Here is a 72,089-nt window from a genome sequence, read left to right as displayed (position 1 = left end):
TTGTCGAGAGATACCATCTATTGAGAGATCGGATATCTCAGGGCTTGGTTCCAAGGGTTAGACGAACTATTCGAGCCAGTTGGGGCTTGGTCGAAGATAGTTCCATGCTAAACTTGGGATTTAGTTCCTTGTTAAAGCTTTGACGAAAGCTAAGTTATTTTATTTCGCTCGAGCTGCTGTGTGCTGTTGACTGGCCAGCGGGGGTTGATAAGGTGAACGGGGAAGTTTAAGTGGAGTCTACGGACCATGAGTACTTTGGTTGACGGAGTGTCAACTGGCGTTCAAGTTCGGGGAATTGAATTGATTTTGGAGCCACCCGTATCCTACCATTGTGTTGTTACTTTTCTGTTGTGGATGTGAAATATCCTGATTCACTTGTTTAATTATGTGAGTTTACATTTTACCCCTGGTTATTCACTAATCATATAGCTTATCCCATTCCATTTATTTTCCTTAGCAGGGGGCCGACGCGGGGATCGCTCGGGAAGGTGGTTACAATTTTGGCGATAGAATAGTTGAATTGTACTTGTTATAAGTTGGCTAATAAGATGTATATATTTGTCGTGGTGGTTATAGTTATCAGCTTTTCTAGGGTTTACTTTCAGGTACTGGTGGTATATATGACATGATGTACTAATTTATGCAACCTTTGAAGCTATAATAGAGTACATAGAACTTACTTTTGGTGTGAACTTTATTTTCTAGTTTTAGAGTTTTGAGTCCTGGTGTGAGTTGGACAGGCGACCCGCCGAACCCTTTGATACGCCTTAGGGAGAGGTGGGGCCGTCACAGTAGTTGTATCTCTAGAGATGTTGATTGGCCACTAGGGAGAGGTTTAATTCACTCTTTGGTATACGTTGATCCTTAACTTGCATTTTTTTTTTCAGAATTTTCTAAAATTTTACCAACAAGTGCAAAGATGCTCGTCTGATTTGATGGCGGTTCAGTTCTGGTCCGATAATCAATTTGGGTCCACCCTTCCTGCCCAACTAGTACTAATATTGTTGAGGCCCACAAAATGACTCATTTTCTGCTGTAAAGGACGCGACAAAAGTTTGTTGAAAAGCACTACTACCCGGTGTGAAATGTGGAAAGCATCTTCTTCACAAAACCGTTGTTGTTTATTTGAAAAAACAAAAGGCTGCGGCATTGTTGTGGCCGAAAAGCATATTCTACACATTGTTTTTTGGGTGAGAACTGTAAACTATCTCGTTTCAGATATTCGTTGAATCTCAGAAATCTGCTTGTATTGTTGTCTAATTCTCAAAAAAAAAAAAATTCCTGTGAAAAATTTGCATTTATTTTGATAAATTTGCTGAGTTTTAACTACTGAATGGAGTAGAAGGCAATTATTTGGGAGGTGGCGAAGCTAGTGCTGGTTGCCGGAGTTCTGCAGTCAATTTCTTCAAATAGAGCTGATTACAGTGCTCAGTAACAACAGGTATTTTTAAATTCAAGGAAATCGAAAATAAAAAAAAAAAAAAAACAAGTTGATTGATGAGTTCATTTCCTCTGCTGTTTATATATTCTCTATGTTGAAGGAAAAATATAAACAACGGAATGAGAGAGATGCAGAACAGAATCAGTTACTTAGTTGTTTGATACCTTATGCTTGGGTTTTTTACTATTTTACCCTTTGTCAGTTGGAGGCTAAATACTTGATAAGCTTACTTATCGGTGCTAATTAATAGTTACTGATGCAATAATTTTTCTCTAAATAAAGTGACTATCTTATAGATACGAACTGGCATTCATTAAAATGAATTTCTACAATTGAAACTCCTTTAGATTTTCACCTAGAACAAGTCAAATCACATGAGCATCGTATAGTGCAATAAATTTGGTAATTAAAGCATAGATTTTTCTAATTAATGTATCTAATAAGACCTCATAGAGAGGAAAACTTAAACCGAAGTGCCTTATATGTTTTTCTAACTTTCTTTTGGTTTTCCTTATTTATTTGATTGAAAACTGTGTTTCTTATTCTTTTGAAGAGTTAGTTTTGCACTTACAATACGGTGATTCTGTTCCCATCAAATCAGACAACAATTGAACACGTAAATATTATATCTCCAAATATCCTTTCTTCTAGTATTACATACATGCAATGATTTACTGTGAAGATTCTTAAAAAGAAAATATCCCAAAAGGTATTAGATTTATTAGTAATTCTTCCAAGTTACCAATTATTTGTTTAACAAAATAAAATTAGGTATTAATCATAGCGAATTGACAGGAATGACTTTGAATTACAATTAGACATTGTAAATTTTCTTATAGAAATTTGCTGAGGGAATTATTCATATTCTTATGATACATTACTATTCATCTTTCTATACCTTCATTAGGGAATCGAATGAATTTGGCACTTCATAATTAACTTTGACGCCACTTACACTTCTTCTTAATCAATCAAACGGACTTGAATGGTCGGTCATGCCCAACAACTTAAAACACTATCACAGTAGAGAAATTTAATAAATGTGTTGCCCAATATCTTTTTGAATTTTTTTTTCAGCAGAAGAGGGGTAGGACTTAAGAATCGGGGAATTCTATGCTCAATCATAAAAAATTCTTAAATGATGAAGCAATAAGACTTGCAGGATACAGGGATATGTGTATATGCATAAAAGAAAATCAAGGGCGGTCGCCCATTGCATGTTTTTTAGTAAAATCTAAAGGAGTTTCAATTGTAGAATTTTTAGATATCTGGCACAGCTGCTGAAAATTCGATTAGTCCCTTAAAAGTCTGATTTAATTCGATAAATTTGCTGGATTTTACACAGGTGGCAGCTGATAGGCAAGGCGAAGCTCTTGCTGTTGGCTGCAGCTTCTACAGTCAGTCTCTCTGCTGTTAAAGTCCATAAAAGATTGCTCGTCAAGAACAGGTAAAGTAAATTCAAGAGGGGATAAAAAAGCATAAGAAAAACTTCTTTTGGCTCAAATAATTGACTAATATTCATTACTTAAGCTAAAACGTTTCTTTTCTCAAGCTGCTGTATTTAGTCATCTGTTCACTGTAATTCATGGCTTTTGCCATTATCATTTGACAAATTATTATATTTATCTTATATTTGAAGGGGAAAAAACCCTGTGTGTGAAGTGAAAGAAAGAATGGGGGAAAAAGGCTGAAAGGATTTTTGCTTTATAATAAAAAATAGAACATGAGGATTCTGGCCTTTACTTATTTTCCAACCTGTTAGCTGATTGTTTCGTAATCATTTAGATTAAGCTGGCCAGAAATCTGTTTTTGAAAAAAAGAAAAGAAAAAAAGCAAGACATTTGTTCATGTGAATTTCTTTAAAAATTATCCTCTGCTTTTCTTGCAGGTTATTCAGGAGTTTGGAACGAGGTTATTAATCATTTCGTGGGATAACTTATGGAATTCCGTCAGTTGATTTCAAAGCTCATCGAATTGGAGAAAAGTAAGAGGTTCTTCTATATGGATACTGAGAGGTTCTTCGATATGGATATTAAGGATTTGTGTGAGAGATTTTTAAACCCACACCTATTGGAATTGCCATTGCCAGATGTTGGAGACAACCAAATTTATTTCATCGTCAATGGCCTCATGAATTGCCTTAAGTTGAGAGCAGGACTTGATCAAGATATGATTGACCTAACCAAAGACCTTCTACAGAAGCTGAAGTTGTCAAAAAATATACTTGACATTGCTACAATGCAAGGTGTTGACCCAATGCAACTGATATATCTCTTGGCTCACTATACATTCATGGTCATAAATGCTAAATGGCTGAGAAACGTATATTTGTCTTATTTTTATCAAAGGGTGCCCCATGACATCCAATTTCAAATTTCTCAACTGCATCGCAAGATTGAGCTTGTTGATCCCCAATTTCATGCAACTTCTGTACACGTCATGAAAGCTTCAAAAGAACTATCAAGGTCACCACTCACTTTTGTTCCAGAGAAGAACAAGTATATAGTGGCAGAATTTGTTGACTCTCTCCTTGGTGCTCTTAGGCAGATACTAGATTTTCACATCACTTTTATGGTCCCTGTGCAGGATCATATTCTGAATCTCCATGAGGGAGTAAAGTCAATCAGTATCCTTCTCCATGTGAAGCAAGAGAATTTCAATGCTCTACCTGACAAAATGAAGGATCATATTGGAGTTGTGATCATTGATTTAGGAATTGTAATTTGCTCCATTTCAGTGAATGAAATAAAACATGGCTTGGCAAAGGGAACAGATCTTGCAATTTCTCGTTTGGTGAAAGATCTCCAATTTGTGATGCAAGAAGTTGCACAAACGCATCCTCCATCATCATCATCACTCAGATTCCCTAGGACTAACGAGCTGGGCTCTATTGATTTCTTCTTAGAGAATCTCCAGGAAATAGCAACTTCTGAGGCCGGTTCGATTGCTTCCCCAAAGGATCAAATCCAAATAATCCAAGAAGATCTTTTATTTTTAAGATCTTTCCTACAGAAAATTGCAAAGCAGCGCAACCAGAACGTGAAATTTCAAGCTCTTTGGGATGGTGCTATGGAGGTGGCCTACAAGGCAGAGTTTGTCATCGACTCTGTTGCGCTTGGGGATAGACTTGAATGTTTGGATACTGTTGCTGGAGATATCAAGCATACGAAGACTGAGGCCCTTAAAGTCTCTGACAGCATCAGGAATGATGATGAAGCTCAGAGAGTTGCCAACAACTCTATTCACTTCAAATCACAACTCAGTACCCTAGCACTGAATGAAGTTCTGGTGGGTCTTGATGAAGAGGTAAAGACAATTGCAGATAGGCTTACCAGGGGTTCAAACCAACTAGATATTGTTTCAATTGTGGGTATGGCTGGACTTGGTAAGACAACATTAGCCAACACAATTTACCATCACCCTTCAATTTTAGGCCACTTCCATTTCCGTGCTTGGTGTACTATTTCCCAAGTATACAGCAAGCAGAATTTGTTAGTTCAAATTTTGTCCAGTATTGGTAGTGGAAGTCATGATCAATATATTAAGATGCATGAAGATGATTTGGTTGTGACGCTCTTCCAGCTTTTGAAGAGAAATAGGTATCTTATCATTTTGGATGACGTGTGGGACATTGGGGCATGGAATTTGTTGGAAAGATCGTTGCCAAACGATGCAAATGGAAGCAGGATTCTGTTCACCAGCAGGATTGAGAATTTGTCTTTGCAATTTAAATCTGATAGCCAGCCTCACCATCTCTGCCATCTTAGTGATAAAGAGTGTCTTGAATTGCTTCTGAGGAAGATATTTGGCAAAGAAGATTGTCCTCCAACGCTAATCAAAGTTTTAATGCAAGTAGCAAATAAGTGCAAGGGGCTACCTCACACAGTTGTCATTTTTGCTGGAATTCTTTCAAGAATTGAGCCAGACTGCTGGCAAGAATTTGCAGACAGCCTCAATTCCAACACTTCTAATAGCACTGAACCATTGGAGCTGAGTTACATTCATTTACCTGAATATTTGAAGCCATGCCTTCTTTACATAGGTGCATTTCGAGAAGACCAAGATATTCCTGTCCGAAAGTTGTCATGGCTTTGGATCTCTGAAGGATTTGTCCAAAAGATAGAAGGGAAGAGTCTAGATGATGTGGCAGAAGACTACTTGAAAGATTTGATTGGTAGAAGTTTGGTAATGGTAACTGAACAAAGAACTCTTGCTGGTGCCAAAATTTGCCGACTTCATGATTTAGTACATGAGTTTGTTGTGGCAAAGGCCAAAAAAGAAAGTTTTCTACAGATTTCATATGGGAGTAATGACCTTCTACAGATTTCAAATTGGGGTGATGACCTTTCTACTTCTACTGGACCCAGCCCCCACCGACTGTGTATGTATTCGATGAGCGGAAAGGAGCTTGCTATGTCAAGGCCATTTTTTCCTGGACTACGTTGTTTGCTCTACTTTGGTTATGCTTGTATGGGTTCAGAAAAGCTGCATGATGGCCCCATTTGGTTTCTAAAATCAAAACTTCTTAGAGTTTTAGATTTTAGGGACATGCTTATTTCTGGCAATTTTCCAAGCGAATTATTATTGCTTGTGCACCTAAGATACTTGGCAATTAGCTTGTGGTATTCAGCATCCATTCCATCTGCCATAGACAACCTCTCAAGGTTACATACATTTCTGGTAGGAGGCAATGCTGTTGCTCGGTTGCCTAATACTATCTGGAACATTAAGACACTGAGACATCTAAGGAGAACAGAGTCTCCGCAGTCGAGTGGTTCAACACTTGGACATCAAAGGAATAAAACATTCCCGCCGAGTGGTTTTACGTTACCCACTCGCGACATTGAAAACTCCCCAAATCTAGATCATTTAGACTCTTTTAGCCTTGCAATTAACTGCTTTGGTGAACAATTGCAGAAGATACTGAAAAAGTTACCAAGCATTCGTAGGCTAAAATGCGTGCATGCAGATGCTGGAAATCAGACTGGGATTGTCAAGCTAGACAGTTTGAGTCGACTAGAATCACTTCAGCTGCATCGCTTTTATGGCTGCAAGTTTGAAGTCCCAATGAATTTGAAAAAGCTCACTCTCTCACGCAATAAATGGCCGTGGAGTGAAATTTCAACAATTGGAAAATTGCCCAATCTTGAAGTGCTTAAATTAGAAAAGAAGTCCTTCATGGGGGAAAAATGGGAAATGCAAGAAGGGGAATTCTCTAAGCTCCGATTCTTGGAATTGTCAAGATTGAATCTTTGCAACTGGACTGCCTATAATTCTGATAATTTTTCTCATCTTGAGAAATTGGTTTTGTATAGCTGTCTACGGCTGGAAGAGGTCCCTCTTTGTTTAGGGGAAAGTTCTACCATTGAAATGATTGAGGTGGAATTTTGTCGCAAGTCTCTCGTAAGTTATGTAGAACAAATTCAGCAAGAACAGATGGAGATGGGAAACCAGGATTTGAAGGTCGTTATCACACACGCCATTTGATAGGCGGCACAATTCTATTTATGCTGCAAAATTGACAACCCTTTTAGGCTTTTGTGGCATTAGTGCGGCAGAAAAGGAAAAAGCCGTTATTAAGAACACTCTAAATGACGGGGCTGTAAATTAGTTTATATTTCCTGGGGCTAAATACATTTTCCTGAGTAGAAATTACTTGTCTTTCGGGAATCTATTTCCCGAGCAAATATTCCATTTTCTCTCTCCCTTCTTCCCTTCTTTCACTGCCTCTTCCATTTTCTCTCTTTACAGCCAGAAGAGCTCAATCTGTATCCCTCTACTCAATTGTGTTTCTCCTCCATTATCTCTAGTAGTTCTCTGTTTCATGAAAAGAAAGAAGGCTAGATTTAATCCCTATTTGTGTTTTAATCTCAATTTTCTTCATCATTCATAAATTCCGATCAATAGCAGCATCATTTTTGAGGATTTTAGTGTCAATCTCTCTTCATTTCCAAGTCTTTGTGCATAAATTGAAGGATCCAAACATCACAGAGCTGGTTTCACTTCTCCAACTCTGAATTCCTAATTATCGCTGAGGAATCTCTCTTAGGTGTTGCCATTTAAATGCGAGGTAATTAGACTTTAGATATAACTATTTTAGTATGTGCAAATTTTTCATTCAGATACTTTTATTTCATACAAATGAAGAATTCTTACACGTTAATCCCATAATTGAAGCTTTTACAGATTAAAACATGGAATTTTATCGTGTTTTTGTATTTTCTGGTTGAATTCAATATGATTTAAGGTGGAATTATGAGCTTTATTTTCAAAACTTGAATGGCTTTGTTTGTCTATGCAGAATTATGTATACCTTTCTAGGTTCTGAATGCAAATCTTGTGTGTTCTTCTGGCTGTCTTTTCTTTAAAGAAAAAAGGTTTTTGATTTTAATAGTTGTTAGAAATTGTTGGCAGTTGTAAATAATTTTTCCTGCCTATAGACGCACAGAAACTCTTCTAATTTATTGACATATTCATTACTAGTTCCTTTTTTTCTTTTGGCTCGTGTCCTTTTCAGAGTTTTTTTTGTGAAGAAATTTGTAGTTTAAAGTGAACCTCTTTAGATTCTTTATTTTTTTGTGCTTTTTCTGCAGATTCTTGCAATTTTGGGGGGTTATGGATTGGCGGCAATTGGAAAGTTTTTGGAAATTTGAACTGTTGAAAAGGAAATCCATGTAGGTGCTTTCCTGGGGCAATTGAGAATTTATATAGCAAGTATGGCAGGTGGTTATTTCTTTTTGTGTTCTCCTCTTTGTAGGCATTTTTGAGATAGTTTTCTTGGATGTTACCAGTGTGACTTTGACGCCTGAATTGTTAGACAAAAAATAAACTTCTTTGCAACTGTTAATATGTATATGGTGCTGTTTAGCTAACACAAGTTCTATAGAATTTAACAAATTATGTTGAGAAGTATACTTCATCTTGATACTGAGGAAATTATGAATCTTTGCTTTTTGGGAAACTAATGGGTCATTTCTTGATGTCTGAGTTGAGTCATTTGTTGATACGTGAATCTGTGGGACCTACTTGATTGCTATTGTTTTCAGCTTGTTAGTGTTGGATATAGTTTTCTTGATAACTTTGACCAATGCATGTTAGTCTATGGTAACTGGCTTTATTCAATTCATTTTTTATTGTTCTGCTAAACAATATAATGATCAACCTGTTGCATTAAAACTATGAGGTACAGTCATATTAGGCCCTAGGAGGTATGTGGGCTTTATCTGGTTTTAAAGTTAATGACGTTCAATCCAAATATCCTTGTTAGCTATCAAATATATATGACCAACTGAATGCCATATGTTGAAAAATTAGACAATTCTTCTTCTACTGAATTAATTTCTGTTTTATAAACCATTCAGGAATTTCTATGGAATATGAGAACTCCTTATATCTTCTGTTGACGGCAGTAAGTAGAGGAGTAGATCCTCATATATGGTCTGATTTTTGCTGAGCAGGTAATCCCTATTTCTTACACATCAAGTACCAGAAAATTGGTTCCTTCCTAGCTTGCTGCATATTCTCATTATAGAGAACAAGACCATTGTCTAGAGTTGATATAATTTCCTATCTCATTTATGTATCTAAACGGGGAAAAATCTCATTGCTATTGCGTCACATAACATCAATATGATAGTAAGGGGTTACTAAGTAATTAATAGCACTGTTATGCTTTGTACAAGACTGTATTTCTTTCTCCTAGATTCTAAATCTTGCATAATTGATAGCATGTAGTTCTTCGAAATTTTCTTGGTAACCAAGTCTAATCATCTTATAACACATATTGCAAGGTCTGTAAATCTCTTGAAATCTAATGAGAAGTTGGATTGAGTTTATAGAAAAATCAATTGTTAGTTTACGTTCTTTTCTGGAGTTGAGCCAAAATTCTTCCTACAGCATCATCTCCGAGTTGCTATACCCAAAATTTTACTTTTGTATTAGGACACTTAATAACGTGAAAGGCTATGCTATATAGCTGTTGTAAATGCTGTTGATTTTGGGGGCTGTTGCTTTTAATTGACTGACCTCCTTGATCAGCATAACATGGTTATATCATCAATGGAGCTAAAGATTACATGCATAAATTAGGTTTACTTTTACTCATCCTTGTTAATTAGCTAGTTTAAGAGAAATTTGATATCATAGAGTTTGATCCTAGTGATTTTTTTTTTCAAAATAATTATCATGTAAGCAACTTCTTACGCGCCAAACACTGCCGGAGAAAGAAGGCCTCAGGCAAGTACAGTTGCATCATTCCAAGGCATCACAAAGCATTGCCTCAAGTGAAATACTTGTGGTCTGTCACTTTTTCTTAGGAATTTTCAGTGGTTTTATAGTTCGTTCTTTTTCTTCTTTGAATTTTCAATGCTTTTCCAGTTTTCTTCAAATTTGTTCCAGGCATTAGCATTTAAAATAGACTATGGACGTTTCAAGGTCAGGCAAATTCATTCTTAGTATATGAAAGTCCATTTGAGTGATAGCTTTCATTTGCTAGCACATTGCATTGACATGGTTGCATTGTAACTAGTTTTGGTGTCTATGATTCTGGGACAAAGGCTGCAATGCAAAAATTTGAAACCATGATTGTGAATATGATGAAAGCGGAGTGATTATATGCGTCTCAGAATGTTAAAAAAGATTCTGTATTAGGTTCTCATTAACACGGGTTCAATTCATGTCTAGTTTCATTTATTTTGGTATCTGGTATCTATATGGTTTGGAAAATGAGAAAGAGAAATAAAATGGGTTGGCTTTTTGGCAATGATTTTGCAGATGCTGAATATGTGGGGCTATAAAATGAATTAGGTGCATCTGGTCGAGTTTATGTGGATTGGACGGTTAAAATGAATTAAATGCATCTTGGCACTGGTGTCACATGCAAGTTAAGATGATCCGATCCTGTCCTGAGTGCCACTATTTTTAGCCATATGTTATCTTCTATTACTTGTCATGCTCTTATTTTCATTCTTGGTGGCTTTCATGTTATGTATTCCCATGCTTTAGCTTTCCTATACGCTAGTGTCCTGTCCGTTTTGTGGTCTGGAATACAGATTGAATTGTTGTAGCCCTTAGAGATAGGTTTCTTTCTTCTCAATCCTATTGATCAAACTTCTCTCAATAAATTATAGTCTTTGAATCCCTATTTCCTCGAAATCAAATATACTCATTTAGTAGTTTGGGTTCTTTTATTTTGAAAACTATAATTTTATCCTTACCGCTTACTTCTTCTCGTTGCAATATTGGTTTACATTTTTATAAGAATTTAAGTATTGAATGTGTGTGTTATATTCGCCCTGACTATACATGCAATGGCTTCCATTTTGACTGCTACTCCCGAAAAAGGCCTAAGCTTGGACTAGTTGGTAAATTATTGCCTATTTTTTCCTAGGTGGTTTAAAAAATTCTTCAAAATTTTGTAACAGGAAAATCACTCTGTTTTATCTCTTTTTTGCAGATTTACTGGAGTTGAAGGTCCAATTCCTTCCTAGCTAGCTGAAGATCTACTTAGCATTTTTTTTTCTTGCAAAATGGTAGCAGAAGGAAGCAGGGTACAAAGAGCAAGTTTACAAGGAAAGGATTGTGAGGGCATGCAAACAATTCATTTGAGGTAGTTAAAATGCTCCACGAAATCTTTTTCAAGTTGACCATCTTTGTTCTCTTTTGTTCATTGGCAGCGAAATATATTTCTGTACTGTTGCAGGTGCATGGTTGATACATGAAGATATTCTTGAGGGATGCAAATGTAGAAAATTTACTTTTGAAACCCAGGCATTTGGATGGATGAATTTTTTGCAATGGAACTGAATTTTTAATTTGATTTTGGCAGATAGTATTTCCTTTATTGGATGACAGCAATGAAGCCTATGGTGCTGATTCCACTCATTAGGATAGTTTTACTTCTGTAGAGTGGTATTCATATGTGTTGAATCAGTTCAGTTGCATTAGTATTCATGGTTCCTTGAATTGAATTTTTGTAGGTTCAGAATTCTCGTGATTGCAGTGACAACCATGGTCATGGCATTGTCTGTCACACTAATATGCTCTCCATGCTTTTCTTTTCCTCTTTATCGAGTTGATCTGGAATAATCTTAAGGGAATAATCTATATATCATCCGAATTTCTGAAATCTTCTGTTGCACTTATCAGTTCCTTCTATGTATTGTAGTCAGAGTAATATAGAAAATTGTAGATGGCTTCTACTTGTCCCATAGACACTAAATGGCTCATGGAAGGTAGTGAGGAAAAGGAAAGACTTTCCCTTGGAATTTGTTTCTCACGTCTGGTTGCAGAGGTAAAGCAGCAGGGAAAAGGAATCAAAGAATTTGGTGAGGAGTTTGGAAGTATAATTTGCCTACAATCCCTTTGCTCACTAAAATGTGCGGAAACGAAGGAATTGGTCATCTGTTGCAGGTCGAAGCGCCCATTTTATTTCGAATTATATAGGACTTCCACTGAGATTTGGCAGTTTGGGATTTGTGTCTGTGCAAGAAGCAACTGAAGGAGGCATTCTGGATCTTTTCTTTGGTCTGAAATGTGAAGTATTCGACATGACTAGGAAGCATAAAACAACTCTAATGTTTCGAACTCAGCACAGTTCATGGGCTGTGCTCTAGAGAGGCTTCATTACTATTCGTAATTGTTCTTTTTTGGTTCAAAGTATGTTGATTTAGTCAGAATCTTTCCTGCGATGCTTTTGAGTCTATCATGCTCTTTCATTTGAGTTCATGTTTATGATCAGTTTGTGGTTGGATTGAACACTGTTGATATATTCTGTACATGTACCAAGATACTAACTGGCATAAGTGGTCTTGCAAACTTCAATGATAATTTGCAAATCATATGTAATGAAAACTAAGAGGTAATAGCCATGATCACATAAACGAGTAAGAAAATTCAGGCTCTTTTTTCGAGCAACAGGCCATGTCACTTCTGCAAACTGAAAATGCAGAATTTCTTCCAATCATCAACTGGCTCTGTTGTATCATTACACCAATGAAAAAGGGTGGCAGCTCTGCTGTAGACAGAGTAGATGCACGATTCAACACTAACTACACATTTCTCATCCAGAAAGTACAAGTGCATCTAGAGGATGTATCTTTGTATTCATAAATGGCTTGTACAGAAAAACTAAAAGTTGAGGAATCGAAGTTTTCATTCACTATCCAGTTGAAAAAATACAATTGAATTGATGGAATGGCAGCAAAACTGAATGTAACAGGAAGATGCTACATCCATATTGCATGTTATCATCTAAAGCTTTCTGAGTTAAAGCGGATACAACTCTTGTCAAAACAAATTCTTGATCAATGGAAAAAAAGAAGATGACTTTTTCTTTGAGAAGCTTACATGCAGAAAAATTAATCCTTGAAGGACATTGAGACTCGATATCACTGATGGCTTCCAAGAATTGGTTGTTTCTTGGACAGCTGTTCCTAGGCGAAAAGAAAATTGGAAGCTGGCCATGGAGTGAGGATTTTCCCATAGCATTTTCGAGTGAAATGGTAATTGAAGCAGGTGAAGATGTGGCAGTATGAATGGCGGGCTCTTTTAGTTTTGTTTTCTTTCTATCAATGTCTAGCAGCCCAGTTCTTAGGTGTAATACTGAGATGCCATAGTTTGTATAGCTGGTACTATTGAGCTATTTTGCTCTCTGCTGGTAAATTCCCTACTTATCACGTCAATAAAATTTTTACATTTTGCCTGAAATAAAAAAGATATTAACCTATTCCCCTTCCAGGAAAAGGAATAGCCAAATTTTTTGTTAAGAAAACATGGTCATTAGTATGAATCATGTGTTCAGATTCACGATCATTTATTTTTGCTTGTCTTGTATATAGGGGTGGCTAACCTTAAAAATCCCTCTTCCCTGCATATCTAAATATTTTACCAAATTCTATTGGATAAACCTACTAGTTTTAATTCCCATTACCAAATCCTCTCACTCATGATTTCAGATTGTCCATCGGCTATCCTCGACCCACTAAAGCATCGAGTCTTGGATTTTTATGATCCTCTTATTATATTATATTGGGTTACTTATCGGTAACTTCTCATAAATATCAAATCCTGACAGATAACTCATCCGTTATTTAATCGAATTAACCATCGAATTGAATACTCGTAGGTATCAGATCAGGCAATGTCAAGTACATGTGTATGGATCAAATAGCCGACCCATTACCATCCCTAATTGTATGTGTCAATCCAGGCAATGTCAAGTACCATGATTATCATCCTTTGCAATTGCAAATCAAATTCAAAATTATGAAAATTTTTTACATAATATTTAGTTCAAATTTATGTATTTTTATTGTTCTATTTATCAAATAAAAAGTGATTTTGCAACATACTAAACGGGGATAAAATTGTAATTGGACTTGATGGGTATTATAAATAAATATTCAAAAATAGGAATTGGGTCTAAACTCGAAGAGTGCTATAAATTGATAATTGAGTTTATAAATAAATTTAAATAAGTTTGTAAAAAGTTAAAATAAATGAGCATAGGTATTTACATGGATCATTTTTGGCTTATTCATTTGTACTTGTATAAATAGGCTGATATTCAACTTGGTATGAATGAATTGATCCAATTACACCAATTACTCAGTATACCAAACCCGTCCTTGTTGCTCGAATTGCCACCTTGCAATGTTCTATTTACTTGCAACTTAATGAACTACCTTATTAACCATTGACTATGCGCAAAGGTGAAAATGATTTTCGAAGATATGTAAGGTGACCAAATGGAAACGAAGAAATTTTGTTTGAAGCAATTATGAAAAGAAAAGGATAAAAATTTATGTAGCACTTGAATTACTAACCGGTATTTTCTAACTTACTTTTTCTTTGCATATTTATTATCTTAGCTCCTTTTTTAACCTAATTTTCTGTTCTTGGTGCATTTGTTGGTTAATCAGTCAAAAATGGTAAATTTTTTAAAGTTAATGACTCAAATTCCCAACATTTTATGAACTCAAATTATCAAATATTTAAAAAAATTAACGAAATTCTTGAACTTTTAGTGCAATTGGTAATTGTATAGTTGAATTTCATTTTTTTTAAATTTTGTTTCCATTTATATTTCCTTTTACAAAACCCATAATCCAAACAAAGGATTTATTTTCTTCGGAATTATTTTTCATTTTCTTAATACTTTCCTTTGTCAACCAAACGCAAGAAAAGATTAGGGTTTTCCAGGAATTTACTTTCCATTCTCTTACTTTCCTTAGTGGTTTCCTAGAACCAAAAAGGGCAGTAAAGATATGGACTTTTTTTTTTTCTTTGGTAACATGCGACAACTTTCTGTCCTTTATAAATCATCATTATGTGGAAACTTTTATTTGTTAACGTCTTTACTAAATTAGTATCTACACTACATATAAAGCAATGATGAAGGGGTTTGATGTTAACATTGGAATTTAAGATTTATTGTCATTTTATGAATTTAACCTTATAAAAACTATTTTTATTTTAATTACCTATAAATACCCATCTATTTTTACTAAGGAAGGGGTTGGGGTTAATGTTGGAAATAACACTTTATGGATTTCCTTTTTTGCCCTTATAAAAACTACTTTTACTTTTGGGATAATTTCAAAAACCTCCCCTGAGGTTTCTGACAATATCACTGGCCTTCCTTGAAGTTTACAAAATTAAACAAACCTCCCCTGAAGTTATGATTTGGATAACAAAATTAGTCAAATTAGAAAGGTAACATTAAAAAAGTATTAAAGAGAGAAATGAAACTCTGACTCCATAAATACCCCTTATGCATGTATATAAGTTGCATTAGTAAAAGAATAAAAATAATTAAAAGTTACAAATAATTAATACACACATTTCACCATTCAAAAAGTTCACATTTAATAAATTAGACAATACAAATAAGCAACAAAATTACATTAATGATCACAAGATTCAACAAAACAGATGAGTCATCTCTTTTAACATGATATATTGCTATGATTCTTGTGATTTTGAACAAACATTTTTTCAAAATTTGCCTTTCTTTTCCCTCCTTCCTTCATTAGGTATATCAATTGATATTATTTTGTAAATATAAGTCATCTTTCATCATTAAAGAAATTTTTAATAGTTATTTTTGTTAATTAGTTACTAATATTTAATTAGTGCTCTAATTACTTAATCGTTAGATATTAGTAAAAGAAAATGGAGGAAAAAGAAAAGGAAAATTCGAAATTTTTTCTGTTCAAAATCACAAAAATCATAGCAAACATCATGTCAAAAGAGATGATTAATCTATTTTGTTGAATCTTGTGATCATTAGTGTAGTTTTGTTGCTTATTTGTATTGTCTCATTTATTAAATGTAAACTTTTTGAGTAATAAAATGTGTGTATTAATTGTTTCTAATTTTTAATTAATTTTATTTTTTTACTAATACAATTTATATACATGCATAAGGGGTATTTGTGGAATCAAAGTTTCATCTCTCTCTTTAAAGTACTCTTTAAATGTTACTTTTTCTAATTGGACTAATTTGGTTATCAAAACTTTAATTGCAGGGGATATTTGTGTAATTTTACAAACTTCAGGGAGGCTAGTGATATTGTCAGAAACCTTGGGGGAGGTTTCTAAAATTATCCCTTTACTTTAATTACCTATAACCACCCATGATTATTTTTACTTTTGACTATTTAACAATATGTTTTCAACTTAACTATCCCTAAATATTATAACTACCAATATAAAATTATTTCATGGAAAATATTTAAAAGATTAAAGTATGGTTCAGTAATAAAAATTTTATTTAAAATATATGACCATAGATATTATATATTTTTTGATTGCACACTCATTGGGTGCATTGAGCACTAGTTAACAATAATATGCAAGCCAGAAAGCTAGCTGGCATTTTATGGACATTATTCATCTAATTACTCGACATTTAACTAGAACAATGGAGAAAAGGAAAATAATAGTGTAATGCAAATTTCCAATTTGATTACTAAAACAAGTTTCTTTCGACATAACCTTCCATAAAGGATAAGTGCATTAGTTCTAAGGTAATACATAACTTAAACCATAATTTCTCAGGTTAAACATTCACATAAATGTTTTAGCACATGTTTTAGGCCTTGTGACCTTTACACGATAATGTACAAGATTAAAGCCAAATTTTTGCTAGGAATGGCACCACTTAAGAATGCAGTACCTGCCACTTGGGAATAGCACACACTAATTATTATGACTTAGAAGGCATTTGATAATTCCATTATGCATTTACAGTTGGCTCTATTTTTTTTTTTTCAAATAAAGCCTGCTTCATGACATTGAACGCCTCTTAATTTGTATGTCAATTACTTGCTCTGTTAAACTTGTGAACAAATTAGTACTTGCATGACATTAACTTTTAAACATGTACTAGCAATTCTAAAAAGAGGGAGGATTTGAATTCCATTCCTATTGAAATTTTCAATTTATCTTTTGCAAGAGTTTTAGTAGAAGTGGATTTGCTATGTTGCACGAGTCATAACGTACACAATGGTGACAATTCTATCACGAGTCTCTCACCAACTTTCATTTTTAACCACTCAGCCATCGACGAGTGTCAACAATAATATCAGTATTTCTTTAATACCACATCCCCAAAAAGAGGAAAAAAAAAAAAAACAAATTGGTTAGCCACCATTGTACAAGTGTGGATTGCCAATGCCGCAACTTAGGAAAACCAGGTGTAGGCCATCTATGGTTATATGGCCGTATATAAGCAAGAGCAAGGCTTTCGGTTTTTTTTTTTCTAGGGATAATTTCAAAAACCTCCCTTGAGGTTTCAAACAATTTCACTCAATTCCCCTTAGGTTTAAGAAATTACACTTACTTCCCTTGACATAGTAAAGTACCTAAAATGCCCTTCACTTGATAGACAATTCTCAATTTAAAGCAATAGATTTATAAAACACAGAAAAAAATCTATTTTTCTATCTCTTATCTATTTTTGCTCCTTTTTTCTAATTAATATACTATACCCTTTTTTATTATCTTTTATTTTATGAATATTAACAAATTGACATTGCAAAATTGACCAGAGGGAGCAAATTATATATCAAACTAAAAGGAAATGAAGGGGCTCGTATTAATAGAGAAATAAATAATAAAATTAATTATTGAAATAGAAAAAAGAACCAAAGATGTGAAATTAATCATATTTTGCTTGTTGTGGAGAAAATTTTTTGTAAAATGCCAATAATTGCATGAGAATTTCTTTCATTGAATGAGAAATTTTTTATTATAATTTTATTATCGAGATAAAATTTATTTTCTACTTTTGAGGTATTAATACTTTTAAAGTCATAAAAGAGTTGTGATGGTGATTTTAGACTAGATGAATTTGAATTGAAAAGTCATTTGGACATTGAAATTTAATTTTGGCATATAATTGGTTGTCAATGGTATTTGTGTGTATTTTTTGTCTTTTAATTTTAATTTTTTGTATGACAAGCATTGATGATATATATACATTTTGAGATCTTTTGACAACTATTTAGATTTGGAACTTATGATTAAATGATTGATGGGGATTAAGTTTGTTGATTTGTACAAAGTGCAAAAAAAATAATTGAATATATTATGTTTTTCTTTCTTACTTTTGTAGAAAAGGGCAATTTAAGATTTTTGAGAGAAAATCTAATTTGTTGGACCAATATTGTTATATAAATAGTAAAATAGGGGAAATATATGTAATTTTTAAAACCTGAGAGGAGCTCTCTACAATTATAAAAAACCTTAGGGGAGGTTTGCAAAATTATCCCTCTTTTCTACCCTGAATAGATAATTCCTCCAACAAATCTACCATGAAAAAATCATTAACTGAAAAGAAAGTGAATTTGGAGGTTGGGTAGTTAAGTCCCCAAGTTTGTCTCAAGGGTTAAATTTGGGATTAGGTTTAATTAACTAACTTCAAAAGTCTGATAAAAAAAAGAAAAGAAAGTGAATCACCAAACTAACTCTATGGAGTTACAACATTGCATAGTCAATAGTCTTTTCACGTTTGGCACCAAAAATGAGTTTGACATTTCTTGAAAATAGTGATCCAGATTCGGTGGCATTGAATGGAAGAATGGAGTCCGAATCACTAGGCAGCTGCATTGGAAAGGAGACGAGTTGAAAATGCAAATATTCCACATTCCACAATTTAAAGACAAGAAAAAGGGCGCAACAAGAATCACACGGAATTCAACAAATAAGTCATCGAGGCAAAAGCTTCACATTGTCTCTAATACTCCTAGCTAACAAGAAGCTTATGCCCTAGGCACAATGTAATTCATGATAAAGCTTGGCGTGAGAGAACGCTTACCTTCTGTAGCTGGCCCATCCTTAGTCGGTCCATCCTAAGCCTTAGCAGATCCGTCCGCAGCCACAATTGAATCATCCTGAGCCTTCTTTTGACTGTTTTAGGAATATGACACAGCATAAATTATCAAAACAGCACAAAAGGCAAGTAGCATATACTTGGACCAACATCAATTAAAAATTAACCAAAAGAAACACGTCTCAAAAAGGTGGAGGCACTCGAACTGAAACACCAAAAGGAGTCAAGATAAAAATCCTATCGTTTATTTTAGCAACAACACCGAAACTTTCCTGGCCACAAGTTTTCCAACCCCTGCTCTTCCAGGTATTATAATTGCAGAACATGTGGCCATCTCTTTCACAAAAACAGACTCTGCATTCGGAATCAAAGTCCTGCCATCTTCAATGGCAAGGAAAAGGTAAAAAGCTACTACATTGGTTAGTGCATGGGTGAAGTCAATACTGTGCTGCAAAAGGGTACCTTTGATAACACAATTTCATGCACAGCTGACTGAGAATCTTACTGCATTGCTTTGACAAACCTCAACAACTGAAAACAAGTACAAGTAAAACTAGTACTATAGGAATCAAACGATGAAGACTATCTATGTTGATTAAAATCAGTGGGAATGGAAGCCCTGCCATTGTCATGTGTTATTATCAGCTAAGTACTCAACAGTATAGAGACCTACCAAGATTTTGAAGAAAAATAAATATACAAAACACAAATTGTGTCAAATAATCTCAGTTTCCTCTTAAGGTACGAAGAAAATCTTACATCTAAGCTAATATTCAGTGTCATCATCAAAGCCGAACCACACAAGAAGCACCAGAGAGGAAATGGAAAAAATAGCAAAGCCAAGGCTGAGTTAATAGACAAAGCACCTTTCTTTAGAGGAAGGCTCATCCTGTGGTTTCATAGCTGGAAAGAGCAAGACTTCCTGTTTAAAAACCCAAAACAAGGCTGATTATTGTAGGTAATAAAAGAATGTGAGAGTACATAATTAAATAGGCTGATGCCTATGGGCCATTGAAATATAAAAGTATGCTGACACAACCAAAAAAAGAAAAGCCATAGTGACGATCTTATGTCACGCTAGGGGAAAAAAATGTGAAAGTTTATTTTGCCTCTGCTTGAGCAGGAACCTGCTATTTTGCCTCCACTAAAATCAATATTACTCTTATCCATTTGCAACTCAATTCAACCAAAGCAATTACAACCTAAAGTCTTAAGCCAGACGAAAGCACAATATTTACATGGTTGATTGTCAGTATAAAAATGAGGGAGGCCTCTGGAATTTAGTGAATCTACGGGTCTAATGATAAATTAGCCAATAATAAGACAATGGATGCTTATTTAAACATCTCTGTCAGCTACAATTCCTTCATTCTGCCCAAATGCTTATCAATTTACAGCACAAATATGCCTTAAGCACCACCCCCACCTCAAATCAGACACTAGGTTCTCTAAACAACCACCAACGTATACTGCACTTCCTAAACCACAGCCCAAACATACCAAGAATAACCCTCTCATTGGTGAAAAAGTCGTGTCTCGGTCCTTCAACTATTCACAACCTACATCTCCAAGAAGATATGCCTAGTTATTTTTTCTTTTATTTTCTACAATTTGGTGCAGAGCAAACATGTCTAAACAAAATCGGCTAGTCCCTGTGAATTTCAGTTTGCTGGAGCCTCCAAAAGCATCATGGAATATCAAATCCCAACCTGAGAAAATAACCATCCATACACTAAGCCCAGTCCAAGTGCCTATCTTTCGAGAAAAAGAGCTTCTGTCCGAACAAGAACCACAGATATCCTTCCCAAAAAAGAGGAAAACCCTCAAATCTTCTCTCTCCTGACCCAACAAAAGGATACAAAAGAGAGCCAGGAAAGCAGATTCAAAAAGATAGCAAGATTGAAAGCTAAGCTATAAACAAAAGCAGATACACGTGACATGCAGAGTCATGTGAGTAAACAGGTACAGACCTTGATATTCTGTGAATCTGTCAGTAGCATAGCAAGCCGATCAATACCGAGCCCCCATCCACCAGTTGGGGGTAGCCCATACTCGAGAGCTGTGCAGAAGGTCTCATCCAAAGCCATTGCCTCATCATCACCAGATTGTCGGTCCTAAATTCAAGTGCAAATGGCGGCAAAGTGCTGTCATATGATGTCTAATTGAAAAACCATTATAGCCAACTCCATAATAGGTTCGTGTACCTTGAGTTGGTCAGCGAAGCGCTGCCGTTGTACAACGGGATCATTCAATTCAGTGTATGCATTACAAAGCTGTAAATTTCCAAATATTAGACTAAAATACTGAGATAGTGAAATAGTCCCTACCTTTACTACTACAGAACAATCTCAAATTGGAAGGTCAAGCTAATTACATACTTCACGCTTGTTAATGAACAACTCGAACCGTTCCGTCAGGCCTGGGCTTGACCTATGCCACTTAGCCAACGGACTCATTATCTCCGGATGGTTGATTATGAAAGCAGGGTCGACACAAGTCTCTTCCAGAAAGTGTCCGACGAGCTGCAATCCAAGAAGTTAGAAATGGATATGGGTGGGTGGTGTGCATGTCTGTGTGTAGTGTGGGTGGAGAGAGAGGGGGGAGGGGGAGATCTGCCTAAAATGTAACACATGCAGAATCTAAATCATTCTTGACTTCAAAATAAAAATTGCTTCCAGTGACAATTTGTAGAGGATGATACACATTTTAAAACTGTCATTTCTGCCTGAGACATAACACATGCAGGATTTAAATCACTCTATAGTTCCAAATTAACATTGCTTCCAGTGGCAAATTTTGGAAGGATGCTACGTATTTGAAAACAGTCATTCACATGCCCTCAAGGAATATGATGAGTTTGATATAAAGAGAATGCTGAAACACAACCATCTAAAAGAGAAACAATTGACAGTAAAAGAACAAAAGCAGTATTTAACTGTAATACAAGTTGTCAACAAACAGAAACCCCCCCTTCCAATGTCAGGGGTGCTTAATGTTAACATTCATTTCCTCTTTCAAACAATCAATTACCATCTCAGGTTCCCATGTAAAGATACAAAGAATCCATTATTCACTATAAACATTGAGAGCATGTAAAAGATAAGTTAAATGGCCTAAAAGATGGAATGCGTACATGCCACTTGTTTTTTGACAAGACAACTGAAAATCTGTTGCGGCATAATGTATACGCAAAGAAACAGTATTTACCTTATCAAATAATCTAGCAGTTGTTTGGGGAGGGGGACATTTGATGTCAAACTTTGCACATGCATCTAACAGATATTTGTTAGCTTCAACACTTGAGAGATCCTTGGGTATATTCAGATTTGCCATCTTCTCCAACTCATCTATCATGTCAATCCTTCTGAAGAAGTTAAAAAAGGGTTGAATTAAATAATAATATATGGATGGACAGGCCTAGCCTTAACAGAAAAAGAACAAACAAGTCGAGACCTGAAAGGAGGGGTAAAATCAATCTCAATTGGATCGTTCTCCTGTCCATTTGCGTGATACTTAATTTTGTACCCCCCAGTGAGCTCCTTCACCATTCCTAAGCAACACATTATTGTTTAGCAAGCAAACGAATTTTGATCCAGAAAAATTTCAGAAAGTGAGCAAATTTCTAAAAGAAGAATGAAAGTAATGAAATGCCAGATACCACTGAGCATTTTTTCAGTCAGCTCCATCAGGTCATTGTAATCAGCATACGCCATATAGAATTCACATGTAGTAAATTCGGGATTGTGTGTCAAGTCAATTCCCTCATTCCTGAATTGCTTTCCTATCTCATAAACACGATCAAGTCCACCAACAACCAGCTCCTTGAGATAAAGTTCAGGTGCAATACGCATGAACAGCTTCATGTTCAGTTCATTATGATGAGTCACAAAAGGACGTGCTGCAGCTCCCCCAGCAATCATGTTCATCATGGGTGTCTCAACCTTATGTGAAGAATAGTGCATTGTAATGGAATTAAGGGATCAGAGCCAAGATTATAAGATCAAACAAGGTAAATTTTGGCACAACTGCACCCAAATTACCTCCAGGAAATCAAGATTATCAAGAAAACTTCTGATATAGGAGATTATCTTAGCTCGAATCTTAAATATTTGACGAATTTCCAAGTTCAACATCAAATCCAGATAACGCTGTCTGTATCGTGTTTCCTAGTATCAAAAAACATAGTTATGTTGGAGAAGATAGAACCAGAAGAGGGGATACATCAACTTTAAACAGTTGCAAAAAATATTGCGGACCTGATCTTTTAATATATATGACTCGAGATTCCTCCCACTTCCTGGGACCCACAGATCAGTTTTCTGAGATTAAACAAATTCAATTGTTAAGAAGACACAGCAATAGAACTCGACAGCTACAAGAAGCATATGCCTTTACCTTAGTGTTATCCGACCCAGAAGCAAGCTTTTGCCGTGGCATCATATGAAGACAATGGGACAAAACTACAAATGTTTTTGGGAAAATACTCAACTCTCCCCTTTTAGTTTTGCCTAATAAAGCAAAGAGGAACCACAACTTAGATCATGGAACTTTCAAATCAGACATAGTTTACAAAATACAAAACAATGACTTTTCAATCCCACACTACCCGACATCACAATGATGTCATCCACACAGCATTAAGTGTTTCAATTAAAAAGACTGATGCCTAAAGAAAAACATTCACCGCAACACATATACCAAGTTCAAGTACATTTTTATGGTTTGAGTTTGTACTGTTGAAAAACCTCAAAAACATGCACTTTCGACATTGTAACTCCATTTCTAAGATGAGCCACAATACTAAATGTTTTTCATCGAAGAAACCAGCAAGATGGTGTCAATTATAGTCTTAAATTGTAACATTCTATCAGAAAGGTACTCAGTAATATAGGTGAAAACAGGATCTGGGCTTTCTGGAGACAATTGTAATGATTAAAACTTTGTAAACATCCCAGGTCTTCCTCAGGAATGATTCGACAGAAATAACATATAGACTCCACTGAAGATAACTATGACATAAACAGCTAAAAATACCTTGTTAAAAAATGCTCAGAAATCCAAACATTCCTAAAATGATGACCTTTTTATTTTTGTTTTGGGGGTGGGGAATGAGTTTACAAAAATACTTTGAAGAGAAGAAGACAGAAAAACAATTTTTATTCATGAAAGTGTAACCACTAACAGTGGAGATTGTCTCGAACCTGGAAATCCAACAATACCAACAATATCTCCACGCTTAACACCAGAGTGAAATGTGGGAAAATTATCTTCACCCAAATCCGATTTCCTGCATATGTAACCATGGTCAAGTGAAAAATAAGACACAGGAAAGTCTAATTGCACAAGTAGTCATATACGGTGAAATAAAGAAAAATAAACAAAAGGAACCAGACAAGTAGCAAGAATGTATTCACTTAAGCCATGAAATTAACTATCTTCTAACCCCAGTATCCACTTGCTCTAGTCAATTCACTATATCTACAAACACAAAGTACTGAACAAGTTAACTATTCCCTGACACTATTAGTCACTTGCTTAAGTAAGCAAAGCAGAAACAATCAGCTTTTCCTTTTACTATAAGAGCCCTTACCAACCTTAAAAACCAATAAAAATTTACGATTTAAAAATTACAAAAGGCTAATTCAGGCTAACTGTACTCTATCATTCACAAATCACCTTCTGCTAGATATTTAGAAGCATGTAATGAAAAGCATGACAAAAGTTGACATTCATGTATTCAACAACCACAGGAACTCAAACAGGAGACTGAATTTATGTTTTCCTTGTTTCATAACGATCCAGCCAGATATAAGAATAATTATATGAAATTTACAGCATGTAGAAAGCATCAGAAACAAAGATAATATCATATGTTTTTCATCCCAATTGAGATTTGGAAAGTCAATGGTGTCACATAAATACAAGTTTTGAGTATGTTGTTCAAAGCAACCACTCATGCATTAAGGCTTAAACATCTGATGTTCAATTCAAGCTAGAAGGTCTATAATTTCTGAAACATAAATCTTTGAATCTAACCCAACATTTTCCTCCCAGAAGATAAAAAATAACCATGGACATGAGTACCTTGCATCAGCCATAACTTGAACTTTAGCACCACCACCATGGAGATCATAAAAAAGTAATTTTGCCGATGACGATCGTTTGTTCATGATTCGTCCTGCCAATGCCAACTATATTTTATCAACATTCAAAAAAATGAAAAAAGACTGACCATCACTAACACCAATATCTTATAATATCTCCATTACCTGCTAATGACACTTCAACATCTTCAAGATGCTCCCCACTTTCCAAGCTTCCATATTTATTCACAAATTCAGGAATTGACATTGAGGCAAAAAATTTGTGAGGATATGGGTTCTTTCCAGCTTCCTTTTCAGCTTCTAGTGCTTTCAGCCTATTTTCATAGTATTGCTGCAAAGCACGAATAAATATAAGTATAAATCTTACAACTACTTAAACAAAGACACAACTAAAAAAAAAGGAAAAGCAAAGAAATAGCAACCGTTGGATCCAATCCCTCATCTTCTCCGCCTTGGGCCTGCTGAGCACGTGAGCTCGTCTTTTGAGCAGCCTGAAAGGTGCCATCACAATCATCATACCCATAATATCGTGAAAAAAACACAAAATTTAAGCACTGCACTGCAAATATTTAACATTTACAAATATTCACATGCTATTTGCTTGATGAAAACTCAGATCCTCGAAAACCGTGACATAGCATGAGAGAAAAACTTGGGTTTCAAATTTTCATATCTCCGCATTATGAACAGAAAATAAAGGACAAAGATAAAACTACATCCACCAAATAAATTTCAAAGCATATAAAAATCAGAAATATGTGTCATCAACTTGATTATATTACTTAGCAATAAGCCGTTTGGACTCTCCAAGGGCTCCCTTCACTGCAGGCTAGATAATTTCAGTAACAAAACAAGTTAATTTTGTCTTTGATTGAGGAAATGTGAAGGCATAGAGCAAAGAGCAAAGGAGCAAAGGAGCACGCCTCAAGTGGAGTTGGCAGCTGAGGAAGCTCAGTTTTCATTTTAAGGTCCCAAGTGATGGATGGTTAGGAGGGTAGAAGGCAGACTTGTAGCATCCCACTTGGTAGCTGGTAATAAGCAATGATGCATAGTTAGCTAGGATTTGCTTATATAGACACTGTGTTAATCCCTTAAGGCATTCTGAAGATTTTTCTGATTTTGTGAGAACAGTGAGCTGCGCTGATGAGCTCTTGCTTTTCATTCTTCTTCTCCAAGTAATTCCTAACTCTTGAATATTTTCCATCCAATTTCCCAGTTGGATTTGTTTCTTTTATGAATGAAATCCTAGTCATCACTTGCTCCCTATTATTAGTTTTCCCTCGGTAATTTGCTGCAATTTAGCTCTAATTGTGTGAGATTAAATCTCTGAACATTAAAACTTATACATATTGCCAAAACAGGCTACTGTAAATAGAGCATGGGCATTGCAAGCCCTTTTGAGATAGTTGAACATTTTCTTACCTTCCCTGGCAAATTTTACGACCTTTTGCAGTCCCCTTTTTAAAAAGGGCTTATATATCACAACTCACTATTGTGAACATGGAATCTAGAGGCCATAAACAAGGGCAGCAGCACAGAAAACACCACGGTCAAACAATAAAAGCATAAAAGTTATAAGACACAAATGCGATTATTCAAGGTAATGAAAAAACTTATCCTCTTACCTTGTTAGCTTTGTCCTTCATGTTTTGCAATGTAAGTTTGATTTCTGCAGCAAAATTAATCAGAAAATTAAAACTGGCGGCAATATTAGAGATATTCAATTAATAAAACCATGCCATTCAAGTTCAGACTTGCAAAAAAATACTTAACTGGGACAAGTAGGAAAACCATTTAGGGCGGTAGTTAATGGAACAAAAACAATAAAATTTAGCAATGAGACAGGTCGATGGCTGAAGCGAAATTGGAGTATAAGAGGAAAAAAGGAAAACTGATATTCAAGTTGGGGTAAAAACAATAAATAATAATATTGCCACAGAAACATTCTCGTAAATTTGAAGAAGATTGAAGGTCGCTGTCCACATTGCCTAAGCAATCCTAGCCCCAACAGAGTTTGAGAAGGTAAAAATAAAATATTTTTAAAAAAATTAGAAAAAAAATACAAATTCTGAGACTAGTGGAGAAAAAGAAGGCAACAGCAACTTAAACATTTTCTTAGCCTAGTATCCAATCAAAACAAGAAAATTGACAAACATATTTTCTGAAAAATATCTTCAGTTCAAATGAACAAGGCCAGAGTGCGGCGGTTAAAAGAAAGAGAAGGCTAACCAGCGGCGCCCGCGGCGGCAGAGGAGGAGCAGAGAGAGCGAGAATGGGGAGACAGTGAGAAGCGAAGGCGAAATTGAGTTGGGTGAAGGGGTTTTGAAGAATGCCAACAGCAACAGGGTTTTCGTCTTATGACATGGTACAAGTTGTGGAGATGACGTCGTAGCATAATTTTCAGAATAGGCAATTTCACAAATTAAGGTAAGAAAACCTCAAAAAAAAAAAAGCTGAATTGGCCAAGAAAAATGGAGCTAATTTCCTGAAATCATGTATGGAATTTATAAAATTCAAAATTTTCTCCTCCCACCAACTCCATTCCCTTTACCCCCACACCGCCACGCCGCCGCCACTATCTCCACGTCCTCTTCTACAGGAAAACAAGAGCAATAGAACTCCAAAATATGTTGCCTCTTAAACCGATTTGGAGCAGTCCTTTGTCATTATAAAAGAACTTACCTAAGGAAGAGTAGAAGTTGGCTTCGTTTGACGGAGTGGAGACAGGAGATTCGCCGGAGGCTGTCGTTGAAGCCTGAATGGTGGAGAGGTCGCTAATTTCTTCTCCTTGGACAGAGCCGGTGTTGTCCTTAAAGCTTGAACGCTAATGGAGTGGAGGCCGACTGCGATGGTCGTCGGCTTCGCTTCGATGGGCGGCTTTGTTGTTTTGGCGCACGGCTATGGAGGGGAGAAATGAGAGGAGAAGTGACCTAGGGACTTAATAGCTAGTTTGGGAGTTCAGATTTCAAAGGAATAGAAAAGAAAGGAAGGGAAAGGTGAACTTTTCACGTTTGGGAGAGTTTAGTGAGACGGAAAAGAAAAGAAACGAACGGATCTTGAAGAGAAGCCAAGCGTTGCTACAGTGCAAAAATTTTCTGACCAAAACGGGCGGAAAGCGAAGGAAAACTGATGGAAGCTTACAAATTTTTTTTTTATTCTTTCTTTTCTCACATAACTTATCCTTTCTCTTCTTTTCTTTTCTATCCTCAACTCACAAACTAGCTATAAGGTTTTCAGGGACTTCGTCGGTTTTTGTAAAGAAAAGAAAAGAAAAGAAGAAAAAACCGGTTTTCAGTGACTTTGGCCGATTTTAGATTTGACCAGTCCAAATTTGAAAATAAAAAATACGATCACGACCATAAAATCACGTCTTTTTGTCTTACTTGAAAAATAATGCCAATAATAAACACAAGTAGAAGTGACAAAATGGATATATGATTGATAAAAGATTTTAATTAAATGGATAGTGAATCAAATTGATCTAATCCAATTAAAACCATTTAATAAATGGATCTAAATTGATGTCATTTAAATGGATAGTGTAAACCATGATCCATTCATTTATCCATTTACTCTGTCAAATCCTAAATTTAAGATCCAAATATTTTTTTTCCAAAAAATACAAATTTCGAAAGTTCTATTCTTAAATCACCTAAAACCTTTTGGTAATAACAAATGCTTGTACTACTACTCTATTTCAGTACTTCATAAAATTAGTTTAGTTCCAAGAAAATTTAACTGCTGTAGTCAATTTAACCTTTCGTCATTACTTTAAGTATCATTTTGTAAAGTAATGAACAATTAAGAACTTGGCTACATTTTTATAACTTTTGAATGAATTGAATACGGCTTTACAGTAAAAAGAAGTTTACGTTTCCAATTTTTTGCACTCCTGTTCAAGAGTGATGTCTTGAATAAAAGTGGAGTTCTAATAAAAAATCTTATGTTATTTGATAAGTAAAATATTTTCATCACATATGCACGTAATACCTAAAAATGTATGAAACTCCTTATTATACCATTGATATACAAGCTAACTTATATTACTTAGTAAATTAGGTGTCTTTTTTTTTTTTTTTTGATAGTTGGGTTATGTGATATGGGGAGAGGGATTGCAAGTATGAGGATTTGGAAAAAAAAAGGTATCATTTACATATCTTAACCAATGTTGCGGGGACACTCGTTAGAAAAATTATTTTTATAAATAAAAGAATTAAAAAAATAAAAATTATTTTGACACTGCATGATGCATTCTCGCTTTTTCTTTACTTAAGAATATAAATGTTTGCAATCATTACTACATGAGAATTTAATTAAAAAAAACAAGAGTAGAGACTAAAATATAATTTTGAAAAGGATGGAAGAAATCTAGGAGTTAGAAGCAAATAAAATGCAATTAATGTTATTGACAACTTGGCATGTGAGGAAGTTATGAAGAAAAAAATAAATGATCTCACAATACTAATTTGACATATGAGGAAGTTATGAAGAAAAGAATAGACAGTCCCACAAGATTTTATCTCACATTTTTATAAATGTGTTTTCTATTTTTTAAGTTAAATGGATGTATATGGATAAGATGGATAATCCATTTAAATCCACCAACATAATTGGTTATCCATTTAAAACCATTGAATTTATATGGATCATTCAAATCCATTTAAGGTTGGTTTATATGGATGGATTGGTGGATATGAATCCATTTTGCCACTTCTAAACACAAGTACATCCCACAATTTAAATCCAAATTCAACAATCAGCCCAATGCACCCATTATTTGAAACATTGGCTCCGTTTGGACTGTGGTTTTACTTTACTTAGTTTACTTTGTCAAAACAATATTTCAAAATAGTGTTTGGACACGTCAGACTACATTTCTAAGTTGCCTTTGTGATTTTGCCCGGACCATTTGCTGGTTGACCCCACAAACTCATTAAACGGAGTGAAATTCCTCCATCACGTGAAGAGTTCAGAAAAGCGAATTTAATATCCCATTAAGGTGAAGACACCCATGATTTGTCTGGACGTATCCTCCCGTTGGGAATTATAACAAAACGACACCAAGTTTCTTCGTTTAATTTTTTTGTCCTTCCAAAACCTCCCTATACGTCTCTCTCCTCTTGCAGAAGAGGTCACCCATAGCCAACGGAATCCGCTTCTGGTGGGAACAAGTAAAAGTGGGTACCGCGTTAATTGCGAGTGGATTAAGCGCTTATTTTGTGTACGGTGGGTTTCAACGAAGAAGGATACATCCAGATCGCCGGCGCCGGGCAGTGTAGACGGAAGCAGAGACCGAACGCAGAAATAAGAAATCCAATAATTTGAGGCTTGATTTGAAGGCCAAATTCGTACCAGGGCAATCGTCAGATTTGGCAGGTATGCATCTTGTTTATATCAATTCCTGTCAGCAATTGGAACAAAAAATTTTCCTGAGTCATTTTAATAATTTGAACTGGGCACTTAATTTAGTCGATGTCTCAAGATTCTGCCTATCATTTTTGCGAGCTTCTCAAAACAACGGGGTAGAGTTCTTCGACGGAAAAACTAATTCGTCAGCCGTGCAGGGTAGATCCATGTCTAGTGTTTGTGATGGATAATCTTTAGTATGATATCCCTCTGGTGCAAAATTTCTCACTCATAATTTCTATAGTACAGGAGTCATTTAACAATCATTAATATTTTCAGATCTATACAGTCTTGGACTTCTTTTGTTTCTTTAATTTATCGACTTAAATTATAGGATGTTGGTTATGAAATTGGATCAAATATATTAGCCTGTGTCGTTGTTGTGAAAAAGTTGCCCAAATATAATTCGCCAGAATTTGGATTTCATGATTAACTTTTAATAATTTCTAATAATCAGGTGCAACTTTTGGGTTTGGAAATTAATTCCCCAATCAGAGTAATTATGCAGCACTTAAGCATATTCGATACTGCCAAATTGCTTATATGATGAATTCCTTGCTGCTGGTACAACTTTGATTATGTCGTTCTCATTTCGCTTATTATTTATCTGATTTTACGGTGGCTTCAATATGGCTGAGTAAACAGGTTAGGGATTTCATTCGCCATACCTGCTGGAATCTCCATCTTCCATGCTTGTTCATACATTTGTTACGATTCTGTAATCCATTTATCATGTCTCATAAACCTTTGGACTGGTTTATCATTCGGTTAGATACCAAATACAGTCCAAAAGTTTCTGATGCATGGTTTTGCTACGGTGAACTAAGTAAACCCAATGACAGTCCAAATGTTATGAAGTGTCTTAATAATCACAGCCCTAAAAATGTCATACAACCAGCTACATTACTAGAAGTCTGATTTATAGCTTATATAACAAGAGTTTTGCCAAACCTTGCATCTATAGCCGGCCATATTAAGAAATACAATAGGACCACATACATGCCCCAACAGATTGCAATTACACACTAATAGATTTTTTGGTATTGGAAACCTAGTTGTTGTAGCAACTCCACATTTATGTCGTCTGACATTTCTCAAATACTACCTCCAAACTAATGCAGTCAATCTACCAGGCGCAAGAATTTGAATTTGCTAATTTATGATCTGGTCTGAAGTCCATGCATGTCATGACCTTTTGACAGTGATAGAGCACCAGTAAATGCCCAACAAGCGGAGGAGATCACTGTCCGGTCCAAATACTCCAGCCCGTCTTTCCGAAGCTTCATCTGTCCACTCCGTCACAGACTCGAACGACTACATCTAGTCCCTTGTCAACTACTTCAGAGTAAGTTTTTTAATTATTAAAAAAAAAAACCTATGCAGTCACATCAGGGGATTCATCTATCTCAACTAAAAATTTGTTTTGCTGCCAAGTTCATTTCCTGTGTACTTATATTTGGCATGCATATGACATTTATTGGCTGCCCATGCTAGTTTAATTCAATAAGTAAGCATACTTATGGGGTATGTGACCATGAATGCAGGTCAATCTTGGACTATATCTGATTTTCATAGTAATCTTAATCTGATTTCAACAGCCTTTTCTTAGACTATCACTTTGTCCTAATTAAAAACATCGTTAGTACTTCGCTATATGAATTTAAGGGGTGCAAATGCTTGCTAAACCAGGTTTGATGAGCCAAACTAATACAAACGAGTGCATTTGCCAATTTCTGCTTTCTTGGCTGCCAACGCTTGATCCATCCACATTCTAATAATTGTTAAAGTTGCCTATCTGTTGTAATCTGATTCTTCTTCCAGCACTTCAGATTTTTATTAATGCTTACCGTCGTTTTGGTTCCTCATTTAGATGCCACGTGACCCCAACGCTGTGAAGGCCCATTGGGATGCAAATATGGAGATTCATTTCTGTATGACATTCGTCGAGTGGAAAAGGAGTGGGGAGAGGAATCCAAACGTTTCATCTAAGGCCAATTGGATGAAGCTTGCTGCGCATTTGAATTCGCAGTGGGGGAAGCAGTACGAATGAAGTGTGTACCATTCTAAATTCGGACGAGAGAAGAGGATTTGGCGTGCCTTTGCCAAGTTAAAGGGCTGCGCCAATCTGCCGAAACTGGTATTGATTGGGACGAGAATAGGAGGTGCTTCTTGGCTGAAGAGTCTCAATGGAACAATTTGTGCCTGGTATTTTTTCCATTCGACCTTATAATTCATTTCCAACTATTTAAATGGTGTTTCACATATCTAAATTCCATATGCCACTTCTTGGTGATGTCCTTTTCCTATTTCTTGGCTGTTAAAATGTACCATCTTCCTGCATAGAGAAAACCAGAAATTATAATTGTAATAACTCCTTATCAAATTTTTATTCTAATAGCAGTCAAACTAAGTCGGAGTCATTTAGCTTTGACATTATCAAGACGTGAATATAATCTACCATTTGTTCTTAATTTCTACCATCCTTGCCATAGCCTTTGTGTTTAGCTCTGTATGCGTGCACATTCAGGAGGGGCTGCAATTTTTAAGATATGGATATAGGACATTAAGGGGGGCTGCATTAAGGAGGGCTGATTTCTGTCCTTCGGGGGAGGGAAGTCACAAATGTTATGAACAATTGTCCAAAAGGAGAGCATATATGGAATCTTTTATTATTTTTTGTCCTTGCACAAGCTTTTTTAATCATATGTCAATATTCAATTTGTCTTAACCTTCCTTGGTTTGTCTTTGAAACAGGAGAATAATGATTATAGGTACTTCAGATTCGGGCAATGCGTCGACAAATATGCAATCCTGCACGAGATCTTAGAAACAGAAACCGCCACAGGGAGTCAAGCTCAAGCCTCTTCAGTTCCGCCTTCAGTTTACAATCCACGCAAGCGAGTTGGGCATAGTCGTGGGCAGACTTTCACTTCGCCCGTTGGTGATGATATGTACAACGTGGGCATGGATGGGGATTTCAACGAGGAATCACCAATTGTGGGAGTGAAGCGAGGTTCGAGCAGTCAAGGGGCGACAACCTCGCTCCCAAGTGCATCCCGGGGAAGCAAGTCAAGTCGAAGTACCAATGATCCATTCGTCGAGTGTGCCAACTCCCTCTCCTCCCTAGCGAATTCTAAATTACACATCAAGGGTCGCCGAGCATCTGACAAGGAGAAATTTGATGTCGATATGGCAGTCCAGGTCGTCGAATCATTTGGACCATCACTCGATAAAGGGGCTAAGCTCGCTGCAGTTTTGGCACTCCAGGACGACAAGTGGCGAAAGACATTCCTCAGTCTCAGTCGCGAGATGCAAGAGTTCTAGTTGTACTCTTTGGAGAGTGTACCTCAGTGGGGACCCGATGGAAAGTAGTCGAGACTTGGGATTGTTTCTTGGGTTCTCAATTTGTAAGACGTTGAGTTGGGACTTTTAGTTCCTTTGTATGAGACTTTAAAACTAGTGCCTTGCCCAAGCTTGTAACAATAATTACTCGCTGTATCCTTTATGTTTCCAGAAGTTATTTGGACAGCCCTGTTTGGTTTAAAACTTTTGCTTTGTAACTGGACGTGACTGGACGTGATAGTACTAGCTGTATATTATGGTTAATGTTGGAGGTTTTTAATTGCATTAGTTCATTTGGTTTTTAATAGCTCTGTGATGTGGCCATCGATATGCGATTTCTTGCCGCGTGAGGAAATAAGCAGAAATAGAAATTTGTTGGCTGGAGCATCTTTAGTGCCAATGCGGTTTTAGCCTTTGCCAAGTTTTGGGAAGTCCGTACTAGTGAAATTGAGAATGTGTAGCACATGTTCAGTTTTGAGTCCGAAATAGTTCTGCAGGAGCCAAATTGCGACCCCAATGTACACGAAATCTTTAGCTATTTCAGATTTTTTTGGCAAGGGAAACTAATCAAATTCATTTGTAAATTAAATTTGAAAAACTAATCAAATTCTCTTCGGCTCATGTGTCCGTTAAAATTAAAGTTGAAAAAACATAAGCAAAATGTAGCTAATTCTAAACTGTAAAAGCAAGACCAAAAAATTCGTTGAATACCTAAATAACTAGAAAGGAGGAGGAAAATTTTAATCTAATTCAACTAATATTAGTTAGAGCACCCAAATCAGCAGTTGATCCAATGCAAATTGTCCCTTCAATTTTTCCCTTATGTTAATTATTCTTATTGGTCTGGTGATGTCCTAGAGAAATTTAATTCAATAAACATGTAAACACACGGGACTAATTCTGTCAATTAATCTAAATCTACTTCAAATTTTACCGGCCAATTGGACATTTTATTTTTTTCACTCCAAAACTGCTTCAAATTGCACGAACTATTTAATAGCAGGGACTACATTAGAAATAAAAGGCACACAGCGCTAGCTCATACAGAGGCCAATAATTGTAGATCAGCAAAATTAGTTGACAATAACATGAAATAGATAACCAGGAATCACGTGCTTACTTCGAGTAATGCATAGGTAAAAGGCGATAAAAGCTTCCGGTTAATAAAAGGTTCTAGATACATCATAATGTGTAGACTTTCGGTCTTATAAGGCCAAGTATCGGCTACACAAAAGTCAAAAGGTAGATTCATTTCTCGTGATTATAGGTCCCCTAAACAGTTATTAGTGGGTGTTTCATGAACATCTATGGTAGACAGCAGCTATATTAACCTAGTGATATGCAGACCTCGTGAACCTTTATGCACATGAAAGCTACATTCGAAAGATCTCAAATTTTGACAGAGACTTGGCGTGCTCAGACAGGTACCGTGGGATTCGGAAAAAGTATTCTCAGTGGACGTTATCGTAACCATTCAAATATGTTGGCCAAAAAAAGGAAGCGAGCATGCAGAGGTAAAAGGTGCTTACCGTCAATTCGTAATGGAATCCAAAGACGGTTTCTCGTGAGCTAGCAATAATGGTAGTAACTGTTATTGACGCGAACACCTCCAATGTTGTCTTCCCTTTTTTCATGGCCTATAAAACGCGCATCTCAAGACTCGCTGTATATTTCATATGAACATACAAACGAGGAAGAGAGTAAAACGAGAATTGGTGAGCGCACTTCGACGACAGCTCGATTTTAGCAACTCTAGTCGGACAAAGCACCCTACTCTAAATTGTTTTAGTTGAAAAAAAGGCCAAATGAGCAATCCCGATGATGGCCAGGGCACGAGCTCGTCTTCGGATGAAGATGATCTTCTATTTGCTGCTGGTGCTGTGCTATTATTTGGACCACATGCAGAACCATACGAAGGTCCAATCCAAAAGATGCCTTGCAGGACGTCTGCATTATCAGGACGTGACTGGGTTGAAGAAGTGATGTCAGACCACCGTACACGAATTATGGACGCAACAAGGTTAAATGTTGATTCTTTCAAGCAGTTGTGCTCGCTCTTGGCCGAATGTGGATTTGCTCCCCAACATCATCAGAAATGGGTTACAATAGAGGAGGCACTTGCGATGACATTGGTCATGATGAGCCACACTATGAGAATGCGTATGATTGCTGACCGATTTAATCATTCCACGGAGACGGTGCATCGTAATATTCACGAAGTCATCCGGGGCCTATGCACATTCGCGCAATTCATCATTACTCCCAGAAACCAGGATGCAATTCATCCAAAAATTCTTAGCGACACGAGATTTTATCCTTAGTTTGAAGTACAGTGATATCAAAATTGTTTTCAGATATACATCTTCTTGTTTTCAAATTTCATGCAAACCCTACTCTAATGCAGGTGATGTGTACCATTCAACACGAGCACAGTTCACCATACGATTTCATATCAGGGCAACTAATAATTGGCGAAAAAATTGTGGGAAAAAAAGTCCTTACCCTAATTTATATTTATACCCTTTGGTGTTTGGAGCTAGTATGTGAAACAAGTGGAAGTCTGTATCGTGTACCCAATTAATAGTGTACGTAGAACACGTGTCTTTTCGTATACTGTTTTATACCTCATCCAGTTAATAATTTCTTTTTGAAGGACTGCGTTGGGGCTATTGATGGGACTCATATACCTGCTTGTGTCCCAAAACGACAGCAAGTGGCATACACAAATAGGCATGGCGTACAATCGCAAAATGTTCTGGCTGTATGCGACCATGATATGTGATTTATATATGTGTATGCCGGATGGGAGGGAAGTGCACATGATGCCCGAGTCTTGGATGGGGCTTTGACCGGCCCAAATCACTTTCCTGTGCCACCTACAAGTATAATATGCAATCCCTCCGTCCTCGTAATTTATCTACCACAAATGTACTTTTTTATCCTATTTCAAATAATTCAAAATATCGGTATGTCTTATAACTTTCTTTTTCACAGTGATTTTAGTTAACCTTTGCCAGTTAGGACTTTTTTTTTTTGGTGCACGAACAAAAAAAAAAAGAACTATGATCATCTTTTATTGTGTATCAAACCCTTGGCTGAGCCGTTGGAATATAGCCAATAACTATACCTGCAAAGTACAAAATGCAAATAATCCTTTGGTTCTCGTAATGGCGATATAGGAAAATATTATTTAGTTGACTCCGCGTATCAAAACTTGCCCGATTTCTTACTACCGTATAAGGGACGCCAAGCGAATGTTAGTGGTCGCAGGAGGGGAGATTTGCAACTGCGAAAGAACTTTTTAATTACCGACACACTGCACTACGGAATGTCATAGAGCGAAGTTTCGGTGTCCTTAAAAGGAGATTTGCCATTTTACGGGGAGCCGTTCCAAACTACATGATGACAACACAGATAAATGTAGTTATTGCCTGTTGTGCCGTGCATAACTTCATTAGGGATCAACAACCGAATGATATGTACTTTGCTAACCCAGACGAGGGAGATCCAACAAGTCATGGTGCAATTCCTCCATATCCCGAGATACAACCATTGCATTCTCCTCCTGAAGTTGTTGAACAATGGACTGCCATGAAAGATACAATGGCGACACATATGTTCAATGCCTATAGAAATACGCGACACCGTGCATGAAGCAGCTCAATTTAAGATTTGCTATTAGTTAGAGGCTTGCAGAGTATTAAGAAGTACCTGGTGTTTGTGATGCCCATATATCCTCTTCGTTCGTACTCAAAATAAGTTTGTTGTTGAAAACAATATTTGGTTGTAATCGGAGTATTAATATCGTGTGGTATTTGTACCGTGAGTCTTAAGTTTTTAGTAGTGGTAGCTTGACAAGTTGGAATAAAAAACTTGGGGCTGGCTTTCTTGGAAAATCTGGTAATAAGATTTAATATATAATTATGTCGTAAGATTTAATCTATAATTAAAGTCAAAATTGGACTTTTTTAATAAGTAAGGGGCCTCGTGTTTTTTTGGTTTTATTTGCATTTTTCGTGACTGTTCATTTCCTGTCCAACAATTGCTGCTACTATATATGGAAGGATACATAAAACAATTCGCTTCCAAAAAAAGTCCAAAGCATCAGATCCCAACGCCTTAATGAAGAATGCTGATGGTCAAACAGCATGGGACCCGCGAACTATATTGGGCAAAAGCCTCCCAATTCATCAATTTCGGACAAGCGAATAAGAAAGGCAATCAATCAAACCGTGGGACCGGCGTACTACATTCAACACCAAACTCAAAAAGCTTCCTGACAAAAGTTACACGATGACATTTCTATTCTCTCCACACTTGACCGCCATAATTCAAAATGCTAACATCAGGCACAAAACCAGATATCAGCTATGGTAAAGCATACAACTCAAATTTTCAAGTTAAATCAACCAAAAACTATTTGTCCAAACAAACTCATTGAGTCAGTTAAGTTTTGAATAAGGTACGAGAAATCCAGGAAATATTTGGGTGGATTGGGATTTTCATTGGGCATCCAGATACATCAAGTCGAAAACCAAATCGTAAAAACTCTTATACAGTATAAGTTTTTTTCTTGAAAAATTGCACCAATCGTCTCTTACATATTAGCGAAATAAAAATTTAGTATCTCAAGCGAAAAGAAACATTTTCAATTCCTAAAAAATAAAAAATGATCAATTTTAGTTCCTGCTAGCTTTTTCGTTCGATTTTTAATGGACTCAATAATAGGAACATCACGTGACTAATTTTTTCAAGGTTAAAAATGGCAAATCACTCAGATGTTGACCAGAATATAAGGGACCAAATGCTTTTATTTTTCAATCTTCTTAACTATTCATTGAATCCCTAAATCTAATTGAAATTGCCATTGGAGAACTACCAATATGTGGTTGCCATATACCAGCCACAATGAAAGCTTCATGAACGATTGAGAACCTAGGAAAGAAGTTCTATGGTTATGCCCATTATCAAGTAAGTCTTTGCGCTAGATTCTTTTCTTTTCTTTTCTTTTTTGGACAATCAGAGCTCCTAAGAGAATTATTTTACCATGAACAGCATAATAATGGTGGAGGCGGCTATGGTTAATTCAAGTGGTATGAAACAAGCAGCTATGAGAGATGTGATAAACTATTGAAGTACACACGGAGGTTAACAAAGAAGGTGAAAGATTTGGAGGTGGATTTGGAGGAAAGAAAGCATAAAGGGAGAAGAATGACTGCAATGTTATTTATTCATGGTTATTGTTACTGTAATCTATCAATGGCTCTAGATGGAGTAATTTGGCACTGGTTGCGTATTTTTGTTTGGGTTGTGAATTGGGTGCCTCTAATATAATGGCTATTAGGTAATGTATTAGTGAATATAATGTAAAGAACTTAGATGGTATTTAGTTGTGTGGCATGAATGTACTGTAGACACCAAAATTTCAAGTTTATTTAATTCAATTTTAGCTCTATTTTATTTATTTATGCTTGTTTATTTATTTATTGTAGTAAATTAGGTTTATCATTTCTCTTTTTAAAGCATTTTTGCATTAAATTTCTGAAAAAGAAAATTCTCACAAAAATTTGTTTTAATTTTTTTAAATTCAATTTCTTCCAAATAAAATGACATTTTTGTAAGGCAATCTCAATTAGGAATTAACATTTGTTTATCATAAATTTGTTTTAAAAACAAAAAAAATAATAATAAGGGAAAAAGAAAATAGGTGGAGGCCATGCATATTAGCTAGGTGGAATACATGCAAATGAGCCATGTGTCTTTGATTTTTTTTTTTTTACACCACAACACATGCAAGGGGATAGGTGGCTAGGACAGGTGGAGTTTCAAGAGAAATCTGGAAAAAGAAGAGAAAAATCTGGAAAGGGGGCTGCGGGCAAGAAACCAGAGGAAGAAAGGCAAGAGAAAAGAAAGAAAAAGGGTTTTCGGCTGAGGGAGAAAAGAAGAGAAAAGAAAAAACTGGGGAGGAAGCAAGAAAGGATCTAGGAAGGAAGGGAGAGATTGTAGAGAGAGGAGAAAATCGAGAGGAACTGAAAGAAAAGAGAAAAAGAAAAAGGAAGAGGGTTTCGGGGAAGGAGAAAAGAAAACGGGAGAAAGAAAAGAAGAGAGAAAGGGAGAAGAGAAACCAGAAAAAGGGAGGAGAGAGTCTGAAAGAGAGAGGGGGCGGCGGAGAGATCAAAGGGAAAGAAAAACAGAAAGAAAAGAGAGGGAAAATTCAGAAAAAGTGCAGAAAAATTTTCTGCAAAAACCTTAACCAGGCTGACGGCAAAGCCTGTTTCCGGGCCAGATTTTTGCTTCGATTATGATTTTTTGTGAGATTTCTTGGCTTCTGTGCTCTCTTGGGAGACAGTAGAAGAAATTTCGTTCAGGAATCTCTCAGAAAAAACAGCTCTAGGTTAGACAAATCCAAGCTCAAAGTGATGAACCATCAACCATTAAACTCCTGCAGTCAAATTCAAAGAAGCATACTTTCAACCTTTGATCGTGCAAAGCTCACGTGTCTCCATACATCTGGTGTTAAAATCTTCAAGGTAGCTTTTTCTTTCCATTTTTTTCGCCTACACATACTCAGATTGACGTTAATATGTAAAAATTTATGCTACGGTATTTAGTTTTTCTGGTTTCATGTTCTTTCTTTTCTTTCTTCAATTCATCTATTTCCATACAAGTTGTTGGTTCAGATCTTTGCCCCATACCATTGCATCTGGGTCCTGTGTTATTGTGGGTCATGAAACCTTTTGTGTAGAGATTATCCCACGTTTCTTTTAGTTGGCAACGAACCCATCGCATCTGTAAAAGGTTTCATGAATGAATCTGGGTTTGCAAGCTTTTCCGCCAACTCAGATTTTACTTTCTTTTGTTTGTGTGCTTAGTATTGCATTTTGATGATGGGTTTAGGGAGTTTAACGAGAATTTGAGACTGTTTTCTTGTTTAAGATTGCCGTTAACGATTGACGCATGAGATTTGACAAAATTTCAAAGCATCAGAAAAGTTGCAGAAAGTTTCCAGATTTGCATGCTCTTTTCTTCCGAATTTTGGTGTTTAAATCTAAGAGTTTTATGTTGAAAGTGAGAAGAATATTTGGTGATCTTGTTGCTTTGGTTCGAATTGTGTTTGGTTGAGATGTTAGATGTGCATTTGAGATTGCGTTTGAGAACTGCATTTGAGAACCGGCAAAGAAGAAGAAAGCCTCCGCGAAGCAGATGCATGAAAGGTTTCCAAAATTGCATTTTGCCCCCTTTTTTCAAATAATTCTACCATGGCCCAAAATTTGGGATAATATAATCAATTTTGTCCCTTCAAAATGTTAAGTTTCTTTGGTATGTTTTAATGTGATTTTTGGACAGATTATTCATGAGTTTTGGGATGAAATTTGTTGGTTTAATAATTTTTTGATAGATTTATAGTTTTGATTTGGATTTTAATAAAATAGTTAAAATTTAGGTAATATTTTTTGTTTGGGGTTAGGTGAGAGGGTTTTGATTTAATTTTGTGAATTTTAGCATTTAGTTTTGGTAGGCTTCATCTTAAGCCCTTAATTTTATTTTATTTTAATTTAGACCCTTAATATTTGTAATAATAATAATTTGACCCCTCAAACTTCTTTAATTGTTTCAATTAGGTTCTTGCTTGTTTTAATTTGAATATAGGTTGTTTACTTTCATTTAAATGCTTTAATTCAATTTCATGATTATTTCCATTTTTTTACATATTATTGCTTTTTATTTATTAATTAAATTGGTACATTGACTACTTTGTGGATTTTTAGAGTTTTAAATAGGGTAAATCCAAACCCAATTAACTACTACTTCAAGGGGAGGTATTTTCTTTTATTATTTAAAAATCCTATGTGTTCCTATGTGATTTTATGTGTTTTTTTTGAATGTTTATTTTATTTATTTATTTATTCATTTTATTTGTTTTAATTTTGTATATTTATTTTAATTTAATTTTTGATTATTTATTAAATGTCAAATTGTAAGAGTTAGGTTATTATTTTATTCTTTACCCCCCTTTAGATTGTAGTTAGGATCCCAATGTAATAGTTAGGTCTCTATTGGCTCTTATTTGCTTTGTGTGTGCTTGCATGCTTGCGTGTTTATGTGTTTGCTCGCTTTTTTAGGGTCTTTACATCTAGATATCATGCTTACGTGTTATGTGTTCTATGTGTTTACTTGCTTTTATCATATTTTATATGATTTATTAGTTATAATAAATGCACGACGTCACCACACTAGTCCAACGCTAGTTGTAGCCCTTTGTTCCGATTTCTCACTAGTTTAATGCTAGTGAAAACTTATAGACATGGGTTAGTCCAACGCTAGACCCTTAGGAACCGTTCACGCGTAAGATCATGTTTGTGTGACAAAAATCACTACATTTCATACATGTGTTTTACTTTGTAAGATCTTTACCATTTTGCATGATATTTCCTCTATATGTATTTCCCTTATCCCTATGTGTGAAACATTACATGTAAATTTGCATTTCATTTAAGAAAAATTAGAACTAGGTTCGATCATTTGCTTGATTAGATAGGAAATACCCTTTAAATATGGGACATGGACGAGTATGGCTTTCTAACCTTAGCACGCTCGTATCTCCTCTATCAAAGGGAAAATTAAAGCCACGAGTGTTAGTTCCCCGCACCCATTATAATGCATTCTCTTAGATCATGTATATTTGTATATTATTATTTTCTTTCTTTTCTCCGAGTCTCATTTTTTTGCAATTTCGTGACCTCTTCAAAGAATCATTTTTAGGGGTTGCAATTAATGCGATTTGCACCAATTAAACTTTGAAGAGACATCTCGACCCTTCCAATAGCCATTAGGTCTAGGTTTTGCATTTCATATAGTAACGTCCAAATGTGATAAATTTTTAGGTTAAATTAAGACAATTTTTCGACTAAATCACGTAACTAGTCTTGGTTAGGTTGAAAGGGTGCCTTGGATTTCACTCTTGCCTTCCCTTTCTTCAACCGTGACTCCTGAGCCTATTTCTCTTGATTTTCGAAGATTTGGAGTCGTTTAAAAAGGGTTTTCTCTACTTTTTTTTATTTAAAATTCATTTTAGGTGACTTGATACACCTTAATTCAATAGCAAGTAGCGATTCCTATTATTTATTAAAAACCCTTTTTAAACTATTATTTTGGACCAAAATCGTCGCACTTTAAGTCCCATTATTAGGTTCTTTTTCTTTATTTTTCTCTACAAATCAAAAATTCATTTTATTCAAAATTAATCAAAAATTCATTTTCAATCAAAAATCGATCAAAATCCATTTTACAAACTCGTAATCTTATTTTTCTTTTAAAAAATGGGGCGCGACATGTACTTTTGCAGCAGCATTGGAATGAAGTACTTTGTTTAACAATTTCCAAATTACATCAGAGTTTGAAATCTTGCATGTGTTGCCCAAAGTGATCATGAATTCTTTAGAAATCTGAGCTTGAACAATAATAAAGAAGCAATGGATATTAACATGGATGACCGTATAAATAACATTTTGGATCAATTTTATTGCTCTAAAAAAAACCATCAAAACAGCTCACATAATAACACAATTCAACCATTTGTCCATGTCTTTCATAAAATACAAGTCAGAAGTTGATCAAAATCTATTGAGGTCAATCCTAGTAAAAAAGGCACTAGTTGTTTCCCAAAAAAAAAAATGAACTACACAAAAGGACATAAGATGTCTAATTTTGCAGTAATAGCTTTCTTTGTAGCAGAACCATTCAATCCTTCTTTGTAGCAGCAGTGGTCTTTGTAGTAGAACCATTCTTTGTAGTAGCAGTTTTTGCATTCTCAGGCCTCTGAACATAAAAATGAAAATGACCAATGAGGTAAAAACCACTGGATACTATAAAAAAATGTGAAGTTTAATGGCCAAGCAAAAGAATACAACATAGAGGCAAACCACGTGGTTCATAAGGGGCCCTCCTATAAAGAGCAGCCAATGTAGAGGCACAATTATTTCGAGTGTGCCCTAGTTTTCGACATACTCCACAACTCCACTTCACTTTCTTACCCTGACCATGATTAAGAACAAGAGGAAACAAGTAACTAATATTAGTTAATCATGCAATAAATCTACAAACCAAATTAGTATCAAGAAAAAGAGTGTTAGCTGGAAAGGGACAAGTCTCTGTTGTTTCAGGTTGAGTAGATGGCTGGCTCCTTGTTGGTTCACATGGTACCTGATTGATGAGATCAATCAGAAGCTCATCACTTATACTAGTAAAGTGGGCACTTGTTCCAACCATTAGTTCAAGTGTGAAGTAAGAATGTGTGTCTGGACCAATAGTGGAATATTGAGGCAGGTAAACATGTTGTTGTTTTTATAGATAAAACTCTTCATTTGGTGGACCATTTGCTGCCTCATGTGGACGACTTGCTGCCTCATTATCTCTCTGGCGTGTGGCTCCTTGCTCATGTTGATTACCAACAACATTATGTGTAACAGCTGCTACTCCTCCATTGCCATTTGCTGCATCTGTATTTTTGGGACACCTTCTATTGTTGTGGCCTTTTTTCTTTGTAGTTTTTGCATTTGTACTCCATCAATCCTGCTCTAGACAACTATTTTTAACTTTCCCTTGAGTACTTGTTGAAACTGGTGTAGACACCAAAATTGTAGCCTTTCTTTTTATCTATTCTAGGTGATTTTTGTTTATCTATTTATTTTTATTTTACTATTATTTCTTTGCTTAATTTATCTCATTCTCATTTTTTGTTAAGACAATTGTTTTTGTTAATTAATCCACTGGAAAACAAAGAAGATCATCAATCAAACAAAAAAATATAGCAATTTTGTTTTATTTTTTAGTATTTGTCTATTTTATTCAATTTTGCTTAATTTGTTATTTTTCGTTATTTTGTTTATTAATTAACTGGTTCATTTGGAAATGAAAAAGGAAAAGAAAAACAGCAAAAAAATCAAATCAGGCTTGTTTCAAGTGAAAAAAAAACGAAGAGCCCGGTTCCACTCATTTTATTTCTTGCTCCTCAAATTTCTTGGCAACTCCTGAGAATCGCAAACCCCACATTGGGATAAATTGAGTTTTGGAAAAGAGGGGAAAGAAAAACTCCACACTGGAGCAAGTTTGAGTTGAAAAGGAAAAAGTCTCAAGAAGTGAAAAGTGATAAAGCGACAAAATCAAAAGAAAAGGAGAAAAGAGAACCTCAGTTCAAAAATAGACTGGGGCAAATTTTTGAAAGGAATGGCAGAAGGCCGAAGGGAAATCAAAAGAAAAGAAGAGAAAAAAGAAAAATGAGAGTGAAAAAGAGCCTCAATTGAGAATAAACTGGGGCAAGTTATGATTTAACCCTAAAAAAAGGTTGATATAATAATGCGATCTCAGATCATTTAAACCACTTTTGAAAATCCGCTTTCAAGCCTTAACTTTTCTAAGCACCCACCAGACCCCATTACAAAAGCCGAAAGTCCTGACTTCTGTTCTTTGCAATATCTCTGTTAAGAAACTTTCTAATTAATTGGCAAGTGATGCGAATATACCGATGCTAGGAAATTGTTTAGATGTATTTCTGAATTGATTAGCTGTGAAGTTGACATTACTCATCATCTGAAAATCCGCCAGGGGGCCTTTGAAAAGAAAAGAAAAAGGAAAGGCAAAATAAATGCAAAGGAAATGAAAAAGATTTGACGGTGAAGTCCCTGTTAAGTGATGATGAAAGTCATCAAATCTGAGATCTTTGAGTTCAAAATAGGGGCAATTTTGAAAAAAATGCGATCTTTGGTGCAATGTCCTTGAAAGTCTTATTCCTTAGCTATCGTTTTCAAGCCACATTACAAGCTCATAAAGTCCATCGCTGACTTATCCTTCATGACAACCCAAAGTGAGGATTATGCTCATAAGAAATCCATCAATCATTTGTGATCATAAGGGTATAACCAGTTTTCGCATGTTTAGCTATCGTTTCTACCCATATGTTGCAAGCTTATATGTTGACTACGTTTTCTTAAGAAATAAGGATGACAAACTCTTTGCTTTCACTAAGATGTGATGTTGAATGGATTACATACAATTTTGGGCACAAGAACCAGACAAATCTTGACTTCTCATTTTCCTTAGCCACCTCAAAATCAGAAATAAGATCACTTGATTTGTCCTGCTGTAAACACAGATGCTAAAAGTGAGGAAGAAACTTTCTGTAATTTGGTATTATTCTGAGAGATTCATCATGAAATTTCTGAATGAGTTCAAACGCAACATTTAAATTTCTTCACGTTGTATATATGATTACTTTCTAAGTTTTAACAAGTGCGATTTCTCTTTGTTCAAATAAATGGAGAATCATCTGAACAAATTTTTGCAATCAAAGGAGCCCACTCGGGGGCAAATTTTTTATTTTGTGAAATTTCGCGAAATAAGCCCACACAGGGACAAATATTTTTGTAATACATTTGAGGATTTCGCACAAGAGTCAAGTAATATACTTTCAAATCAATCACACTGCTCTTTCCATGAGTAGTAGTTGCAATATCTTAAAATAAAGTGCATGTTGTACTTTGGCAAACCCCCTGTGCAGGTATCCATGGCTGAAATCGATGAAGAAGCGTAAGTCAGAATCTTAAGAATCAAGGCCTCAAGGAGGAGCAACCATGCCGTAATGCAAATCAATTGATCGGTTGCACAATAATTGGTGGAAACTGAGGCAAATTATTTTTGAAAAGATTCTCAAAAAAATCAAACTTGAATTTAATTTCTTGTTTCTTGACAAATTTCAATTTCTTGTTGATGAAATCTCAGCGCCCGCCGCGCACCCTTCCATTCCCCATTCTTGATCAACCACATTTAATTCACTGATTTCTCCACCGTTAGCATTGAGTTTATCTCACTGACGTGTGTGTTTTGATTCTTACGGCAGGCTCGGGTTTAATCCCACTGACCAATTCTCGCGGTAGGCTCGGATTCTATCCCACTGACCAATTATCAAGGCAGGCTCGGATTCTATCCCACTGACCAATTATCAAGGCAGGCTCAAATTCTATCCCACTGACCAATTCTCACGGCAGGCTCGGGTTCTATCCCACTGACCAATTATCAAGGCAGGATAGGATTTAATTCCACTGACCAATTCTCAAGGCAGGCTCGGGTTCTATCCCACTGACCGATTCTCAAGGCAGGCTCGGGTTCTATCCCACTGACCGATTATCAATGCATTTCATTCATCATCGCCACTAGCCGTTGGGTAAGTCCCACCAGTGAGTCTTTCATTTGCACCGTCACTAGCCGTTGGGTCAGTCCCACTAGTGAACATTTCTTCTGCACTGCCACTAGCCGTTGGGTCAGTCCCACTAATGAGCATTTCATTTTCATTGCCGCTAAACATGGGTCAGTCTCACTAGCGTGCGTTTCATTTTCATTACCACTAAACATGGGTCAGTCCCACTAGTGTGTATTTTTATCGCCACTGAACATGGGTCAGTCCCACCAGTGAGCATTTCATTTCCACTGTCACTAAACATGGGTTAGTCCCACTAGTGAGCACTTCTTTTTGTTCGGGTCAGTCCCATGGTTTAAATTTTGTTCGGATCAGTCCCATGATTTTAAATTCTGTTCGGGTCAGTCCCATGATTAAATTTCTCGTTCAGGCCAATCCAATATTTAAATTTGTCGTTCGGGTCAGTCCCATGGTTTACATTCTGTTTGGGTCAGTCCCATGGTTTAAATTTTGTTCGGGTCAGTCCCATGATTTTAAATTATGTTCGGGTCAGTCCCATGATTAAATTTCTTGTTCAAGCTAGTCCCATGTTTAAATTTTTTGTTCGGGTCAGTCCCATGTTTAAATTTGTCGTTCGGACCAGTCCCATGTTTAAATTTCGTTCGGGTCAGTCCCATAATTAAATTTTTGTTCGGGTCAGTCCCATGATTAAATTCTCGTTTGGGCCAGTCCCATGTTCGGGCCAGTCCCATGTTTAAATTTGTCATTCGGGTCAGTCCCATGATTTAAATTTTGTCCGGGTCAGTCCCATGATTTAAATTTTGTTCGGGTCAATCCCATGATTTCAAAGTTTTGTTCAGGTCAGTCCCGTGATTAAATTCTCGTTCGGGTCAGTCCCGTTTAAATTTACTGGTTCGGGTCAGTCCCGTTATAAATTTCTCGTTCGGATCAGTCCCGTTTTAAATTTCTTGTTTGGGTCAGTCCCATTTAAAAATTTTGTTAAAGGGGTCAGTCCTCAGTCGCCCGAGTAGTTTGCAGCCAAATAACACAGGTGAATTTTTGGTGTCTATTTTTTTGTCTCAAATTTTTCCAAAACTCAGACAAAAAGGGGCAAACTGTAGACACCAAAATTTTAGCCTTTCTTTTTATCTATTCTAGGTGATTTTTGTTTATCTATTTATATTTATTTTACTATTATTTCTTTGCTTAATTTATCTCATTCTCATTTTTTGTTAAGACAAGTGTTTTTGTTAATTAATCCACTGGAAAATAAAGAAGATCATCAATCAAACAAAAAAATATAGCAATTTTGTTTTATTTTTTAGTATTTGTCTATTTTATTCAATTTTGCTTAATTTGTTATTTGTCGTTATTTTGTTTATTAATTAACTGGTTCATTTGGAAATGAAAAAGGAAAAGAAAAACAGCAAAAAAATCAAATCAGGCTTGTTTCAAGTGAAAAAAAAATGAAGAGTCCGGTTCCACTCATTTTATTTCTTGCTCCTCAAATTTCTGGTCACCTCACCATCCGAATCATCAAGGAATCTTAGTACAAAAAACTATCTAATGGCTTAATAATCACCGAGAAAAATACAGAAAAACAGGCACCATTGATCCTAGGTTCTAGGAATATTCGGCGCCTATAAAAGGATAGCAAAGGGAGAGCCGAAAGGAAGGAGGCTCGTTGGCGGCCGTGAGGAGAGGAAAAAACAAGGAGGTGACGACTGGGGTTTGCGTGAGAGAAAAAGGAAGAAAACAGGGAGGTTTTAGCAGAGAGCTCTAGAGGTTTAGTAGGCGGCGGAAGTTTGAGAGAAAAGAGAGGAGAAGCGACCGGAGATAAAAAAAAAAAAGGGAGAGCAACAAGAAAAGGAGAGGGTACTGACGGCGGAAAAAGAAGAAAAAACTGCGAGAGGTAAGAGAGCTAAGAAAGACTGGCGGGCTGAGAGGAAAGGCTAGGTTTTTAGGAGAGAAGAGAACCACCAGCAGCGATTAGGAGCGGCGGACAGCTAGGGGAGAGTTTTTTTAAAAACGGCAGAGGAAAAGAAAAAATAATTGAGAAAAGATCTGGACAAACGGAGAAACTCAGGAGATTCAAAATTTCCGCTGACGGGTGCTTCATTAAGGCAGTTTTGTGGAGTTCGATCGTCTCAAGTTCAAGGGTTTTACACATCTGTTGTTTAGGGTTCTCAAGGTAACATGTTGTTTATCCTTATCCGCTTACATATCCCCCTCCGTAATCAAATTTTTGGGTACTTGATTTTTGTTCTCGTAGTTTATTTTTATTCTTGCAGTTCTTTCATTCCCATGCGCTGGTTGATTCCGATATGGGCTTCATGTAATGGCATCTAGGCTTTGTGTTAGTATGCATCCCAAGACTGTTTGTGTAGGAATTATCTCTGGTTTTTCTTAGCTAATAACAAACCCATTCTGCTTGTAAGGTTACATGGACAAATCTATTTTTTTCGCTAGTATCTCCTCCAATCCAATTTTTGCTCTCGCTTGCATGCTTAGTATCGAAACTTGATGATGTATTTAGGAGTCTGTCTAGAGGTTCTTTTTGTTCCTGATGAGTCCGTGAAGTCAAGATTGCAGAAAAACTGCAACGAGCTTGAAGTTTTTAGCTTGTTGCAGCAGTCCTTTGTTTTCCTTTCTGATTCACCGAAATTTTGTTATCCGGTGTCAATAAGATTGTCTTGTGTCGCTTTTGTTATGCACAATCTGCCCCAGAAGCCTAGTTCATCAGGTTTAGTACTTTAATCAATGCTTGTTTTCTGATAATTGGATAGGTAAAACGTTTTGTTTGTGGAGGGTAGTTACCTGGAACTCTCTACTTTGTTGCAGTCAACAAAACTCTGATCTTTCGGTTTTGCTGGATTTTTTATAACGGCTTGCTTGCTGTCTCTTTGTTGCTTGCTCTGTGACTGGATTTTCATGAAGCTGTTTGCTATCAAAGTTGTTAGTTTTCATGTGAAAATAAAAGAATGAGAATCACAGCTTGGGTTTAATTTTCCTTGGGATAAGTTTGCGTATGATGTTTGCCGTAATTAGCTTGAAGCTATCGCCTTGTTGTAACAGCTTTTCTTTTCTTTTGGATCTTTGAGTTGAGAATTGTTTTGACATCTTTCTTGTGGTAGGCTGTTTAATGGGATAACATGAACAATGTCCTCTGTGAAAGTTTGCATTTAGAAAGTCATTGGCTTTGAGCTGAAGACATACTATCCTTTTTTCCATTCCCTTGCTGTTATGCGGATAAGTCCAGTTACGATGTTTGTTTCAAACTGTCCCTTGCATGTTAATACCTGACGGGAATTTTTTTATCAATGCAAGTTTAATTCCGAATTTACACCCGTTGGACTGCAAGTATACAGGTCGCAATTGTAGTACGAGATGTGTATCGGATCGATCCCACGAGGAGCAATTTAAAACAATTATTAGATACTAATTTACTCTATTATTTAGACTTACAATTAATTTGAGCAGAAACTTCAGAATTTAATTCAACTACAAAAATTCTTAAATAGATAAATGCAATATCTCAAGGGAGTAGAATTCACTAAATATTAAGATCTAGGGATGTAGATTCCACTTATGACACAAAAGATCTAAAATGAATTAATTCAACACTTGTTACTGCTCTTGTTTAACCAAGGATTCATTTCCAGAAATACCAAAATCACATTCTCATGATAATAATGGGTTAAAACAGATTAGTTTGTCCTAATCTCTTGGTAAATACTAAATCTGTTCTTATTCACACATGAAATGCAGATTTCATCCACTTGAATGTATTTCTATTCTCATGAATATACTACTCAAGCTCTACTTATGTCATTCCATTATTTTTACCATTTCTCAATGAGTAAAAACAACTATAAACCTGCTATTGGTGATCAAGCAACAACAAGTAATCCAACATACACAAGTAGATAAGTTAATACAAGACATAACAAGAGTGAATAACAATCACTTCATATCATTTGGCCATAAGCTTCATCTACTCCCTAGATAAAGAAAATTAGCTACTCATGAATGATAAAACACTCATAACTTCATTAATGTAAATCATCATGAATTACAAATACAAACAGAGTAAAGAAAGTCTTAGCCAAGATATGGTGAAGCCTTCCAAAAATCTCCTTTGTCTTGAACTTAGATGATTACAAGATGAAATCCCAATTGCCCCTTGCAAGTCCTAGGTAGAGAGAATATGTTTTTCTGTAAGAAACTAAGCTACGAATCGTTCCCAGATCTCTCCCCATATCTCTGCATAAAAAACACTCAAATGCTCCATTTTTCCAAGTCAAAATCTATCCTTTGATTCCCAAATCTCCACTTTGTTAGCATAGTCAAAAACCAATATTTTTGACTTGAAAATAAGCCACTTTTCTTGCCCTTTTGTCTTCTGAAGCATGTGCACCGAATTCCCTTGCATCTTATAGCTGGAAAGTGGTATGAACACAAGAGAATTGGCTGAGTCAAATTGCAGAATTTCGGCTATAAAACGCGCCTACACAAAACGCGGTTACAAGTCACGTTTTGTGTACTCGCGTATTCACTTTGGCCTTACTTCATCTGCGATTTTCCCTATCATAAAGGCCGAACTAGCTTTTGTGCAAAACACAAAAGTTGTAGCTCTTTGAGTTAGCTTTCCAATGCTTCAAGAATCATCCAAATCGGAGCTTTGTAGCCTGAGATATGATCGAAATACTGTCACCTGTTCAAACCTCTGTTTTAACTTCCGACCACAGGGTGCAGCTTCTGTATTCCAACGTTTTGCCCATGAAGATGGCAGAAATGGATTTCGATGTCTTCATACGAATTGTAGGTCTCTTTCTTAGCTTTAAAATGGTATAAAAATCACCTCAATCCGATAAGTGTAGCTCCAGATATGGTCAAAATACTGAAAAGTGTCAAAACTGACTTGTATTGCATTTCCTCACTTGAACGTTTTTCACTTCATTCTTCTTGTTGCCACTTAAATTCATCACCAAATCTCTATTTTTCTCCTCAATTGACCTCCTTTGGTGATTGATTCATTATTCCTGCATAAAAATGAAGTTTTTACTATTAAAATCAATAGAAATGCAATATTATCCACTTTTACCAAAAATATATAATTTTACCAAAAACCTCTTTATTTTAATTATAAAACTAAATAATCAACTCAAAATTAACTAATAAAATGCACTTAAAAATACGTAAAATAAACTCTTATCAAATACCCCCACACTTGAATCATTGCTTGTCCTCAAGCAATATAAAATTCCAACCATCAATGATCCAAAAATTTAAAATAAACATATGTAGTATTTCAACTCCATTTCCTTGAATCAAGGTAAATAACCCTTATGTGATCTTTCCATTAAGTTCAAGTACTCATAATATCAAGCAAAGAAGAGCCAAGTATACCATAATTTTACCAATTCAACTCAACTTCTTATTTTTATCCAATTTCGCAAGCAAGCAACTCCTATAGTCAATAAAGATGCTAACTAATCTCATGATCAACTTCTTATTTTTCTTAAAGAGGGATTTAATTTACTTTTTTTTTTTTATATATATATATATATATTTTAAGGATTAAATATTACTTAAGTTGTGAAAAATGCCTTTTGACGCGAAGATCAACATTTTTAGATGCAGATCCCCGGTTACTCAACATTTCACATACTCAAGTTGCTTTGCATACTCTTAATTCAAGTACCTTTTTACGCGAATGTCGACATTTGTAGATGCCAACCCCCGGTTACTCGGTACGAGAATCATTGGAGTAGAATAACCATTTTTTTTTTTTTTTTAACAATATATAATAAAATTCCCTCTAAGAGTAATCATGAGAAGAGTATGACACTTATTAACCATATTAATTTCTTATCTTATAAAATTAGATAAAAAGAAGAATTTTCATCAAATATACAAAATGTAGGCATAATTTTCTCCACTTTACTAGATATACTTTCCTATAGATGTAAAAATTATAATCACATAAAAATCATTTCCAAATTTCATGAGAAAAGAAGTATCAAAACCGCATATATTTATTTCAAAAGGATAAGTGACAAAATTTTATTTATTTATTATAGTTAATAACATATATATGTATAAGGTTTTGGAAAAATTTTGACAGAGTCTCCCCTTAAAAGTGGACTAAATCTCCCTGCCAGCAACCACAAGAAACACCATTTAAGCACAAGAATTATATCAAACACAACTAAAATCACAAGTACCACACATTTCTTCCCCCACACTTAGAATACACATTGTCCTCAATGTGTAGGGAAAGAAAAGAAAAGAAACAAAAGAAAGGAACAAGTGACTCCCCAAGTGAGATGACTGCAGTCCAATGAAGCCTTGAATCATGAGTCATCGACCGCTCAACCATCCACAGTCAACGATCTACTAGTTACTGCCACAAGTTCCAATATTCAAAATAAGGAATGTAAGTTAACATTTTTCAAACAAAAGATAAAAATAACAAGCAAACAAAAGAAAAGCCAGCCAAAAGGGAAGCCTCAATCATCCTCTTCATCGCCATCTTCATCATCATCGATGGGAGGTGGGCGTGTGCCTAAATGATCTTCAATTCGGTCCAGGCGAGTATCCATTCTGGCTAAATGATGGTCGATGTCGTCCAAGCGACCGAAAAGCCGCTGCCAGTTGGTCTGTGGCGGAGGAGGAGGTGGTGCTGCAGTAGATGGTCCAGCTCCATCGCGACCATGTCTAGCCTTTTGTCTCCGCTCCTGAACAGGGCGTGGAATGTCTCCCGTGCCAATACCAAGGCGGCGAAGAGTAGTGATAGTCATCTCAGCACGTGGTGGAACATACTCCCGCCGCATGCCTTCCAAGGGAACTTCAAAACGGGGGAAGATTAAAGTCAGTAGACGAGGAAATGAAAGTTTGAAAGAAGTTGTCTTACGCCTCGCCGTAGACCTAATGTGGCTGATGATGATGTTCGGCAATGAAATTCGAGCATACGGGGAAGTTCGGTTGTGGAACATGTAATCAAGGAAGTAAATATCGCTCTTGCGAACCTCCGTGTGCCCCGTCTTCTTTGGGATGACATTGTGAGCCATCATGTAAATGATAAGCCGATGACGAGGTTCGAATACATTTGCCAATATAGTCTCCTTTCTGGTAGAGCGAAAAGGTTGGTACTCGAGACCAAACCTAGCCATGGCCAATGATGGATCCCACCTCCTATTCGGGGGAACAAACTCCTTCTTCAAGTCTACTGGACGTCCGTCATCCATACACCCCAAAATAGCAGCCAAATCTTGCCGTGACAAGGTGATTCGTCTTCCACGCACCCAGGACTCAATTATTTCTCCACTATGGCGCGCCTTACTTTCAATGTTGGCGTAAAACTCGCGCACCAGGTCTGGGTAGTAATGGTTTGGAAGGGTGAGAATCGGAGCCCATCCTAGCTGAGCAAAAGCTTCTGAGATGTTGTACATCATCTCAACTGGTGGACTGACGTGCATCTCAAATAAAAACTCCAAATTAGCACGCGCCTCATGCCACTCCTGATTCCTGCGAGTGTTGAACCGAGCACTGTCAAATACAGACATTCCCGCTCCACGAGAAGTGCCCTCACCAGGTTGACGACTCACTGGCGGAGGAGAAGGTGAACTCTCCTCTTCAGATACTTCCATTTGTTCATTTTCCTCCCTCTCCTCACTGCTAGAGGACGAGGTTATTACACGTCTTCCCCTTGGCATAGTACCTATTGGAAAATATTGCAATTAAACTCATGTAATTGGACACAATTAAAAATTTAGCCATGAATATCCGAAAATGATCCAAATAATCTCTAATTGATTCCTTCAAGTGATAACACGTCCAATAACTAATATATAGGACCAAATAAGAGAACAAAAATTTATGCCCAAAAATTACTCAAAATCACCAATTGAAACAAGATATGCAATAATTATAACCCAATCGGTGAAATTAGCAACAATTATGATTATAACTATTGAGAATTAACAATAATAATATGCTTTTAGTTATAATCATGCTTAGGCAAAAATTAAGCCAATGAACTCACCAAATCAACCAAATTACTCACTATACACAATGCACATGCTTAAACATCATCAACTAACCCTTTTTAACCATAATTTAACATCACCAATGGCTCAAAAATATCCTAGTTCCTTTTTCCAATTTCATCTAAATATAGCAATTGTGAATTTTAAAGTACTTGAAAACCAATAAATTGCTACATTTAAACATTTAAACATGCTTAAACAATCATAATAATCATGAATAAAATCAAAAATAGCCATGAACCTCATCAAATTTTCGAAATTAAAAGATGTCAGATAGCTCAGGATAAAAAATATGAACTTCTAAAATCAAAAGATTTGATGAAGAAACTTACCTCAATCACGTAGAAGGATGTTTGGTGATGCTAAAAATGCAAAAAGCCCTATGAAACAACCTCCAATTGACCTCCAATTGAAGAAATTAGAGTTTAAGAACCCTAACCTTCAATCCCTCAAAAACCAGATTTTAGGTGTTTTTCTTGGATTTTAATCGGTTAAAAAGGTTGTATGAAGCTCAAAAGGTGTTGGGGTGATGATTTCTAGCAAGATTATGGAGTATAAATGAAAATTTGTGAGTTGGGTAGAAGGAAGAGGGAAAAACGCGGCTGGAAAAATTGGAGAAGTGAAGAAGAAAGGCTGAAATCGCGTTTCTGAAGGCTATATTCAGATACGGAAAACGCGACTAAAAACACGCCTTCAACTCGCGTTTTTGAAGTCGCGTTTCCTGCACAAATCTTGCAGGAATGAAAACGCGACTGTGATGGAAAACGCGACTTCAAGTCGCGTTTCTTAAGTCGCGTTTTTGAGTCTTGATCCAGGCTTGAAAACGCGACTTCCATTAAAACGCGACTTTGGGTCGCGTTTTTAAGGCGCGTTTTCTTTTCTGCAGTTGCAGAATTGAAAACGCGATTCTGAGAAACGCGACTTGTAGTCGCGTTTTCTTTGAAAACGCGTTTTCTGCTTCGATTTTTAGCAGAATTTCAACTTTTGAAAAATTACAAAAGGTACCCCAATGACTCAAAATGCATCATAGATCATTTGTTTGCCAATTTTAATGACTGGAACAAATGTAAAACATTAAAAACATGCATTTTACCCCTTTATAATGAATCAAAAACACCTTTAACGCAAATCGAGGGGTTGAGTTGTTTGATCAAAGTTCGCCTTTTTTGTACTCAATTGGTCATCCTTGCCTTCAATTGCCAACCCTACATTACAAAAACAACTATTTAGCTAAAACATTGATTCAAACCACAAAATCACACCAAGTTAACAAATATAACCTAAATATTGGGTTGCCTCCCAATTAGCGCTTTTGTTTATAGTCGTTGGCTCGACTGAAAAAGTTGAATCACTTTAGAGCATTAGAGAGAGATTTTCTCCCCATGGGTCGAAACTCCCGAACCAATCCACCATGTGGTGAACCATGCATTGATCTTCATAGTCCAATTTCCTCAAATGCCAAGGAGGAATATTAGACTTGTCATAGAGAGGCTCAACTTCACCTTGGAGTGGATTTTGCTTGTCTTTTCTGAATTGGCTCAACTTTTCACCATTTTCTTCATGGAATGGAGAATTTATTAAGCCAACTTCCATCCTTATCTTCTCCTCCTTTGTTCCTACACCATGAAAGTTAGTACCAAGCACATTTATAAATTTAACTTCTTCGGTCCTTTCTTGGTTGACCTTTTCATCATATGGCATATTAGAAACAAGAGCAGTAGGCTCTATATTCCCTTCTTTATTTTCCAAATTGAATTCCAATTCCTCACCATTAACCCGTAATATAAGCTTACCTTTTTCTACATCAATCATAGTTCGTGCAGTGGCTAAAAACGGTCGTCCTAGAATAATTGGCATTCTCACATCTTCTTCAATATCTAAGACAACAAAATCCACAGGTATTATAGATTGTCTTACTTTTATGAGCACATTTTCCAAAATACCCATGGGACGTGTGATTGACCGATCCGCCAATTGCAATGTAATATTGGTAGCTTTTAGCTCTTGAAGTCCCAATCTCCGGGCAACCGATAACGGCATAAGTGACACACTTGCACCTAAATCACATAAAGCATTAGAAAAATGCAATTGACCAATAGTGCAAGGAATAGAAAAGCTTCCCGGATCTTTCAATTTAGGAGGGAGTTTATTCTTAATCAATGCACTACACTCTTCCGTTAATGCTATCATCTCATTATCTACAATTTTCCTCTTCTTTGACATGATGTCTTTCAAGAAACGTGCATAAGAGGGAATCTGTGTTATAGCATCAATGAAAGGAATGTTAATGTGCAATTGTTTAAACATTTTGAAGAACTTTTCAAACTCCCGATCCTGTCCATCTTTCTTCAACCTGTGAGGAAAAGGTATCACATTAGAATTTAATTTGGGATGAAGTGCATCAATATCAATGATAACATGATCATTTTGACTTTCTTGCTCCCCTTCAATTGCTTGCTTCTTGTCTTTTTCACCACCTGAATTTTCAAAATCGAATCCCTCAACCGTTTTACCGCTTCTAAGAATGATTGCATTGACATGCTCTCTCGGATTCACTTCGGTTTTACTTGGTAATTCACCAGGGTTTCTATTGTTGATCACATTGGCAATTTGACCAATTTGAACCTCCACATTCCTGTACATTGTAGTGAGTTGATCCAGTCTCCCTTCTACTCGTTCAAATCTGTCCGAAGTCACCTTAGCAAGTTTTTCCACCGCGATCTCCCAACTTGGTTTAGTTTCAGCCTGTGGTTGCCTTGGTTGAAATCCCGGCGGATTGGTTGGCCTTTGTTGATTGCCTTGATCTTTCCATCCAAAGTTTGGATGATTTCTCCACCCCGGATTGTAAGTATTCGAATAGGGATTATTTGGAGCATTTCGGTTGTAATTATTGACAAATTGTACCTGCTCAGAATCAACACACTCATTAATATCATGTTCACCTCCACAGAAAGAGCAACAAGCTACGTGTGCATTAGATGAACTTGGACCAACTCCACCTTGTCTATTTAGCAACTTCATCACATTATTCATTTGAGCACTCAGCATATTGAGAGTGTCCATTTCTATCATACCTGCGTGACGTCTTGTATTACCTCTCTCATTGGCCCATTGGTAGTTATTTGCGGCCATTTCTTCTATCAAATTCTGAGCTTCTTGGGGTGATTTACCCATTAAAGCTCCACCTGCGGCTGCATCAATAATAGTTTTAGTGGAGAAAGATAAACCATTATAAAAGGTTTGTATGATTAACCATTCCGGCAGTCCATGATGTGGACATTTCCGAAGCAAATCTCTAAACCTTTCCCATGCCTCATATAATGATTCTCCCTCCAATTGACTAAAACTAGTGATATCCATTCTAAGCTTAGCAGTCTTTCCTGGTGGAAAATACTTATTTAAGAATGCTCTTGATAAATCATCCCATCCGGTGAAAGTATTAGGAGCATGAGAGTGTAGCCAAAGTTTGGCCTTATCTCTCAATGAAAATGGGAACAATCTTAGCCTTATAGCATCATCACTAACTCCATTCATTTTAATTGTATCACAAATTTCCAAGAATGTAGCTAAGTGTGTATTAGGATCTTCTACTGCATTACCTCCAAATTGAGATTGTTGAACCATTTGGATAAGTGATGGTTTAATCTCAAAGTTGTTAGCATTTACCGTAGGCCTTACTATGCTTGTTTGAGATCCTTGTGTTCCCGGTAGAGCAAAATCTCGTAGAACTCGCCTATTTGCTTCATTTTCCGCCATTTCTTCTTCAAATGGTAGTTCTATCAAAATTTCCTCTATCGGTTGCCAAATCTCTTGTTCCTCTTGCTGTTGTGTGTGCCTCCTTTGTCTACGTAGTGTCCTCTCAATTTCTGGATCGACAGGTACGACTTCTCGAGACTCCCGGTGCATACACTACAAACAGAAATAAGGGATATTATGCAACTTCAATTGTCAAAAACTGATTACAAAATAAGATTAAATATAAAAAAAAATAATACTGTCTAAATTAATAAAGATGATTAGGCTCTAATATTGCCGCTACCCGGCAACGGCGCCAAAAACTTGACGGGAATTTTTTTATCAATGCAAGTTTAATTCCGAATTTACACCCGTTGGACTGCAAGTATACAGGTCGCAATTGTAGTACGAGATGTGTATCGGGTCGATCCCACGAGGAGCAATTTAAAACAATTATTAGATACTAATTTACTCTATTATTTAGACTTACAATTAATTTGAGCAGAAACTTCAGAATTTAATTCAACTACAAAAATTCTTAAATAGATAAATGCAATATCTCAAGGGAGTAGAATTCACTAAATATTAAGATCTAGGGATGTAGATTCCACTTATGACACAAAAGATCTAAAATGAATTAATTCAACACTTGTTACTGCTCTTGTTTAACCAAGGATTCATTTCCAGAAATACCAAAATCACATTCTCATGATAATAATGGGTTAAAACAGATTAGTTTGTCCTAATCTCTTGGTAAATACTAAATCTGTTCTTATTCACACATGAAATGCAGATTTCATCCACTTGAATGTATTTCTATTCTCATGAATATACTACTCAAGCTCTACTTATGTCATTCCATTATTTTTACCATTTCTCAATGAGTAAAAACAACTATAAACCTGCTATTGGTGATCAAGCAACAACAAGTAATCCAACATACACAAGTAGATAAGTTAATACAAGACATAACAAGAGTGAATAACAATCACTTCATATCATTTGGCCATAAGCTTCATCTACTCCCTAGATAAAGAAAATTAGCTACTCATGAATGATAAAACACTCATAACTTCATTAATGTAAATCATCATGAATTACAAATACAAACAGAGTAAAGAAAGTCTTAGCCAAGATATGGTGAAGCCTTCCAAAAATCTCCTTTGTCTTGAACTTAGATGATTACAAGATGAAATCCCAATTGCCCCTTGCAAGTCCTAGGTAGAGAGAATATGTTTTTCTGTAAGAAACTAAGCTACGAATCGTTCCCAGATCTCTCCCCATATCTCTGCATAAAAAACACTCAAATGCTCCATTTTTCCAAGTCAAAATCTATCCTTTGATTCCCAAATCTCCACTTTGTTAGCATAGTCAAAAACCAATATTTTTGACTTGAAAATAAGCCACTTTTCTTGCCCTTTTGTCTTCTGAAGCATGTGCACCGAATTCCCTTGCATCTTATAGCTGGAAAGTGGTATGAACACAAGAGAATTGGCTGAGTCAAATTGCAGAATTTCGGCTATAAAACGCGCCTACACAAAACGCGGTTACAAGTCACGTTTTGTGTACTCGCGTATTCACTTTGGCCTTACTTCATCTGCGATTTTCCCTATCATAAAGGCCGAACTAGCTTTTGTGCAAAACACAAAAGTTGTAGCCCTTTGAGTTAGCTTTCCAATGCTTCAAGAATCATCCAAATCGGAGCTTTGTAGCCTGAGATATGATCGAAATACTGTTACCTGTTCAAACCTCTGTTTTAACTTCCGACCACAGGGTGCAGCTTCTGTATTCCAACGTTTTGCCCATGAAGATGGCAGAAATGGATTTCGATGTCTTCATACGAATTGTAGGTCTCTTTCTTAGCTTTAAAATGGTATAAAAATCACCTCAATCCGATAAGTGTAGCTCCAGATATGGTCAAAATACTGAAAAGTGTCAAAACTGACTTGTATTGCATTTCCTCACTTGAACGTTTTTCACTTCATTCTTCTTGTTGCCACTTAAATTCATCACCAAATCTCTATTTTTCTCCTCAATTGACCTCCTTTGGTGATTGATTCATTATTCCTGCATAAAAATGAAGTTTTTACTATTAAAATCAATAGAAATGCAATATTATCCACTTTTACCAAAAATATATAATTTTACCAAAAACCTCTTTATTTTAATTATAAAACTAAATAATCAACTCAAAATTAACTAATAAAATGCACTTAAAAATACGTAAAATAAACTCTTATCAATACCATATCTTCATGAAGGGTCCAGAGTATGGTTTAAGCTTGGTTTGCTTTCTTGAATATTGTTGCTTAGCGTTTTTCAATCAAAAAACAATAAAATTTCTTGCTGCATTTTGGTTGTTGTTCTTGCTTTCATGGACCTGGAACTGTTCGTTTGGGATAATTAGGGAAGATAATCACGTTTGAGCTTCGATCAAGGGATGTGTGTGAGGTTTGGTTAACCAAACACTAAGTTTTGTACAATGTTTTGGTACTTTGCTTACGTGAGTTGAAGCTGCAAAGCTTGCGACAAGCAATTGCAGAAGAAAGTTTTTTAAGCTGCCGAATGTTTCCTTTTGTTGCAGACTTTGTCTCGTGGGTCTTTGCATGGTTTTTGCATGCAATATTAGCTTTTAAAAATTGCATTTTTGCTCCCCTTTGCTTTCATTAATGCTACTACGACCCAACCAATTGAATAATGTCCTCAATTTGGTCCTTGGCAGCTTTAATTGCTTGTTTGCTTCAATTAACTATCATGCTTTGTTTAAATTGCACTTAATGCATGAGTTTAAGAGCTTTATGACCAAGTGAGCTTGTGTTTGCATATTTTCTTTAATTTTTTCAAATCAAAGTGATGCCTTGACATTTTTCTTTATTTTGGAGGGTAAATAAGTAAACTCATCTCATTAGGACGCCAACTCAAAGAAGGTACATTCTATCCCTTATTTTCACCTTATTTAACCCTACGTGCCCTACGTGACTTACGTGTTTAATTGCATGCCTCTTGAAAATTTTTAGATTTATTATTTATTTATTTATTGGCTTTTAGTTTCGTATATTTAATTTTATGTTCAATTTTGATCACTTGAAAGGCATTTAAATGCCAAGTTGTAATAGTTAGGGGTTTATTCGCTTATTATTTTCTTTTTATTCATCCCCGTTAGATTGTAGTAGGGCGTCCCCCTAAAGTAATAGATAGGTTCTGTTTGCTTTCTTTACTTGATGTGATTTGCATGCTTATGTGCTATGTGTTACCACTTTCTTAGGACGTGCATCTAGATATCATGCCTATGTGCTATGTGTTTTATGTGATTTATGTGTTTATTTGCTTCATTATGCTTTATCTGATTTCTTAGACTGTAATAAATGCATGTTATCACCCTAGTCCAATGCTAGCTGTGATCCCTGTCTCGATACCACACTAGGCCAATGCTAGTTGTGGTTCCTATTGTCCGATTTCTCACTAGTCCAATGCTAGTGAGAAAATAGAAATAAGGGCTAGTCCAACGCTAGCTCCTTAGGAGCCCTTCGCGCGTTAGATCATGATTGTGTGACAAAAACACTTCATCTCATGCATATCTTTATTTTCTAGGGTCTCTTTCACCATGTTGCATGACATTTTCCTTATATATGTATACCCCTTCCCTCATATTTTCCCTTATATGTATATTACCTGCCACTTTTGTATGAAACATGATATTAAACTTGCATTTCATATAAGCATTTAGAATTAAATCATTTGCTTGATTAGATTAGGGACACTCCTTGGATATGGGATATAGACGAGTTTGGCTTTTCTGACCTTAGCACGCTCGTATTCCCTCTATTGAAGGGAAAATTGAATCACGAACATTAGTCCCCCGTACCCGACATGATGCACTCCATTAGGACATGTATATTTGTATAATTATTTTTATTTTCCTTTTCCTTTTAGAGTCTCATATTTTTGCATTATTCGTGACATCTTCGAAGAATCTTTATTGGACGTCACAATTAATGTGATTGGTACCAATTAACTTCGAAAGGATATTTTGACCCCCCGATGCCCTTCTAGGTTTAGGGTTTGCATTCATATAGTACATCCAAATGTGATAAATTCTTTGGTTAAAACAAGAAAATCTTTGACTAAATCGTGCAACTAGCCTTGGTTAGGTCGAAATGGTGCCTTGGATTCTTATCCTTGCCTTCCCTTTTTTCAAATGTGACTCCCGAATCTTTTTCTCTCATTTTCGTAGACTTGGAGTCGTTTAAAAAGGGTTTTTCTAGTTTTTTCTTTAAAGAATTCATTTTTAGGTGACTTGGTACGCCTTAACTCAATACCAAGTGGCGACTCCGATTTTTATTTCAAAAACCCCTTTTAAACTATAATTTGGGCCCAATTCGTCGCATTACAAACCCTATTTAGGCCCTTTTCTTTTATTCATTTTCTAAAAAAACAAAACTCATTTTTCCAAAAAATAAAAATCCATTTTTTTAAACTAAATTATTTTTCTTTTCAAAAATGGGGCGCGACAGCTGGGGGCCTCTTCAGACTATCTCCTTCTAATTTTTTTTGGCCTACTTGGAAGCTTGATATGCTCAGGTGGCAGTAGAGGCCAAATTTTCAGATTTTTCCTCATATTCTTACCTTTAAAATGATACATGACAAGCTCATACGCCTTCATATATGCCTCCTTTGAGTAACATTTATGCACAAAACTCTTTGGATGCTCATTTGTCAATGTAATAACACTCATTGCATGGGACTGAGGAATGCCATTAAGTTCCTACCTTCTACAACTACATGTACCTCACCTCATAAAATCAGTTGCTTGAGGTAGCAGTTATGCAACCGCTTGCTGCATTTTTAACTTTTTCAAGTTTTTCTACAATTTTTGGATACACACTCCGATTATATTTTCGAATCCATTCCCTCTTACTCTCCATTCTAGCCATTAAATATAGTCTAATAGTTACCAGCATGGCAAGTATGGACCTCTTTTGTTCTTCTAAAATGCTAGAATTAAAACTCTCGTAAAGGTTATTTAACAAGATGTCACACTTAGAAGAGGTTCTAAAGTATGCTCTAGCCCAATATTGAGGTGCTGTGTTGTCAACTAATCATTTAAACGCTCCCTCATCGAATTCCTTCAAAGCATCCATCAAAACAGCAAATAGGTTGTCGTAGGATGCTCTTATAGGAGCCTAAATTCTGTCCTGTAGTGCCAATCCACTATGCTACTTCTTGAAGTTGTTATACATATGCCTTACAAGCATTCTATGCTCCACATCTAGAAGAAGCTCGTGCAAAGTTTTGGATCTGCCTCTTCAAGAACAAAACATCAAAAAACATAACAAAAACATTAAAAGATAGTTTTGTAGAAAAATGGACAAGACATATAGTCAAATCTTTCTAAAAACAATAAAAAGTAACACAATAGTTCACATTTTGTTTGTCAGTCATAAAAGTTCATTTCTCCTCATTCTTTATGTCAAGGTCAGTCACCAATTCGGTTACAAACCACTTCCAAATTTGCTTATTTTCAACTTCAACTATAGCATAGGCAATGGGATATAACTTGTCATTCGGGTCGATTCCTACTGCTACAGATAAAACACCTTTGTAGGGGCTTCTCAAATGACAACCATATGGGCTAATAATAGGCCTACGACTAGCTATAAAATCTTGTTAACATGCACTAGACACATATAATCTCTCAAACCTATCTTCTCTCTCATCATCTTCAGTTACAATCATGAACACATTTGACCCAAGATTAGCCTTCTTGACCATTCTATAGTAATTCTATAGCTTATTATATTGAACTTCATAATCACCTTCAATTAGCTTATTTGCCTTTTTCTTTGTCCTATATACTTGCCATCTAGTGATATTGACATTCATGTCATTTTTCACCTTATCTTTCAGATTACTTATCTTCATATCTAGACTAAGAGAGAACTCTTTTTGGTATCTATCAATTACCAATGTAGAGTTTGCAAGCCTATGATCGAAAGTTCTCCCATATGTGTTCATCTTGCATGCTTTTGACCTAAAATGTCATTTTTTCTAGCATAATTACGGTAAAAACTTTCCAACTTCAATCATTGGAATAAACTGTAGCTCTCTTGCCATCATTTTTGCCAAACTTTATTTTCTGTTCATGTGCCACACCATGGTTCAAATGTCAGGCATAAACAGTATTTTGGAGTAAATGTTTGATAAACCTCAAATTTGGGATCTTGCATTTCAGTCTTAGGGTTGAACCTTGGATTACTTTACCTTCTTCCTTGGCTGTATTTCCTTTTCTTCTGAATCACATCCACTGTTAAAATCATCTGATTTAGTAGCATCTTCTTCAAATTCAGTTTCTATCTTTTTAGAATGGTTGTTTGTCCCCTTAATAGGTTCACTGTAACTCACAATTTTTGCCCACTTAGCTTTTCTTTCTCCAACTTGTTTCACTATGTGCTCCTCATCACTGAATTCATAATCACTATCAATGAACACCTTATTTGGACTTGATTCCTCATTGTCTTCAGCACATGTGTTCTTGTTGTTTCTCTTCTTTCTCTTTTGCTTCCTAGTTGCTATTTTGGTTGGTGCTCTTTTACTTGCTGATTTGGTTTATTCTTTTTTACTTGATGTCTTTTCCTTTCTTGAATTGCCTATAGAAGTTGTATTCTCCTCTCCTAATTGAGCTCCACTTTCATGATCACCAGCCACTACATTTTGCACTTCTGAGTTTATTTTCATTGGTTGTTCGGTAAAATGCAAATTCTCTGGACCTGGATCTGCTACGTTCTTATTTCCATCATCTCCAAAATCAATAGTATCTCAGCCATCAACTTCACCCTCATCTTGAGATTGACTTATAGGAATGTTAGTCAGCACTATTTCTTTCACACTAGGATATCCCTGCTAGTTTTTATCAACATCAGCTGTATTTGCCTTAGATGGATTAGGTTCACAACCACTTATGGAGTACGACTTAAGATGTATAAGGTATATATCAACCGGCCCATATTTTACTCCATCTCTAACCAAATCCAAAGCAATATTTTCATACAACACATAAACCAACCCATCTTCTAGAGATGAGCACGGGTCGAGTACCCACCCCTAATGTGATTTGACTAACCTGACCCTAACTTGTCGGATCACTAAGTTTTTGACCCTAATCCACTCCGCATGTCTCCGGATACTCGATTCTTGGGTACCCAGAAAAAAGGGATGGGTCATGTCGCGCCCCATTTTTGAAAAATAAATAAATGGTTTGAAAAATGAATGAAAAACATAGGTCTAAATGGGACTTGAAAGTGCGACGATTCGACCCAAAATAATAGTTTAAAAGGGTTTTGAATGAAAATTGGAGTCGCCACTTGGTATTGAGTTAAGGTGTACCAAGTCACCTAAAAAATAAATTTTTTGAGCAAAATTATAGAAAAACCCTTTTAAACGACTCCTAAGTCTACAAAAATCGGAGAAAGTGTTTGGGAGTCACATTTGATGAGAGGGAAGGCAAGGACGAGGTCCAAGGCACCCTCTCAACCTAGCCAAGGCTAGTTGCGCGATTTAGTCAAAGATTTTCTTATTTGTAACCAAAAGATTTATCACATTCGGATGTACTATATGAATGCAAAACCTAGACCTAGGGGGCATTGGGGGGCAAAATTTCTCTTCAAAGTTTGAATGGTGCCAATCACATTAATTGTGATGCCCAATAATGACTCTTTGGAGAGGTCACGAATAATGCTAATGACGTAAAATGAGTGGAATGAATGTATGCAATGTGAAAATATGAGTTTGTGTGAAGTGGAAAAGTAATATAAAAAACAATAGTGTGTAAGTGGAAGTGTGCAAATGGATGTGCAAAGTAAGGTGAGTAAAGTGATAGTATGAAGTACGTGTGTGCACGTGATAGTATATAAAGTGTAAGTGGCAAAGTGAAAACGTGCAAAATAAAAGTTGTGTGAAGTGAAAATGTGGAAAAATGGATAGAATATGAAGTAAAAGTGCATGTGATAGTGGATAAATGAAATGCATGAATCCTAAAGGAATGCAAGCAAGATGGGTACGGGGGACTAATGGTCGTGACTCAATTTTCCCTTTTAATAGAGGGAATACGAGCGTGCTAAGGCTAGAAAGCCAAACTCGTCCATATCCCATATCCAAGGGGTGACTCCCTAACCTATACAAGCAAATGAGCTAATCTAAATGAAAATGTAATCCTAAATGTGTAAGGGAAAGGGAGTGAAGGGTCATGCAAAAATAAAAAAACTAAAAGGAAAGAATGAATGAAGATGTAGTGAAGGCATGCGAGTATGTACTAGCGAGAGGGGGCCCTATTGGGTCTAACATTGGACTAGCCCTTTACTAACGCTCATTTACAAGCGTTGGACTTGTAAGAACTCGAGGGGAAGGCCATGACTAGCATTGGACTAGCCACGGTGACGTGCATTCATCTACATAAGCAAATATAAATAAAAGCAAGTAGACATGCAAGGCACGTATTTTCACATAACACATAGCACATAAGCATGCTTATCTAGATGCCAAAACCTAAGAAAAAGCGATTAAACACATAGCACCTAAGCATGCAAAACACATAAGGCAATTAAGACCCTAACTATTACATTTTTAGGGGAGAAGGCCTACTACAATCTAAAAAGGGGAAATGGAATGAAATAAATAGTTAAAATAAATCTAACTATTACAATTGTGGCATTCAAGTGCCTTTTAAATGATCAAAAATTGAACTAAAGTAAAATAAAAATACTAAATTAAAACAAATAAAGCGAATAAATGAATAAATAAAATAAAAACATTCAAATGGCATGCAATTGAGCACATATATCACATAATGCACATAGGGTCAAATAAAGTGGAAATAGGGGATAGAATGTACCTCCCTTGAATTGGAGCCCTAAATGGAGTGAAATCACTTATTTATCCTCCAAAAAAAAAGAAAAAGTCAAGGTACCAATTTATTTGGGAAAATTAAAGAAAATAGGCAAACACAAGCTCACTTGGACACAAAGTTCTTAAGTTCATGCATTAAGTGCAATCTAAACAAAACATGGTAGTTAATTGAAGCAAACAAGCAATGACAAATTGTAAAATTAAAGCTGCCAAGGACCAAATTGAGGAAATTATTCAATTGGTTGGGTCATAGTGGAACAAGGGGAGACCTGGGGTCAAAGATGAAATTCTGAAAATAATTCCCATGCAAGCATGCAAAAACTACGAGATATATGCTTCTGCAGCAAAGTTTCAGCAGCTTCTCAAACTTTCTGCACGATTTCGGCCGTAGCTTGCTAACAAGATACCAACTTAAACAACAAGAACACCATCTAATCCTCCCACCTTACGATACAAACTTTAGATTCAAACATAAAAATCAGACCAAAGAGCATGCAAACATTGAAGAGATATTCTGCAAAAAGGCACGAAAAAGCTTTCTACAACAAGAAAATCTGTTGCAACTTCAGATTTGACATCAAAGTTTTGATCAAAAACTTCTAAGCCAAACCTCCAAAACTTTGTACTAAACATTAAGACACATAAACTTAAACCTTCAAACAAGCAGGGAATAGGAAATTAAACCAAAACCAAGGAACTTTTCATGCAAAAATGATTTTAAACTTCAGCATTTTGCATGGTAGATTCGCTCCAACCTCTCAAATCGAAAACCAACTTCAAGTTCTTATCAGGCATGCAAGGGAATGACAAAAATCAGAAACACTAAGGACCCTCATGCAAACAAGAATGCGGACAAGGCTTTCTGCTAAGGAAAAAAAATGCAGCAGCTAAAGAGGCTTTCTGCAATTTTCTGCTACAATACTATGCAGCTCTAATTCATGCAAATGAAGTGCCGAAGAATGTACAAAAAAACTCATTGTTCATCCACCTAACTCACACACATCTCCACTCATTCATCAACCAGGAGAAATCAGGCCAAGAAAGCGGGGAAACACAAGAAATGCAACAAAATATTTGACAGTTCATGCATTTTATTATCAAAACTCTCTTCTCTCTCGCTGGTTTCTTGAATGCAATCCAAAGATAACTAATGGCCAAACTAACAAACTTGGATCAACACAACAGAATTATCCAGCAATCTTTCCATTTTTCACCCGCAGAGCCTTACGTTTAAACATGAAAAATCCGAGAGAAAGAGTATACAAAGACTGAAAAGAATTTCAGCAACTTAACAACTATGACATTCTGGGCATACACGGCTAACAAAATCAACCCAAAAACAGCAATCTTTTGAGTCAAAACAACACTTTATGCCTCTTATCAACAAGTCACAATCATATATTATGCATTTTCCAGGATCATTCAATCCAAATCATGCACAAGAGGAAAACCTAAAGGCACGTAATGCAACATCCACAAATTTCTGGATTTCATTTATCAGTAAAAAACGAAACAACTCCACTAATAAATCACCGATCATTCAGCCTACAACAAGACTATCAAACCCCCAAGCTAGCAGAATGTGAGACTTACACCTCTTATTGCTAAAACCTAACAATCAGAATTTCGCCAACCCCACAAAACAGCAACCAACGAGACATTAAGACAGCAATCATGATAAAATTCAAGGAGCCAAGCAAAATATCACAAGATTTGTGCCTTTTGGACTCAGGTTCTCATGAATACAGCGTTAAAGCAAGAAAGGGAGAAGCAAAAACGATCACCTGAATTGCTGGGGCCGAAGCAAGAGTTTCTGCTGCGCTTTCGTTCGAAGTCGAAACTGGTGCGGTAGGGTCAGGGCAGCTCTTTCACAGACAGATTCGGTGATCTTGCAGTTGTTTTTCCTTCAAGATGTCTGAACAAAAATCGTTCCTTTCACTTTGTAGATTGAGCAGAAATTGATGGCTTCACGAATAAAGCTGGGTCGGGGGAGAAAATCCTTGCGAAGGCAGGCTGAAAGATCAGCCTTGTTGCAGGTTTCGCAGAGGAACTCCCTGCGTTTTTCCTTTTCTGATTTTCTTGCCGAAGCTTTCCTTTCTGGTTCAGATCTCCTTCCTCCTCTCCAGCTTTCTCTCTCGGTTTTCCTTCTCAGTTTCTCTCGCTCAGTTTTTTCCTTTTCTCTCTTTTTTCCTGACCGAAGCTCTCTTGCCCAGAACCCTCTTGCTGTTCACTCTTTTCCTCCCTCAAGATTTTCAGACGTCCTCTCTCTCCAACTCTCCCTCAGCCGTCATTCCCTCTTTCCAAGCCGTTTCCCTTTCTCTGGTTTTTTCACTTTCTTCTCAGCCCCCTCATCAGATTTTCCCCGCAGCTTTTCTAAAACCTAGCCGTCACCGAACCCCCCCTCTTAGCCGTCCAAAACTCTCCCTTATATAGGCATCCGGAATCCCCCCGTAACCTAAGACCAAGGGATGAGATTTGAAGCTGCATTTTGGCTCCTCCTATCAAGACCATCAGATGGCATCTTGCATGAAGCTTGCGTCCTTTTTTTCTTTTTCTTCTTTTTTTCCTTTTTTTCATTTAATTAACAATAAACAAAATATGAAGAAAAATAACTAATTAAGTAAGATCGAATAAAAATGAGCGAAACTAGGCATAAAAAGATAAAATCAAATGCTAATTTTTCTTTCTCTTTTCCTTCTTTTCTTTTTCCCTCTTTTTTTTTTAAATTAACAATGAATTCGAATCTAAAATAACTAAAACATATTTTTGTGAATGCTTTTCTTTTTTCCCGAGAAATTCTACGCTAAAATGGCTTAAAATAAAAAACTAAAAAACTAAAAGGTAAATAAAAACTAACACGACAAATAAAAATAAAAAATAAATAGTAAATGAAATTACACTAAAAATTTGGTGTCTACAGGTCATAGGGTACCCGTCCCTATTATTCCTTCTGTAGTACTACTAAAGCAACCGATAATATAAAATCAACGATACATATTTTAGCACTAAATTCAAGTACATTAAGTAGACTATTATGAACGTTACTAGCCAAGACATGTTGGGTTCATCATATGCATGAAAGGGATTGAGATAATCAGTATAGGAATCACATATATGGAATAAAATCAGTAGACAAATTAGTACATATAGAAAATGCCAGATCAAAGTTTCATTTGAGGTCTGGACTCAAGGTCACTTTCCGAATATTTTACTACAGTCGAACAAAAGAAAAAGGAGGAAATTTAAACAATAGTTGGACAAAGAACAAATTCTTCAACTAAAATCATAAATTAAAACATTCAGCATCAATGCAAAAGAATCATCTTACTACAACACATTAAGGAGAACAAATAACTTTTCAAATTTTCAATATTAATAATAGAATGCTCCTCTGTCAAATCTAAAATTTCTATATAAATTAAAGCAACCAAGCAAGATATCAACACAAGTTGAAACTCAAGTCAATAAGAAAATTTTCAAAACCTTATAGCAATTCATTAGTTGTTAAAAAATGGGCAATTCCTTATAGTAATTCATTTTAAGTAATCCAATAATCCTTGTATGCTCATCAACACTAAGGAATGAGGTTTTCTTTTTATTTTTTTTTGGATGAACTCTTTACCTAACTTTACTCAGATGATATAACTATCAACAATGTGTAAGGTAGAAAGATGGGGGCACCTATTTATGGTGAAGTCCAAATTTATATAGTTATATGCATCAAATATTATTTTTAATTTCCAACCTCACATATTGTAGTCGAATTTTTCTTTGAATTGGAACTAAGTGGAACTTAGCTCCTGGAATATTTCATATAAAAATCTAATTGACTCAAAACGACTAATACAAGACAAATGCTAAAATATGTCCCAGTGTAAGGTCATAGTAGTGTGTAATTTGTCATAAAAGGCAACCGTATAAAATAATGTATTTCTAATATTTCATACGAATGCTAACAACGATGTGATGACCGAAAAATTTGCTCATATTTTCTTGAAATTCCCTCTTATTTTGATTAAATTCCTTTATAATATCTTTACTACTCATTTACTCCCTCAATAGTTGTAATAAATCATAGAATTAAGAGTTTTGCCCTTAGTTTCATAGATAGGGTAAATTAGGATTTTTGCATATTTTGATAGTGTGATTAATTGGTGAGATATGTGTACTTAATTTGATGGTTAAGAGTGAGTTTTAGATAAGAGGAAGTGTGTGATTAGAAGTGATAATAATAAGTTAGTGAATCACAAGTTAAAACGCAAGTACGAGAGAGTTAAGGAAAATAGGCTTGAACCGACGTGCACCGTTTGCTACCAATTAAGTACCCCACTTGATCACTACTTTCTTGCCCTAATCTTCTTGGTATTATTTCAGCTAATCAGCCCCTAATTAACCCTTAAAGCAGCCGAAATATTTGACCTAAAAACAAGAGGAAAAGAAACCAAAAATAAGAAAAAATTGGTGATGCCAAGTGTTGAACATCTATGCAACTTTTGACCAAGACTTCTTTGGTCTTTATCATAGAATTTTGGACTAAAAATCTCTTCATTTCTTGTTTGTGTTGGACGAAATTTTGAGAGGAA

General features: G+C 35.9%; 3 protein-coding genes, 1 long non-coding RNA gene and 1 other non-coding gene across 15 annotated transcripts; 3 read left to right on the top strand and 2 right to left on the bottom strand.

The window, feature by feature from the left end:
• The first annotated feature begins 1,041 nt into the window (after window positions 1-1,041).
• On the top strand, window positions 1,042-12,161 carry LOC113702105 (putative late blight resistance protein homolog R1A-3). 9 transcript variants are annotated; one of them, XM_027223099.2, is made up of 9 exons: window positions 1,042-1,190; window positions 1,343-1,441; window positions 2,787-2,888; window positions 3,330-3,425; window positions 3,531-7,511; window positions 8,035-8,164; window positions 8,803-8,898; window positions 10,896-11,048; window positions 11,142-12,161. In XM_027223099.2, exons 4-5 carry the CDS (start codon window positions 3,380-3,382, stop codon window positions 6,926-6,928), a joined length of 3,444 nt encoding a protein of 1,147 aa, XP_027078900.2. In that variant the 5' UTR covers window positions 1,042-1,190; window positions 1,343-1,441; window positions 2,787-2,888; window positions 3,330-3,379; the 3' UTR covers window positions 6,929-7,511; window positions 8,035-8,164; window positions 8,803-8,898; window positions 10,896-11,048; window positions 11,142-12,161. The 9 variants fall into 9 exon arrangements, with proteins under 9 accessions (XP_027078900.2, XP_027078899.2, XP_027078896.2 ...); XM_027223098.2 differs by adding an exon at window positions 10,214-10,322 and having other exon boundaries at window positions 3,330-7,511; window positions 8,035-8,155; XM_027223095.2 differs by adding an exon at window positions 10,214-10,322 and having other exon boundaries at window positions 3,330-7,511.
• A 6,092-nt stretch (window positions 12,162-18,253) lies between these two features.
• On the bottom strand, window positions 18,254-27,787 carry LOC113701829 (lysine--tRNA ligase). Of its 3 annotated transcripts, XM_072058952.1 has the most exons (19): window positions 27,562-27,787; window positions 27,109-27,472; window positions 26,505-26,548; window positions 25,302-25,370; window positions 25,045-25,210; window positions 24,860-24,953; window positions 23,977-24,062; window positions 23,171-23,283; window positions 23,032-23,094; window positions 22,816-22,941; window positions 22,434-22,716; window positions 22,229-22,325; window positions 21,983-22,139; window positions 21,154-21,297; window positions 20,980-21,048; window positions 20,746-20,889; window positions 19,642-19,697; window positions 18,761-18,852; window positions 18,254-18,546 (listed from the first exon to the last, which is right to left on the bottom strand). In XM_072058952.1, the coding sequence occupies exons 2-18, from the start codon at window positions 27,272-27,274 to the stop codon at window positions 18,795-18,797; spliced, it is 1,935 nt and encodes a 644-aa protein (XP_071915053.1). In that variant the 5' UTR covers window positions 27,275-27,472; window positions 27,562-27,787; the 3' UTR covers window positions 18,254-18,546; window positions 18,761-18,794. The 3 variants fall into 3 exon arrangements, 2 of the variants coding, with proteins under 2 accessions (XP_071915053.1, XP_027078456.1); XM_027222655.2 differs by lacking the exon at window positions 27,109-27,472 and having other exon boundaries at window positions 27,562-27,785; XR_011818294.1 differs by lacking the exon at window positions 27,562-27,787 and having other exon boundaries at window positions 18,446-18,546; window positions 21,150-21,297; window positions 27,109-27,384.
• A 4,567-nt stretch (window positions 27,788-32,354) lies between these two features.
• On the top strand, window positions 32,355-33,920 carry LOC140010872 (uncharacterized). Its single transcript, XM_072058447.1, has 2 exons — window positions 32,355-32,490; window positions 33,040-33,920. Exon 2 carries the CDS (start codon window positions 33,235-33,237, stop codon window positions 33,607-33,609), a length of 375 nt encoding a protein of 124 aa, XP_071914548.1. The 5' UTR covers window positions 32,355-32,490; window positions 33,040-33,234; the 3' UTR covers window positions 33,610-33,920.
• A 24,212-nt stretch (window positions 33,921-58,132) lies between these two features.
• Window positions 58,133-58,239, top strand: LOC113702560 (small nucleolar RNA R71). The gene has a single exon (XR_003451198.1). It is a non-coding gene; the product is annotated as a small nucleolar RNA R71 (small nucleolar RNA).
• Window positions 58,240-59,583: 1,344 nt separating this feature from the next.
• On the bottom strand, window positions 59,584-69,893 carry LOC113701479 (uncharacterized). Its single transcript, XR_011818566.1, has 2 exons — window positions 67,493-69,893; window positions 59,584-60,672 (listed from the first exon to the last, which is right to left on the bottom strand). It is a non-coding gene; the product is annotated as an uncharacterized lncRNA (long non-coding RNA).
• Between the last annotated feature and the right edge of the window lie 2,196 nt (window positions 69,894-72,089).

This window comes from Coffea arabica, chromosome 7e (assembly GCF_036785885.1).
Source record: "Coffea arabica cultivar ET-39 chromosome 7e, Coffea Arabica ET-39 HiFi, whole genome shotgun sequence".
Taxonomy (NCBI): Eukaryota; Viridiplantae; Streptophyta; class Magnoliopsida; order Gentianales; family Rubiaceae; genus Coffea; species Coffea arabica.
Note: the sequence above shows the minus strand (reverse complement) of the source record. Positions and strands in the feature narration are given on the sequence as shown.

Bases quoted from the DNA above. Each gene is read 5' to 3' on its own strand.
- LOC113702105 (XM_072059320.1), top strand. From the start codon at position 3,380: ATGGAATTCCGTCAGTTGATTTCAAAGCTCATCGAATTGGAGAAAAGT.
- LOC113701829 (XM_072058952.1), bottom strand. From the start codon at position 27,274: ATGCTACGACGTCATCTCCACAACTTGTACCATGTCATAAGACGAAAA. The intron at 24,954-25,044 runs GTAATGGAGATA...TGGCATTGGCAG, and splicing joins TGTTGAAGTGTCATTAGCAG to GACGAATCATGAACAAACGA. The intron at 21,298-21,982 runs GTAAATACTGTT...CTTGGATTGCAG, and splicing joins CTGCTAGATTATTTGATAAG to CTCGTCGGACACTTTCTGGA.
- LOC140010872 (XM_072058447.1), top strand. From the start codon at position 33,235: ATGTACAACGTGGGCATGGATGGGGATTTCAACGAGGAATCACCAATT.